Source organism: Polyodon spathula, chromosome 43 (genome assembly GCF_017654505.1).
Source record: "Polyodon spathula isolate WHYD16114869_AA chromosome 43, ASM1765450v1, whole genome shotgun sequence".
Taxonomy (NCBI): domain Eukaryota; kingdom Metazoa; phylum Chordata; class Actinopteri; order Acipenseriformes; family Polyodontidae; genus Polyodon; species Polyodon spathula.
The window spans coordinates 1,943,932-2,012,088 of record NC_054576.1 but is presented as its reverse complement, the minus strand read 5'-3'; the positions used below and the strand labels follow the sequence as shown (position 1 = coordinate 2,012,088).

Below are 68,157 nucleotides of genomic sequence, written 5' to 3'. Positions count from 1 at the left end.
CACACTAGCCCTTCTGCTGCTGCTGCACCCAGTCCTGGGGTTCAGAGCTCCCCTCAATGAAGTCTAGTATTATTAATATTGCAATGATCAGGAGGCAGGAGTTTGAGCAGGGTTAGAAACTCACACTAGCCCTGCTGCTGCTGCACCCAGTCCTGGGGTTCAGAACTCCCCTCAATGAAGTCTAGTATTATTAATAATATTCAAATGATCAGGAGCCAGGAGTTTGAGCAGGGTTAGAAACTCACACACTAGCCCTGCTGCTGCTGCTGCTGCATCCAGTCCTGGGGTTCAGAGCTCCCCTCAATTAAGTCTATTATTATTAATATTGAAATGATCAGGAGCCAGGAGTTTGAGCAGGGTTAGAAACTCACACTAGCCCTGCTGCTGCTGCTGCACCCAGTCCTGGGGTTCAGAGCTCCCCTCAATGAAGTCTAGTATTATTGAAATCTTTGCAATAATCAGGAGGCAGGAGTTTTGAAATATGAGGGTTAGAGACTCACACTAGCCCTGCTGCTGCACTCACCCAGTCCTGTATTTGCCGACGACCGTGTCAGGACCGCCAAGTCATTCGACCTCGCTCTACTTCAGATCATAATATTTACGTTACTAGTCCCATTCCTCACCGTTCAAACTTGGTCCCAATCTTTTGATCGGACGACGCCGAACGCACAGTGGGTCATGACCCCAACTCATCATAACTGTGGGAAACAGATTATTTGTTCAAAGGTTATACTCCAACTTGGGAGAGATAGAAAAAAAGAGAAATAAAGAAGAAAAATAAATTAGAGATATAGAACGAGAGTATTGCGCGAGTTATCTATTTTCTCTCGCTCTCTCTCCCCTCTGTTGGGTTATTTTAAGGCATGAACGCACATAACTTTGTAGATTATTTGCAGGTTCTCTCTGCAAGACAGACAGTGACTTGAACCCATGCACCATGGTCTGGTAAAGCATAGGGAAGCATTGTAAAGCACAGAGAGGTCTGGTAAAGCATAGGGAAGCATTGTAAAGCACAGAGAGGTCTGGTAAAGCATAGGGAAGCATTGTAAAGCACAGAGAGGTCTGGTAAAGCATAGGGAAGCATTGTAAAGCACAGAGAGGTCTGGTAAAGCCCATGGAAGCATTGTAAAGCACGGAGAGGTCTGGTAAAGCACAGGGGAGCATTGTAAAGCACAGAGAGGTCTGGTAAAGCACGGGGAAGCATTGTAAAGCACAGAGAGGCGTCTGGTAAAGCGAATTCGTGTAGTACCTTCCTAGACATTCGTGCCCCTCCCTTCATCTCAGGACCCAATTTCGATAAAAGAGAGGGAAGCATTGTAAAGCACAGAGAGGTCTGGTAAAGCATAGGGAAGCATTGTAAAGCACAGAGAGGTCTGGTAAAGCATAGGGAAGCATTGTAAAGCACAGAGAGGTCTGGTTGTGTAAACATAGGGAAGCATTGTAAAGCACAGAGAGGTCTGGTTAAAGCATAACCCCCGTTTCGTAACAATTTCGTGTCTCTCCAACAACCATTTCGTAATGCCTTCGTAACCAATTTCTGTGCCTTCTCTCCAAACCCTTTCGATCTAGAGTTTCGTAACTGTGCTATCGAAAAAGAGTGCTCAGAAGTTTCCAACCATTCTCTGCGACGAGCTCTGCCTTTAAAAACCTTGACTTGGGAGAAAGAGGCTAGCGCAGAGTGTATGCTTGTCTCGCGACGAGCTCTAACTCCTTGATAATTCGGAGGAGGAGGAGGGGGGGGGGGGGGGGGAGAGGAGAGGAGAGAGAGGGAAGAGAGGAGGAGAGAGGAGAGGTGGACAGAGGCTGACAACTAGGACGGAGCAGAGGGCGGTCCTTTATCTCCTCGTCTGTCTGACCTGGCCTACTCACCCCCCCGAACGGACTATATTCCCCTCAAAAAAATCCAAAACGGACAATCAAGACTTGCAGAGGGCTCTCCTCACTGTCTTTGTAGCGTCAGACTGAACAGGATTGTGGGGCTCTGTCTGTTTGTCTGTTTTTTTTATTTTTATAAATTAAACTGTAAACTGACACTATAGAGAGGTGAGAGAGAGAGGGAGAGGAGAGAGAGAGAGAGAGAGAGAGAGAGAGAGAGAGAGAGAGAGGAGAGCGAGGAGAGGAGAGAGAGAGATGGAGAGATGTTCCTCTTTCGCCCTATTCCCTCCTCCTCCTCCCTCTCCTGGAGAGAGGAGAGAGAGATGGAGAGTGAACGCTCTGCACACCTCTCTACTCTCCCACAGCTCATGACCTTGAAACACCAACAACATGTACCCTCTCTCTCTCTCTCTCTCTCTCTCTCTTTCTCTCTCTCACACGCTCGCAGTTCAAACACAGCAGTACTTGAATCCACACGTCTGCATGTCTCTCCCTCCCTCCCTCTCTCTCTCTCTCTCATCCAACACAAAGTTAGTCACTCTCACACTCACACCATCTCCTGATCGCCCTGCATTAGCTCCTGTCCTCTCCTCTCCTCTCTGGAGTGGGGGTTTGGGTACAGCTTCAATCTGAAACCTGGTTTTATAGTTCTGTGTTTTTTATTGTTGGTAGAGCCAAAAATATACTGAATGAGGCAGACTGGACTGGAGAGAGCGGGGAAGATTGGTATTATTATTATTATTATTATTATTATTATTATTATTATTATTATTATCTGTCATGACCAACATTAATTAAATGAATGTTATACATCGATGTACAAATACAAATCTATCTGTCTATTTATCAATCTATCTATCTATCTATCTATTGGAAATTTAGTCTTATTATTTTTACTAATTTTAATTAATATGACGATCATTCTACGTAAATATCTATCTAGATAGATATACGGATGGTTAGATATACACATATATTACAGACAGTCACACACACACCTACACATATATAAGGAGAGAGAGAGGAGAGGGGAGAGAGAGAGAGAGGGGAGAGAGAGAGAGGAGAGAGAGAGCCCCCCGGGTGTCCCGGGGGTGGGGGGGTACCCCCGGCTGTGGTGGCCCCTCCCCCACTCCTCAGCGCCTACCCTCCCCTCGCGGAGAGAGGGAGAGAGAGAGAGGAGAGAGAGAGAGAGAGAGGAGAGAGAGAGAGAGGAGGGAGAGAGAAGAGAGAGGGAGAGGAGAGAGGGAGAGAGAGAGAGAGAGAAGAGAGGAGAGAGAGAGAGAGGAGAGAGGAGAGAGAGAGAGAGAGAGAGGGGGAGAGAGTCCCTCGTCTCTGCACCTACTTCTCGCTCCGGCGCTGGGAAAGGGGGGCGATCCCTCCGCTCTCTCGGACTCGCATCCCTACTCACGGGAGAGAGGAGCGAGAGAGAGAGAGAGAGAGAGAAGAGAGGAAAGAGCGGCAGACAACAGAGCTCTCTCCCTCATGCTCTAACTCTCTCTATATTCGCATCTATATCTCCCCTCTCTCCCTCTCTCTACTCTCGTACCATCCTGCTGACGATGAGAAGGGGAGAGAGAGAGAGAGAGAGCAGTAAATTCATAAACAGTGCAGTTCTGTTATAGCTTTATATACTGAAATACAGACAGAGCTAGATAGACATGTCTAATTGTATATGCATGTATTAATATACTGTTTATAGTCCCGTACAATGTGTCTGTTTTTGTTCTGTTTTTATGGAGATCAGAAGACCCTGCTGCTGAATTAGCTGACGAATGAACGGGTAATTTAAATGTTATTGTGATTATTATTGTTATTATTATTATCGTGGTTGATGGTGTCACTCGATGTGTTGATGATCTGACTGCATATTATTTTTACTGCTTGGCTGTGAAGCATTTTTAAAGGCAAGACCAGCACGGTAAGTCCTACTCTCCCGAGAGGAGTGTGTGTGTGTCAGTGGGTGTGTGGGTGTGTGTGTGTGTGTCAGTGTGTGTGTGTGTCTCAGTGTGTGTGTGTGTGCCCCGTCCATAATTATACAAGACGTCAGTTTTAACACTTTTACAGGGTTGTTCCCTGTCATTGAGGACTTTGCTGGGTCATTTTGTTTTGTGGGGAAATTTCTGTGCCTTTATACCGGTTAAACAAAAATTTGAGAAAATGTCCCCCACAAAGAGTAGTAACTCCTGAAAACGTTCTCGACTTTGTAAAACACCTTTGTCTGACCGAGTGGTGTATACGGAATTTTTGCGTGCCGCAGTTAAAAAAAAAAAAAAAAAAAAAAACAAAAACTATTTCACCGTTTAATAACATCAAACAAAGAGCTGAAATTGGCTTTCACCTCAAAACCACCTGACCTGAAATCTTTGTCTGACTATATTTTATATCACACAGTCATTTACTGTTAGTGAGTGCTTATGATCCTTCCGTTTGTACGCACACAGAGTCGCAACACACAACCCACAGAGTCTGGTGTGTCTCAGCGTGTGTGTGTGTGTGTGTGTGTCTCACTGGTCCTCAGCACAGAGTGTGAGTGTTTGTGTGCCACAACAGAGTCCGTCTCAGCGGTCAGTGTGTTTCTCTGTGTGTTTCAGCAGTGTGTTTCTCAGTGTGTGTGTGTGTGTCTTCAAGTGTGTGTGTGTGTGTGTTTGTATGTGCGTGTGTCGTGTCTCAGTGTGTGTGTATCTGTGCCGCACGTGTGTATCAGTGTGTGTGTCTCAGTGTGTGTATCAGTGTGTGTGTGTGTGTCTCAGTGTGTGTGTGTGTGTGTGTGTGGTTCTCAACGTGCAAACACACAGTTGTTGCTGTGTCACACAGTGTGTGGTGTGTGTGTGTATCACAGTGTGTGTTTCAGTGTGTGTGTGTGTGTGTGTGTGTGTCTCAGTGTGTGAAGTCTTCACATGTGTTTGTTGAGTGTCACAGTTTCACCAGCATAGTCCCCACATGTACGGTGTGTGTGTGTGTGTGTCTAAGTGTGGTTTCAGTCACACACACGTACACACTAAAGCGTGTGTGTGTGTGTGTGTGTAAGGGCGTGTGTTCAGCCACAAACACACACAGTGTCACAGAGTTGTGTTTGTTGTGGTGTGTGTGTGTGTCTCAGTGTCTAAGTTGACACCACACACACACAGAGTCACAGTGTTGTGTGTGTGTGTGTGTGTGTGTCTCAGTGTGTGTCTCTCATTTGAACAGAATCCTGAGAATGGCAATTTTGATCCGTGATGTGGAATTGATCACAAAGAATTGAAAGTGAAATTGGGAATTCATTTAAAAAAGGAATTGGAACTGAGAAACAGGAAATTAACCAAAGCCCTGGATCACAAACGGTTTAAAAAAAAAAGTACGAGAATCTGGGGCTGAGTGGAGGTTGTCTGTCTGTCTGTCTGTGTGTCTGTCAGGCTGTCTGGCAATCTGTCTGTCTGTCTGTGTGTGTGCATGTGTCTCTGTGCACGTCTGTCTGTCTATCGGTGTGTGCGTTTATGTCTGTGTGTCTATCAGTGTGTGTCTGTCTGTCTGTCTATCACGGTTTTTGATACTTCTAGAGAACGCTTCTCTGACTTTGATGAACCCTGCTAAGGACCTGTTTCAGCTCACAAGCTATTGAGATCTGGGGGGAGCGTGGACACTTTTACAGCAGCAATTAAAATGAGTTGGCAGTAAAGGTACTGTGGTCATTATCGCTGTGTTTGAGGGTTTCAGACTGTTAAAGGAAGTCTGAGGCTGCTTGGCAGTTTGGTTGTTTTTTTGCAACAGGAAAATGGTGCAATGATTTGAATAGACAGAAACAGGAAACTGTGCGAGCTGTTTAAAAGTGTGAAGAGAGCCGTCTCTAAATTGGGTTTGCACAGAAGCGGTGTGTTACAGCACAATGAAAGCATGGAGCAGCACAGAGAGGTCCGGTAAAGCATAGGCAAGCATTGTAAAGCACAGAGAGGTCCGGTAAAGCACAGGGAAGCATTGTAAAGCACAGAGAGGTCTAGTAAAGCAAATCTACTATTGTGACTTGAGATTCTAAAGACATTTAAGAGGGCTGGATTAAAGTCAGAGGGCTGGATCTCATCAATATCAGGGTCTAGTGCTGTATATTATAAAGACATTTCAGAGGGCTGTGTCTCATCAATATCAGGGTCTAGCGCTGTATATTATAAAGACATTTCAGAGGGCTGTGTCTCATCAATATCAGGGTCTAGTGCTGTATATTATAAAGACATTTCAGAGGGCTGGATCTCATCAATATCAGGGTCTAGTGCTGTATATCATAAAGACATTTCAGAGGGCTGGATCTCATCAATATCAGGGTCTAGTGCTGTATATTATAAAGACATTTCAGAGGGCTGGATCTCATCAATATCAGGGTCTAGCGCTGTATATTATAAAGTCATTTCAGAGGGCTGTATCTCATCAATATCAGGGTCTAGCGCTGTATATTATAAAGACATTTCAGAGGGCTGTGTCTCATCAATATCAGGGTCTAGTGCTGTATATTATTAAGACATTTCAGAGGGCTGGATCTCATCAATATCAGGGTCTAGTGCTGTATATTATAAAGACATTTCAGAGGGCTGTGATCTCATCAATATCAGGGTCTAGTGCTGTATATTATAAAGACATTTCAGAGGGCTGGATCTCATCAATATCAGGGTCTAGCGCTGTATATTATAAAGACATTTCAGAGGGCTGGATCTCATCAATATCAGGGTCTAGTGCTGTATATTATAAAGACATTTCAGAGGGCTGGATCTCATCAATATCAGGGTCTAGTGCTGTATATTATAAAGACATTTCAGAGGGCTGGATCTCATCAATATCAGGGTCTAGTGCTGTATATTATAAAGACATTTCAGAGGGCTGGATCTCATCAATATCAGGGTCTAGTGCTGTATATTATAAAGACATTTCAGAGGGCTGGATCTCATCAATATCAGGGTCTAGTGCTGTATATTATAAAGACATTTCAGAGGGCTGGATCTCATCAATATCAGGGTCTAGTGCTGTATATGATAAAGACATTTCAGAGGGCTGTGTCTCATCAATATCAGGGTCTAGTGCTGTATATTATAAAGACATTTCAGAGGGCTGGATCTCATCAATATCAGGGTCTAGTGCTGTAGTATTATAAAGACATTTCAGAGGGCTGGATCTCATCAATATCAGGGTCTAGCGCTGTATATTATAAAGACATTTCAGAGGGCTGGATCTCATCAATATCAGGGTCTAGCGCTGTATATTATAAAGACATTTCAGAGGGCTGGATCTCATCAATATCAGGGTCTAGTGCTGTATATTATAAAGACATTTCAGAGGGCTGGATCTCATCAATATCAGGGTCTAGTGCTGTATATTATAAAGACATTTCAGAGGGCTGGATCTCATCAATATCAGGGTCTAGTGCTGTATATTATAAAGACATTTCAGAGGTGCTGTGTCTCATCAATATCAGGGTCTACTGCTGTATATTATAAAGGCATTTCAGAGGGCTGTGTCTCATCAATATCAGGGTCTAGTGCTGTATATTATAAAGACATTTCAGAGGGCTGGATCTCATCAATATCAGGGTCTAGTGCTGTATATTATAAAGACATTTCAGAGGGCTGGATCTCATCAATATCAGGGTCTAGTGCTGTATATTATAAAGGCATTTCAGAGGGCTGTGTCTCATCAATATCAGGGTCTACTGCTGTATATGTTTTTTTTTTTTTTTAGACTATAAGATTTTTTTAGATATACAAAAAAACTGTAAATCGATCCGGGAGCTGTCCGAACCTAGCAGACTTCTCTTCTGAGACTTGGAGACAGACAGAGACAGACAGACAGACAGACAGACAGACAGACTGACTTACGCTCCACTCCAGCCATGTCTTCACACGTCAAGCTGAGAAAAGAGAGAGGCACCATCGCTGAATATGAGACTCAGGTTAAAGGTAAGTCTGCTGGCTGCTCAGAGTAAAAGCACAGCACAGTGTAATACAGCACAGTGAAAGCATGGTAAAGCATAGGGGAGCATTGTAAAGCACAGAGAGGTGTGGTAAAGCTGGTAGGGAAGCATTGTAAAGCACAGAGAGGTCTGGTAAAGCAAAGGGGAGCATTGTGAAAAGCACAGAGAGGTCTGGTAAAGCATAGGGGAGCATTGTAAAGCACAGAGAGGTCTGGTAAAGCACAGGGAAGCATTGTAAAGCACAGAGAGGTCTGGTAAAGCACAGGGAAGCATTGTAAAGCACAGAGAGGTCTGGTAAAGCACAGGGAAACATTGTAAAGCACAGAGAGGTCTGGTAAAGCATAGGGAAGCATTGTAAAGCACAGAGAGGTCTGGTAAAGCACAGGGAAGCATTGTAAAGCACAGAGAGGTCTGGTAAAGCACAGGGAAGCATTGTAAAGCACAGAGAGGTCTGGTAAAGCATAGGGAAGCATTGTAAAGCACAGAGAGGTCTGGTAAAGCATAGGGAAGCATTGTAAAGCACAGAGACTATTCTTGCACTTTCTTCCATGACAAGCCTGCCGGAGTGATTTCCAGAAATCTCCAGTTTGTAGTGGAGCCAATGAGGATCTGTGCGAGGGTGTGGGGGAGGCTGTGCTTGTTCTGTTTCCTGCTCTCTGTGGAGGGCAGTGTCAGTGATGCAGGCTGCCCCAGGGTGTGAGCCATGCCAACCAGAAGTGACAAGCTGGGCACTAGAGAAGGCGAAAGCGTACGTCAAATGTGGTCCACTGGGTCACACTCGGACGGTTGGTCTTCACTGTCACGACCCGGTAAGTAAGGCGGAAGGGACAGACGTTAGGGAGCTAACGGCACAGATAGAAAGACCAGAGCAGGATAGAGAGAGACATAGCAGACAGAAGAGCGTAGAGCGAGAGACGAGATTGGAGAGGAAAGAGTGTCATAAAGAAAGAAAGACGTGAGATCACAGAGAAAAGAGAGAAACTGAGCCAGACACAGACACACATACCTTTAGAGATAGAGAAAGGTGATGGGGAGAGGACCTGGAAGAGTGGTCAGTGGGTACGATGTTTACCAGACCTCTCTGTGCTTTACAATGCTTCCCTATGCTTTACCAGACCTCTCTGTGCTTTACAATGCTTCCCTATGCTTTACTATTTTTTATGGTTTAATATACTTTACTGTGCTTTGAACAGTTAGGACCTCGCTACACCCTCCCCTCCCCCTTCTGCTCCCCTCAAGCGAACAGAAAAGGCTGATAAATATTTCAGAGCCGGTCAGAAAGCATTAGTAGAGCCAGACTAGACGTACCCTTCAGTGTGGAAACCTGTGGAGAGAGACTTTAATGTACTGTCCGCTGGGGGGGGGTGGGGGGGGGCAGTGGAGGTACGGAGAAAGGGCAAAGGTCATCAGGTTCAAGAAGGGTTTAAATTTCCAATCTGTGGTGTGCGGGGCTAATTATCATCTCCAAACGCTTTACTACGTTATGCTCCCTTTTTACCAAAATATTTTTAATCTTTTAATTGTGGAGTTGATTTTTTTGGTTTTACAAAGAAGCTTTGTTTAGCTTAACCGACTCGAGGGAAGTAAGACATATCAGTTTAAACGATCAGCACACAACACTCTCACAAAGAGATCCTGTACTTACTCACAGAGCAGAGAAGGAACCGGCCTCCTTTTCAGAGTTTGCTGCTTTAGTTTCCCCCTGGTAAAAGCACAGCACAGTGTAGTAAAGCAAAGAGATGATAATGAACCAGCTCCCTTCTCAAAGCACAGTGGAGATAATGAACCAGCCCCCTTCTCAAAGCACAGTGAAGATAATGAACCAGCCCCCTTCTCAAAGCACAGAGAAGATAATGAACCAGCCCCCTTCTCAAAGCACAGTGAAGATAATGAACCAGCCCCCTTCTCAAAGCACAGTGAAGATAATGAACCAGCCCCCTTCTCAAAGCACAGAGATGATAATGAACCAGCCCCCTTCTCAAAGCACAGAGATGATAATGAACCAGCCCCCTTCTCAAAGCACAGTGAAGATAATGAACCAGCCCCCTTCTCAAAGCACAGTGAAGATAATGAACCAGCCCCCTTCTCAAAGCACAGTGAAGATAATGAACCAGCCCCCTTCTCAAAGCACAGTGAAGATAATGAACCAGCCCCCTTATCAAAGCACAGAGAAGATAATGAACCAGCCCCCTTCTCAAAGCACAGAGAAGATAATGAACCAGCCCCCTTCTCAAAGCACAGAGAAGATAATGAACCAGCCCCCTTCTCAAAGCACAGAGAAGATAATGAACCAGCCCCCTTCTCAAAGCACAGTGAAGATAATGAACCAGCCCCTTCTCAAAGCACAGAGAAGATAATGAACCACCCCCCTTCTCAAAGTGAACTGCTTTAGTGGTCCCCCTGGTAAAAGCACAGCACAGTGTTTTTACTTGAATCCTTTGGAATGAACTTCCTTTCTTCTGCTCTCAATTCTTTGTTTTTTATGACAGTTCAACTTTATTAACCCTTATAAAAGTTTACTACAGTCATTTTTTGTGCTTTACAATGCTCCCATATGCTTTACCAGACCTCTCTGTGCTTTACAATGCTTTCCTATGCTTTACCAGACCTCTCTGTGCTTTACAATGCTCCCCTATCCTTTACCAGACCTCTCTGTGCTTTACAATGCTCCCCTATCCTTTACCAGACCTCTCTGTGCTTTACAGTGCTCCACTATGCTTTACCAGACCTCTCTATGCTTTACAATGCTTCCCTATTCTTTACCACACCTTTCTCCACGACCTCTCTATGACTTTAACACATGCTGTCCATGTTCACGATGTAACTACACTGTCTATGCGCTTACCGCAACTTATGTACAAGCCAGATCCACTGGGAATCCTCTCAGGTTGTCAGAGAGAGGGAGAGAGGGGGAGTGAGCGGGGATGTGAAAGCACAGAGACGCTCTTTCACTTTGCTTTACAAAGACACTTTCAGGATGGTCAGTGGAAAAGGGGAAGCTACTACGGGTGGAAATCAAAACATTGTAACTCTGCTTCTTTGCATTTAACCTTAAATTGGTTTGACGGAAACTTTCGTGTGTGGTGTGTGTGGGGTGTGTGTGTGTGTTTTGCGTGGTGACGCCACATTGGTGCCGGGGTAAGTTTGGTGGTGTATAGTGAGTATGTTTTGTGTGGTTTGTGTCCTACCCTCTCTCTGTCTGTGGTTTGTGGTGTGACCCGCCCACACTGTATTCTCAGAGACACATAAGAGTCCCCCTCACTATCTATGTATTACGACTCCTAGTCTTGGACTGAACATTAAACTCTGCGCCCCCTTTAGGGGAGCCTTTTTCACTCCCTCTACTAATATCCATCATTATCACAGGAGTATCGTGTCCGAAGTTAGCACAGGTGTGCGAGAGTGTGTGTGTGTGTGTGTGTTCGCGTGCGTGTGGTGTGGTGTTTGCGCGTGCGTGTGTGTGAGGTGTGTTTGCGTGTGTCTGTGAGTGTTCGTGTGTCCTGTGTGTTGTTTTGTGTGCGCGAAGTGTGTTGGTGTGGTGTGCGGAAGCGCTTGCCTGTGGTGTGTGTGTGTGTGCGCGTGGCGTGTGTGTGTGTGTGTGTGTGTGTTTTTGTGTGTTTGTGTGTGTTTGTTGTGTGCGTGTCTGTGTGTGTGTGAGTGTGTGTGTGATAATATATATGTGTGTGTGTGTATGTGTGTGGGCGCGTGTGTGTGTGTGTGTGGCGACGCGCTGTGTGTGTGTGTGTGGCGCTTGCGTGTGTGTTTGTGTCGACCGCGTGTGTGTGTGTGTGTGTGGCTGTCTGTGTGTGTGTGTGTGTGTGTGTGTGTGTGTGTGCGTGTCTGTGTGTGTGTGTGTGTGTGCGCGTGTGTGTGTGTGTGCGTGTCTGTGTGTGTGTGTGCGTGTGTGTGTGTGTGGGCGTGTGTGTGTGTGTGTCTGCGTGTGTGTGTGTGTGGTGTGTGTGTGTGGAATGCTGCGTGCGTTGGGTGGTGTGTGTGGTGCGCGTGCGTGTTGTGTGTTGCGCGTTGCGTGTCCTGTGTGTGGTGTGTCTTAATGCTGCAGATCTAATGTGATGTAACTATTCATTGCTAATTTCTTTTCTTATTCTGGCATTATTCTGTACATCTATTGATAATACTTCACCACATCCTTTTTTTTCATCAAACGGAAGATCTGATTGTGAAATACAGTTTGTAAATGTTATCATCCTTAGAAACATTTCCCCACAGTACAAGCCAATGTGGTAAAGTGTGTGTGTGTGCGCGTGAGGTCTGGTGTGTGTGTGTAAAGCGCGTGCGTGTGTGTAGGGTGTGTGTAGAGGTGTGGTGTGTGTGTGTGTTTTGTGCACAGTGAGGTGTGTGTGTGCATGTGCGCATTGTAAACACAGAGAGGTGTGGTTGTGTTCGCGTGCGTGTCTGTAAAGCACAGAGAGGTCTGATAAAACACAGGGAAGCATTGTAAAGCAAAGAAAGGTCTGGTAAAGCATATTAAAATACCAATCTAGATTAAACTCATCCCTTATGTGTCCCCCTGTCCTGCAGCGTGAAGGGTTAATGGATGTGGGGAGTTATGCAAGCCTGGGACTTTTAAGGGTATTATTTTCTAATTTATCTTGTGGCAGACGCCTTTTCCACGGCGACTCCGACAGGTGTTACAGGGCATGCAGGTTTCCAGTGCAAACTTCATTGAAAACACAAATGTATTTTACAGCAATTGTATAATAATAACTGGTAAAGCATACTGGGAGCCATTGTAAAGCACAGAGAGGTGCTGGTAAAGTAATAGGGAAGCATTGTAAAGCATGCCGTGTATAAGAGGTCTGGTAAAGCAATAGGGATGCCATTGATAAAGCACAGAGAGGTATGAACTAGGAAGTGTATAGGGAAGCATTGTAAAGCACAAGAGAACTAGGAAGCCGTGTATAATAATAACACTGCTAGAAACCAGTATGAACTAGGATGCCGTGGTATAATAACACTGAAAGAATACAATAAGAACTAGGATGAGTGTCTGCTAGAATCCAATATGAACTAGGATGCCGTGTATAATAATAACACTGCTAGAAAACAATATGAGTCTGGGATGCCGTGTATAATAATAACACTGCTAGAATCCAATATGAACTAGGATGCTGTGTATAATAATAACACTGCTAGAATCCAATATGAACTGGGATGCTGTGTATAATAATAACACTGCTAGAATCCAATATGAACTAGGATGCCGTGTATAATAATAACACTGCTAGAATACAATATGAACTAGGATGCCGTGTATAATAATAACACTGCTAGAATACAATATGAACTAGGATGCTGTGTATAATAATAACACTGCGAGAATACAATATGAACTAGGATGCCGTGTATAATAATGACACTGCTAGAATCCAATATGAACTATGATGCCGTGTATAATAATAACACTGCTAGATTACAATATGAACTAGGATGCCGTGTATAATAATAACACTGCTAGAATATGAACTGGGATGCCGTGTATAATAATAACACTGCTAGAATCCAATATGAACTAGGATGCCGTGTATAATAATAACACTGCTAGAATCCAATATGAACTAGGATGCCGTGTATAATAATAACACTGCTAGAATACAATATGAACTAGGATGCCGTGTATAATAATAACACTGCTAGAATACAATATGAACTAGGATGCCGTGTATAATAATAACACTGCTAGAATCCAATATGAACTAGGATGCCGTGTATAATAATAACACTGCTAGAATACAATATGAACTAGGATGCCGTGTATAATAATAACACTGCTAGAATACAATATGAACTAGGATGCCGTGTATAATAATAACACTGCTAGAATACAATATGAACTAGGATGCTGTGTATAATAATAACACTGCTAGAATACAATATGAACTAGGATGCTGTGTATAATAATAACACTGCTAGAATCCAATATGAACTAGGATGCTGTGTATAATAATAACACTGCTAGAATACAATATGAACTAGGATGCCGTGTATAATAATAACACTGCTAGAATACAATATGAACTAGGATGCTGTGTATAATAATAACACTGCTAGAATCCAATATGAACTAGGATGCCGTGTATAATAATAACACTGCTAGAATACAATATGAACTAGGATGCTGTGTATAATAATAACACTGCTAGAATACAATATGAACTAGGATGCCGTGTATAATAATAACACTGCTAGAATACAATATGAACTAGGATGCCGTGTATAATAATAACACTGCTAGAATCCAATATGAACTAGGATGCCGTGTATAATAATAACACTGCTAGAATACAATATGAACTAGGATGCCGTGTATAATAATAACACTGCTAGAATCCAATATGAACTAGGATGCCGTGTATAATAATAACACTGCTAGAATCCAATATGAACTAGGATGCTGTGTATAATAATAACACTGCTAGAATACAATATGAACTAGGATGCTGTGTATAATAATAACACTGCTAGAATACAATATGAACTAGGATGCCGTGTATAATAATAACACTGCTAGAATACAATATGAACTAGGATGCCGTGTATAATAATAACACTGCTAGAATACAATATGAACTAGGATGCCGTGTATAATAATAACACTGCTAGAATATGAACTAGGATGCTGTGTATAATAATAACACTGCTAGAATACAATATGAACTAGGATGCCGTGTATAATAATAACACTGCTAGAATACAATATGAACTAGGATGCCGTGTATAATAATAACACTGCTAGAATACAATATGAACTAGGATGCTGTGTATAATAATAACACTGCTAGAATACAATATGAACTAGGATGCCGTGTATAATAATAACACTGCTAGAATACCAATATGAACTAGGATGCTGTGTATAATAATAACACTGCTAGAATACAATATGAACTAGGATGCCGTGTATAATAATAACACTGCTAGAATACAATATGAACTAGGATGCCGTGTATAATAATAACACTGCTAGAATACAATATGAACTAGGATGCCGTGTATAATAATAACACTGCTAGAATACAATATGAACTAGGATGCTGTGTATAATAATAACACTGCTAGAATACAATATGAACTAGGATGCCGTGTATAATAATAACACTGCTAGAATCCAATATGAACTAGGATGCCGTGTATAATAATAACACTGCTAGAATCCAATATGAACTAGGATGCCGTGTATAATAATAACACTGCTGGAATACAATATGAACTAGGATGCTGTGTATAATAATAACACTGCTAGAATACAATATGAACTAGGATGCCGTGTATAATAATAACACTGCTAGAATACAATATGAACTAGGATGCCGTGTATAATAATAACACTGCTAGAATACAATATGAACTAGGATGCCGTGTATAATAATAACACTGCTAGAATACAATATGAACTAGGATGCCGTGTATAATAATAACACTGCTAGAATACAATATGAACTAGGATGCCGTGTATAATAATAACACTGCTAGAATCCAATATGAACTAGGATGCCGTGTTTAATAATAACACTGCTAGAATCCAATATGAACTAGGATGCCGTGTATAATAATAACACTGCTAGAATCCAATATGAACTAGGATGCCGTGTATAATAATAACACTGCTAGAATACAATATGAACTAGGATGCCGTGTATAATAATAACACTGCTAGAATAAAATATGAACTAGGATGCCGTGTATAAAAATAACACTGCTAGAATACAATATGAAATAGGATTCCGTGTATAATAAGAACCGTGCTAGAATTCAATATGATGGATGCCGTGTATAATAATACACTGCTAGAATCCCATATAACATAGGAAGGAACATGTTATGATCACAGCGAGCGTGGTCCACAGTGACACATTAATTGCCAGCATGCTTTGCATTAGCTGACGATCAATACTCAGTAAAGAGATGACAAATAAATCAATAAAGTGCGCCCCCCCCCCCCCCCCCCCCCCCCAGAGAGACTGTTTTCACAGGCATTGATTGAATACACTGGCAGCAGACAGAGGAGCTAATGGAATGGATGGTTCATTCTGAAAGCATTGGCTGAAGTGAGTGTCGTGATGTGTGTGTGAGTGTGTGTGTGTGTGTGTGTGAGACACACATGTGTGTGTGTTGTGTTGTGTGTGTGTGTGTGTGTGTGTGTCTAGTAGCTGTGAGAATGAAACAGAATATTATTACAGGGAGATGCCAAACACTTAGAAACATATTATAAGTCAGTTTATTATTCAAGGCATTTAATTATTATCTTGATGTGTTCATTTCTGATCTCTCTCCCCCCCCCCCCCCCCCCCCCCCCCCTCTCTCTCTCTCTCCTCTCTCTCTCTCCCCTTTCCCCTCTTCCTCGCTCTCCTCTCTCCCTCTCTCCCTCCCTTCTCCGCTCTCCCGGGAAGAGGTCTCTCTCCCTCTCCCTCTCTATCTCTCTCTCTCGAGTCCAGGTCCGGCCGCCTCCTTCGTCTCTCTCACTCTCTGTCCTCGGCACAGAGAGAGTCTTTGATTTGTTTGGCAGTCTCTCTCTCTCTCTCTCTCTCTATTTTCTCTCCAGAGATCCGATCCCAGCTCCCGATCCATGCTAGCCTGTCATCCGCTCGAGCTCTCGGTTCTCCAGAGAGACCTGCTGAACGAGCACCTCTAGGTCCTCACCTGCTGCAGGACCTGTCCGAGTTCTTTCGGAGGAAGGCGGAGATCGAGACAGAGTATTCCAGAGGGCTGGAGAAACTGGCAGAGAGATTCTCATCCAAGATCCGCAACTCCAAGGAGCACCAGCACTCCAGGTGTGCTTTACAGATGTCAAGTTTAAAATATATATACAATGTGCGGCGTGGTGAAGGGGCAAGCGGTCAAGGCTGGACGGACACAAGACTCGGAGGAGTCTGCTGAGTTTGTGAACGGCGTAGTTATTGGTTGGATTTATTTGAGTTTTAGGGCGTTTTTAGGACGATTTTAGTGTTTACAGCATCTTTGTTTTTGCAGTGTATTGATTTGCAGTAGCTGGATCTGTTTTTGGTCTTGTGATGAGGTTTTAACCAATCACATCCCGGGATTCTACAGGATTCTAAGGTCCTTCTTGCTTTGTTATGATATATCAATCATATAATATCTATATATATATATATATATATATATATATATATATATATATATATATATATCTAAATGGCATGACTATAATTCCCCACCATTCCCGGCTGCCACTCCGGCAGTTGGTTGCAGTTTGCCCCGGTTTGACACCCCCCCTCCCCTCCTCTCTCTCCACAGGAAAGACCAGGACTTGCTCTCCCCAGTGAACTGCTGGCACCTGATCCTGAATCACACCAGACAGGAGAGTAAAGATCACGCAGCCCTGAGTGACACCTACAGCAACAGCACGGCTGTGAGGCTGTGTCACATCACGGAGGACACCGGCCGCCTGTCCAAGAAGGTACAGCCATGACCACACTGCACACGCTGCACTCTGCACACGCTGCACTCTGCACACGCTGCACTCTGCACACGCTGCACACACACGCTGCACATGCTGCACACTGCACACGCTGCACTCTGCACACGCTGCACACTGCACATGCTGCACTCTGCACGCTGCACACTGCACACACTGCACACACACGCTGCACACGCTGCACTCTGCACACGCTGCACTCTGCACACGCTGCACACTGCACACGCTGCACACTGCACGCTGCACACTGCACACGCTGCACACTGCACACACACGCTGCACACGCTGCACACTGCACACGCTGCACTCTGCACGCTGCACACTGCACACGCTGCACTCTGCACACGCTGCACACTGCACACGCTGCTGCACACGCTGCACACTGCACACGCTGCACTCTGCACACGCTGCACACTGCACATGCTGCACTCTGCACGCTGCACACTGCACACGCTGCACACTGCACACTGCACACTGCACACTGCACACACATTACACTGCTGCACCGCTGCACACTGCCACTGCACACGTGCACACTTGCACACACCGACTGCACACGCTGCACACTGCACACACTGCCATGCTGCACACACCGCTGCACCACTGCACACGCTGCACACTGCACATGCTGCACTCTGCACACGCACACTGCACACGCTGCACACTGCACACGCTGCACTCTGCACACGCTGCACTCTGCACACGCTGCACTGCACACGCTGCACACTGCTGCACACTGCACACGCTGCACACTGCACACGCTGCACACTGCACACACACGCTGCACTCTGCACACGCTGCACACTGCACACGCTGCACACTGCACACGCTGCACACTGCACGCTGCACACTACACATGCTGCACACTGCACGCTGCACACTGCACACGCTGCACTCTGCACACGCTGCACACTGCACACGCTGCACACTGCACGCTGCACGCTGCACACGCTGCACACTGCACACGCTGCACTCTGCACACGCTGCACTCTGCACACGCTGCACACTGCACACACGCTGCACACACACGCTGCACACGCTGCACACTGCACACGCTGCACACTGCACAATGCACACACACTGCACACTGCACATCGATGTGCACGACGTGCACGCACTGCACGTGTACTGCACGTGTGCACACACGTGTGCACACGCTGCACACTGCACGACGTGCCCTGCAGACCTGCACGACGCACTGCCACACTGTGCACGGACGTGCTACGCTGCACACCGTGCACGTGCACACACACACTGCGACTCGTGTGACGTGCTGCACGCACTGCACAGTGCACACAGCACACCGCACACTGCACACGCTGCACACTGCACACAGCACACTGCACACGCTGCACACTGCACACGCTGCACACTGCACACTGCACAATCACACACACTGCACACTGCACACTGCATGCATGCTGCACACAACACACAACACACGGCACACTGCATACTGCATACCTCTTATAGCAATGTCATTACAAGAAATTACAGCAACGACCAGAAACACACTGCACATAAACAGGGTTAAAATGTGCTCAGTGTTCTGTGTGTGTGCTGTGTGATGTTCTAACCGTTCCCCCTCCTGTCTCTCTTTCAGAGTAAAGAGATCGGTCTGCAGATGCAGGAAGAGCTGCTCAAAGTGACCAGCGAACTTCAGACAGTAAGTACCAAACAGTGAACAGCATCAATCCTGAACCCCATCAATACTTCATTATTCAACAGGTTTCATGCGACTTCATGAAGCAAAACGAGTTCACTCTATTCCAGGGTGATGCAAAGCCTTTGGTCAGGGCTGTGGTTTGACTGTGTGTGTGGTTCTGTCTCAGGCTATGAAGACCTATAACCAGTACCACACAGACAGCATGAGCGCAGAGGGGAAGCTGAAAGAATTTGAGAAACTGGAGGAACGTCACATGGGCAAGTCAGCTGACCCGGGGCTCGGCCAATCAGGCGCCGACGCCAAGCAGCAGAGGCGGAGCTCCCTGAAGAAGACGGAGAAGCTCAAAGAAAAGGTAAAAAAAAAACAAAAAAAAAAACACCTTCAAATGTTTTTATTGCATTGTAAGTCATTTTAAGTCACGTGATCATTGGAACCTGTTAGCAGCGGCTGTGCTTATAGGTTCACAGAGACTGTAGATGAAACTTGAATAAACTGAGTCAAGCAGACCAGCGTTTGGGCTCCAGTGCCTTCATCAGTGTTACTGAAACTAAACTGAGTCAAGCAGACCAGCGTTTGGGCTCCAGTGCCTTCATCAGTGTTACTGAAACTAAACTGAGTCAAGCAGACCAGCGTTTGGGCTCTAGTGCCTTCATCAGTGTTACTGAAACTAAACTGAGTCTCTGTGTCTCTGTGTGTCTCTGTGTCTCTGTATCTCTGTGTCTCTGTATCTCTGTGTGTGTGTGTCTCTGTGTGTCTCTGTGTGTCTCTGTGTCTCTGTGTGTCTGTGTGTCTCTGTGTCTCTGTGTCTCTGTGTCTCTGTGTCTCTGTGTGTCTCTGTGTGTCTGTGTGTCTGTGTGTCTCTGTGTGTCTCTGTGTCTCTGTGTGTCTCTGTGTCTCTGTGTGTCTCTGTGTGTGTCTCTCTCCTCAGAGGCAGTCTAAGTTCCTGGAGAACAAGCTGAAGTGCACGAAGGCTCGTAACGAATACCTGCTGAACCTCGCGGCGGCCAACGCAGCCATGAATAAATACTATCTACAGGACGTGTGCAGCCTGATCGACGTGAGTCAGCAAGGGGTTAATCACGCTTACACACGCAGCAGCTACAGGGGTAGCAGTAAGACTCCTATTGCACCGCAGTGTGATCCAGTCCAGGTTTTACTACCAGCTTGACACCGCAGGCTGATCCTACACGACAGGCCGAATTGTCACGAGGCACTACCGGGCTTGATCAGCCCCTCTCTCTCTCTCTCTCTCTCTCTCTCTCTCTCTCTCTCTCTCTCTCTCTCTCTCTCCCTCTCTCTCTCTTTCTCTCTCTCTATCTCACTCTCTCTCTCCCCCTCCCTCTCACTTCTCTGAGAATCAAAGCGTTTCATTTTTAACGGTCGCTCCACGAAAATGCGGGCTGGGGGGTGGTAAAAAGGAGGTGCTGGTGGCTCCGAAAACTTGGCGAGCAACACAGCAGTGGCGTCGTACGCGCGGTGCGGGGGGCGGTGGGGTGGCGTCGACGCGAAAAAGTCACTTCCTTCCGTGTGGCGCTGATGGCAACGGCCCGGGTTCGTGATTGTTTATTTGTTAGATTCTGGGCCCCCCCTGCCCCCCCCCCCCCCCCGTAACCACACAGACCAACCTGCAACTGAAGAAAGAAAAACACAAACACATTTGTTCTGTAAACCATTTCTTGTTTCTGTAAATTTTGTCGGTACTGTACAGTGGTGGTCAAATCTCCCTATAGAATGAACTCATTTTGCTTCATAAAGTCGAATGAAACTTTCTGAATAATGTTACGTTAACATATTGAATTGCACAATTGAATTTTCCTATGTGTTTAACAGAAAACTGACCAAATAAATAGAATTTTTTTTTTTTACGAATCTAACATAGAATCTCAGATTCTAACAAAGTTCCTTAGTAAAGAAAAACGAAACACATAGGCCGACCGTGGCTACAAACCCCTAACAAAAAGATCCAGGAAACAGCAATTAATTAGTTCCAGTGTAAAAGGAGAGTAGAGTGGGTTAGGTCACATCTCTTGTCTGATGCTGCTACTCATAGACGATTGCCTCGTTTTTTTCTTAAGCTTTTTTTTTGGCATTCGTTGCAATTTGCTTTTTTATACGGTTCAGCTATTAGGGGTATTAGGGTATTTTCTCTGCTATGCACTTTTGCATTTGGCCCTGTCTGCTATCCATAGTTGGAGTTGGAGCCTCCCTCGCTTTCTGCTTGTTACGGGTAGGGTTAAAAATAGTCCAGACACAAAGACAGGCTGCTGACTCCTGGGGAGTGACTCAATGGCTGGACGGCAGGCCGCCTCATTCCCAGTCTTTTCCTGCTTTTAACCTTACGGGCAACAGATACAAAGCAAAGGAAGCTCCGCCCCCCCCCCCAGATATGGATAGCAGACTGGGACAAATGCAAAAGTGCCCTAACTCTAATAGCTGAACATTATAAAAAGAGGCAATTATCTAGCATAACAAAGAGTCGAGTTTTGCTTTCACATGAATCAAATAGGATTGCCTGGCCAGGGTTGCTGCCGTTTGTTTAAGAACAGGGAAGGTGCAGCACGCTGTGTGGCAGTTGAAAGTCTGAAGCGGGTATAGTCCTGTGCTTTGAAAGACCACTCCCTCTCCCCTCGGCGCAGTGCTGTGATCTGGGGTTCCACCTCTCCCTGGGAGTGACCCTGCGGCTGTACCTCGCTGCCCAGTCCCGGGTACAGAAGTCCCAGCAGGAGGCCATGGGGGTGCTGGAGGGGGCCGTGCAGGGGCTGGACCCCCCCGGCGATCAGAAGAAGATCCTGGAGATGAACCACGCGACTTTCTGCCTGCCCTTCCGCTTTGAGTACCAGCCTCATGAAGGGGATCAGGTAATGAAGAGAGATCTGTCACCTGCCTGTGTGTGTGTCTGCACCTGTCTCTCTGTCTCAAGTATCTGTCTCTCTTGCTTCTCTGTCACTTGTGTGTCTCTCACCTGTGTGTCTCTCATCTGTGTGTGTCTCTGTCTTCTCTGTCACCTTTGTTTCTCTCACCTGTGTGTCTCTCTCTTCTCTATCACCTGTGTGTCTCTCTTCTCTCTCAGCTGTGTCTCTCTCACCTGTGTGTGTCTCTCTTATCTGTCACCTGTGTGTGTCTCTCTCTTCTCTGTCACCTGTGTGTCTCTCACCTGTGTGTCTCTCTCTTCTCTCTCACCTGTGTGTCTCTCTCTTCTCTCTCCTCTTCTCTCCCAGGTGTGCGTGGTGAGCGCGGAGGCCCAGATGAGGAACGAGCTGGTGACTCGGTTCCAGCAGCTGCAGTCCCGTCTGTCCAGCGTCAGCCTGGAGACGGAGGAGGTGAGGGTGCATCTGTGTGTGTGTGTGTGTGTGTGTGTGTGTCCAGTATGAGCCTGGAGATGGAGGTGAGGGTGCAGCTATGTATGTGTCCAGCAGGTGGCGCATTGCTGTTAGTATTGCTAGTGTTGGTACAACATTGTTGTCAATAGGAACGCTGTAGTAATGATTCCTCTCCGCGCTGGTTAATGCAGCAGTACAGTAATATGTGTGCAGTATTAAATCAGCATTATCTCGGTATTTACTCTCTCTCCTCTCCTCTCAGGTCAATAAGACCCTGAAGGCGACACTCAGAGCTCTGCTAGACTCTTTCAGCATTGAAGACTACAGCTCTCCCGACCCCCTCCAAACCAGCCAATCAGCAGAGCCCCTCAAAAGCTCGGGCTCCGATCCGCTCGGCAACAAGCCCAACATTGCCAAAAGGAGAGCCAATCAGCAGGAGACTGAGAGCTTCTACTTCACGGTGAGTGGGGGGGGGGGTGTGGGGGGGGCAATCAGACGAGCCCCTCCAGCTGCCAGGCTCTGATCCGCCCGGCAACAAGCCCCGGCCTAACCAATCAGCAGAGAGATTTCTGTATCTGTAGCGTTTTAGTGATTTAGTGGGTTGGAGATCAGCTTGTTTTGGACAGACTCTTGTCTTGTAGTCTGTGTGCACTGAGGCAGACCCCTGTCTTGTATTCTGTGTGCACTGAGACAGACCCCTGTCTTGTATTCTGTACTGAGTTTCTGATTGCTGTGTCTCTCTGTCTGTTTCAGAAAGTCAAGGAATATCTCAGCGGAAGCAGCTTGATCTCTAAACTACAGGCCAAACACGACCTTCTCAAAGAGGCCATCGAGAAAGGTCAGCCCTGCCTGCAGTACAGCACAGCACCGTATAGTCTAGTACAGCAGTGTATAATACATAGATGAAGGTTATATTTGCATCCTGAGTGATTTGCTTAAAAAAATTATTAATGATAATAATTAATCATTTAATCAGTTAATCATTAAATCGTAAGAATAAGTCATTATTATGTCAAGTAATTACAATCCTTATCAAAATATGTTTTAAAAAGATGTCAAGCTGGTACATTCGTCTCTCAGAGAAACCCGAGAGGAACGGGAAATTAAAACAAGACAAAGGCGAATCATCCAAATAAAGCCGAAGCGCTAACGGATAACGAGATGGAACGTCTGCACAGCCCTGAAACACGACGCTTAAAAAAACACCCGACTGACCCTCTGAACCTCGTCTTCTTTAATATCAGCATCGCGAGGGGGTCCGAGGGTTAGAAGAAATAATACACGGGCCTCTTCAGTGAGTGACAGGAAAACAATCCCATCTCGGGTCTCTGTGACAGTTTAGAAACTCCGCCCTCGCTCTCGTGGTTCATGATGTCACAGAAACCCTCAATGGAAGTTTTTTCCTGTAACTCACTGAAGCCCGTCTATTATTCTGTACAGCATAGTCTAGCACAGTCCAGAATACTACAGCATAGTCTAACAATAATGTTGTACAGTAAAGTATAGTCTATCACAGTACAGTGTAACACGATACAGTGCAGTATAGTCCAGCACAGTATAATACAGAAGAGTATAGTCTAGTCTAGCACAGTGCAGTATAGTCTAGAAGAGTCCAGTCTGATATTGCAGTACAGTATCACAGTGTGCTTGTAAAGTCCTTTGTGTTTATTTATCTTTCCATGTCGCTGTTTCAGCTGAATCGGTAGACAGCGACCCCTCCAGGTGAGAAGCTGAGCTGCAGTGTTATTGCACTATTGCAGTTCGGATAGCCTTTAATCGTATTAGATTTGGTTGTGTTGTGTGGTTGTGTCATTGTGCTGTGATGTCATTGTGCTGTGATGTCATTGTGAGGTTGTGTCATTGTGCTGTGATGTCATTGTGTGGTTGTGTCATTGTGCTGTGATGTCATTGTGTGGTTGTGTCATTGTGCTGTGATGTCATTGTGCTGTGATGTCATTGTGCTGTGATGTCATTGTGTGGTTGTGTCATTGTGCTGTGATGTCATTGTGCTGTGTGTCATGTTGTGGTGTCATTATGCTTTGTATCATGTTGGGGTGTCATTGTGCTGTGTGTTGTGATCGATGCCTCACTCTGTTTGCTGGTTTCAGGCTCCAGTGCTCCAGCAGGTCTCTGCGTGTCAGAAAGCAGCGGCCGTGCTCCCAGTACAACCACAAACTCTTTACTGGGGACCTGCAGCAGTTTGTGGAGGTACCCCCCACCCCACCCCCCCTCCAGCGCTGCAATAACTGACACAGCCTCTCTTTAACTCAGCTCTCTCTCTCTGTCTCCTAACTGTCTTTACTTGTCTGTCTCTCTCTCTCCTCTGCTGTCTCTGTCAGGAGGTGGGGACGCATATCTAGAACTCAGGTAGATAAATACAAGCTTTCACTCTCCAATCTCAGTTAGCTGTGAGCTGATGAGTTCATGATGTCCTCTAACATCTGCTTACAGGTTATAAAGCTTAACAAAGTGAATAAAGCACAGAGAGGTCTGGTAAAGCACAGGGAAGCATTGTAAAGCACAGAGAGGTCTGGTAAAGCATAGGGAAGCATTGTAAAGCACAGAGAGGTCTGGTAAAGCACAGGGAAGCATTGTAAAGCACAGAGAGGTCTGGTAAAGCATAGGGAAGCATTGTAAAGCACAGAGAGGTCTGGTAAAGCATAGGGAAGCATTGTAAAGCACAGAGAGGTCTGGTAAAGCATAGGGAAGCATTGTAAAGCACAGAGAGGTCTGGTAAAGCATAGGGAAGCATTGTAAAGCACAGAGAGGTCTGGTAAAGCATAGGGAAGCATTGTAAAGCACAGAGAGGTCTGGTAAAGCATAGGGAAGCATTGTAAAGCACAGAGAGGTCTGGTAAAGCATAGGGAAGCATTGTAAAGCACAGAGAGGTCTGGTAAAGCACAGGGAAGCATTGTAAAGCACAGAGAGGTCTGGTAAAGCATAGGGAAAGTAAAGCACAGAGAGGTTTGGTAAAGCATAGGGAAAAGCAAGTCTTTCTCAATGCCTTCAATAGAAACACTAAAAAAAAAAGTTAATAAATTCAACGGCTTCTGTTGCTCTTTCCAATATTGTGTTCTGTGACTTTTCTGTCAATCTGCTTTATCTGGCTTTGAGCTGCTTTCATCAACAGCAAGTACAGAACAGTAGAGAATAAGAATTAGCCAGGAATACTTTCATGGAAATTGGATAAGTAGTATTTTAGACCCTCAGTAGAGTGTCCTGGTAAAGTATATGAAAATGACTGATTTACAGCAAGTGGGAGAATTAGATTAGCATCTGGACCCCTGCTAGGAATAGTCATCAATCATACTCTTTGTCTTTCTCTCCCTCAATCAGAGCTCTGGTCAACTGATCCCTCTAGTGGTGGAGAGCTGCATTCGATTCATAAACCTGCACGGTGAGCACTGTTACAAAACCTTCCCATAGGGAAAGCACAGCAAAGTGTAATAAAGCACAGAGGGGTCTGGTAAAGCATAGGGAAGCATTGTAAAGCACAGAGAAGTCTGGTAAAGCATAGGGAAGCATTGTAAAGCACAGAGAGGTCTGGTAAAGCATAGGGAAGCATTGTAAAGCACAGAGAGGTCTGGTAAAGCATAGGGAAGCATTGTAAAGCACAGAGAGGTCTGGTAAAGCATAGGGAAGCATTGTAAAGCACAGAGAGGTCTGGTAAAGCATAGGGAAGCATTGTAAAGCACAGAGAGGTCTGGTAAAGCATAGGAAAGCATTGTAAAGCACAGAGAGGTCTGGTAAAGCATAGGGAAGCATTGTGAAGCACAGAGAGGTCTGGTAAAGCATATTGAAATTATTACCAGAGTACTTCTGCGCTTCTTTCTCGCAGGGCTGCACCACGAGGGAATTTTCCGCGTCCCGGGGTCACAGTTGGAGGTGAACGAGATCAGGAACGCCTTCGAGAGAGGTGCGTACCCCCAAACCCCCCCCCCCCGACTGTGCGGCTGTGTGTGTGTGTGTGTGAGTGTGTGTGTTGTGATAGTTTAGCTCACTGGTTGTGTTGCCGGGGTGAGTAGTTGAATTGACAGCTATGATTGTTTTCCTGTTGTGCAGTTGCGTTGCCCTCTCTGACTGTCTCGTTGTGCAGGAGAGGACCCCCTCACTGACTCAACGGATCATGACATCGACTCGGTGGCCGGCGTGCTGAAGCTCTACTTCCGAGGCCTGGAGAAGCCGCTCTTCCCACAGGAGAATTTCCAGGAATTAATGGAGAGTGTCCGTGAGTACATCGGGTTTTGCTGTTTTAATAAGAACAAACCTGCGCGCGTTTGATCAACTCTGGGGCTGATGAAGCTCGTAATAAAACCTGGACTGGGTGAAGCTGCTGTGTGTTAGGAGTCTGGTTTCCGTCCCTGTGTACAGAGTGCTTTCTGGTGTTTTGCAGAGATTGAGAACCAGCTGGAGCGGGCGTGTCACATCAAGAAGGTGGTGGGCAGCTTCCCTCAAGCCGTGCTCGTGGTCATGAGGTTCCTTTTCGCATTTCTCAACCAGTGAGTCTCTGAGTTTGCAAACCGCTAACCCTCGACAGTGTTTTTCAGGCACTTTACAAACCCCTGTCCAATACTTTACAGACCGCTATGCAATGCTTTACAAACCTAAACCAATACTTTACAAACCCCTAAACCAATACTTTACAAACCCCTAACCAATACTTTACAAACCCCTAACCCAATACTTTACAAACCCTAACCAATACTTTACAAACCCCTAACCCAATACTTTACAAACCCCTATGCAATGCTTTACAAACCTTAACCAATACTTTACAAACCCCTAACCAATACTTTACAAACCCCTAACCAATACTTTACAAACCCCTAACCCAATACTTTACAAACCCTAACCAATACTTTACAAACCCTAACCAATACTTTACAAACCCCTAACCCAATACTTTACAAACCCTAACCAATACTTTACAAACCCCTAACCAATACTTTACAAACCCCTAACCAATACTTTACAAACCCTAACCAATACTTTACAAACCCTAACCAATACTTTACAAACCCCTAACCCAATACTTTACAAACCCCTAACCAATACTTTACAAACCCTAACCAATACTTTACAAACCCCTAACCCAATACTTTACAAACCCTAACCAATACTTTACAAACCCCTAACCAATACTTTACAAACACCTAACCAATACTTTACAAACACCTAACCAATACTTTACAAACCCCTAACCAATACTTTACAAACCCTAACCAATACTTTACAAACCCCTAAACCAATACTTTACAAACCCCTAACCAATACTTTACAAACCCCTAACCAATACTTTACAAACCCCTAACCCAATACTTTACAAACCCCTAACCAATACTTTACAAACCCTAACCCAATACTTTACAAACCCCTAACCCAATACTTTACAAACCCTAACCAATACTTTACAAACCCCTAACCAATACTTTACAAACCCTAACCAATACTTTACAAACCCCTAACCCAATACTTTACAAACCCCTAACCAATACTTTACAAACCCCTAACCAATACTTTACAAACCCTAACCAATACTTTACAAACCCCTAACCCAATACTTTACAAACCCCTAACCAATACTTTACAAACCCCTAACCAATACTTTACAAACCCTAACCAATACTTTACAAACCCCTAACCAATACTTTACAAACCCTAACCAATACTTTACAACCCCCTAACCAATACTTTACAAACCCTAACCAATACTTTACAACCCCCTAACCCAATACTTTACAAACCCTAACCAATACTTTACAAACCCCTAACCAATACTTTACAAACCCCTAACCCAATACTTTACAAACCCCTAACCAATACTTTACAAACCCTAACCAATACTTTACAACCCCCTAATCAATACTTTACAAACCCTAACCAATACTTTACAACCCCCTAACCCTAACCCAATACTTTACAAACCCTAACCAATACTTTACAAACCCCTAACCAATACTTTACAAACCCTAACCAATACTTTACAAACCCTAACCAATACTTTACAAACCCCTAACCAATACTTTACAAACCCTAACCAATACTTTACAAACCCTAACCAATACTTTACAAACCCCTAACCAATACTTTACAAACCCTAACCAATACTTTACAAACCCCTAACCAATACTTTACAAACCCCTAACCAATACTTTACAACCCCCTAACCCAATACTTTACAAACCCCTAGCCAGTACTTTACAAACCCAACACACAAACCTGGACCAGAGGAGATGTATTATTTTTTACAATATTTAATTTCACTACCTCCCACAACAGCCCCAAGCTCACCTCTCTCCCCTCTCCCCTCTCCCCTCTCCCCCCAGTCTTTCTCAGTACAGCGATGAGAACATGATGGATCCTCATAACCTGGCAGTGTGTTTCGGACCCACTCTGGTGGCAGTGCCAGCGGATCAGGACGTGGTGTCGGTCCAGCCCCACGTAAACGAGGTGGTGAAGACCATCATCGTGTACCAAGAGAAGATATTCCCCGGGGCAAAGGAGCTGGAGGGACCCTTATACGAGAAGTGCATGACTGGGGAGGAGGAGTACTGGTGAGGGGGGCTCTCTGCTTCTGCTACACAGTGTATACTGTACTGTACTACCCCTTATTGAAGACTATCATTGTAAAATCACAGCAAAGTGTGATAATGATATAATAATAATACCTTTAATTTATTATAGCGCCTTTCACACCAAGACGTCTCAATACGCTGTACAAAACACAGACCAGCATTATAAAAAACAAAACAAAACAACGAATAACAATGAATCAGTTAGATTCTATAGATTCTGGTACTTCCTTTAAGTAATAAAACCCTGTCTTTACCACTGAAGAGACATACTTTTCCAATAAAAGCTTTGAGTCAAGATTTGAACACCCAATCTGCAGACTAACAAAGAGACAACTATAAGGCAGACGCAGAAACAGCATGAAAACCCAACGAGAGAACTGGATATTAGAGTCAGTAACCAATAGCTCAGTTTTACCAGTTTTCAATTTCAAAAACTTCTTTGACATCCAGGTTAGAATATCTGCCAAACAAGCCGACAGGACAGGATCAGTGTTAGAATTGATTTTTAAATAGAGCTGTATTTGTAGGGTTGTGAACAGCATAGGAAAACGTATTGATGACGATCTGATGATTAAGAGCAGAAGTCGATCAGTAGAATCAAATCATAGTGGCTGTGTGGTCTGGTGGGTAAAAAAACAGGTAAGTCACTGAACCTCCTTGTGCTGCGTCTTTGTAAGCGACTCTGAAGCTGATGCACGGTTCACACACCCTGGTCTCGTATCTTGTAAAGCACTTTGTGATGGTGGTCCACTAAGAAAGGCGCTATATAAAAAGAAAGATTATTATAGTGGCTTCATTGCTGTGTGCGATTCTAAAACCAGACTGAAATTTTTCCAATATATTATTTTGTGAAAGATGAGAGAGTAACTGAGCAATTTAGCCAAAAAAGGAAGATTTGAGATAGGTTGGAAGTCACTGTCGGGTGATTGATTCAATAGGGACAACCGCCTTAAAGTGACATGTTAATTATATTAAGAGTAGAGGGGGATAGGGTTTCTACACAAAGATTAACAATGCTAGTAGACTATAGCACAAGAGGAATTTCTGACCTTATTGATCAACATATGTGCATCTAAAAGCGAAATAGACAAAGTGAAAGCATGGCAAAGCTGTGTGAATTCTGAATCCCACTGTCTTCAGGCGCGCTGTCCAGCATTGTGTCCTTGTTGCTGTGTTTGTGTCTCTGAGTGCCTCTCTGTCTCTCTGCAGTGACAGCATCCTGCCTGAGTCCATCACAGAGGAACTGGAGCAGGAAGGAAGTCTGCCTGAGCCGGCGGTCAGCGAGGACGGTGAGAGAGACAGAGAGAGAGACAAGCAGGAAGAGAGAGTAGCTAAGAGGCAGGGAGACAGGCAGAAAGACAGAGAGACAGAGAGTGAGACAGGTCAGCAATGAGAGATACAGACAGAGACAGGGGCCATATATATATATGTAGCTGTTTGATAACTCCGGTCTATGTGTATGTGTTGATTATTGGTTATTAATTATTGATCCTCTCGTCTGGGAGTTACACTGTGTGCCTGTATTGATTATTGATTATTGGTGATTGATTATCTCTCCTGTCAGAGCTGGACTCTGCCGAGGCTGTCGCCCTGTTTGATTACTCTGGCCGCTCGCCCCAGGAGCTGTCATTCAAAAAGGGAGACACTCTGCTGCTGCAGAGCAAGGCCTCTGCTGATTGGTGGAGAGGGGAGCTGGGCGGGGCCAAGGGGCTCGTCCCTCACAAGTACATCAACCTACCCGAAGTGTGAGTCAAAAACCACAACCAAACCGAACCATACTGAACCATACCAAACCAAACTTTACCAAACCAAACTGAACCAAACAAACCATACTGAACCATACCAAACCATACAGAACCAAACCAAACCGTACTGAACCATACCAAACCGTACTGAACCATTCCAAACCATACTGAACCATACCAAACCGTACTGAACCATACCAAACCATACTGAACCATACCAAACCATACTGAACCATACCAAACCATACTGAACCATACCAAACCATACTGAACCATACCAAACCGTACTGAACCATACCAAACCGTACTGAACCATACCAAACCGTACTGAACCATACCAAACCGTACTGAACCATACCAAACCATACTGAACCATACCAAACCATACTGAACCACTACCAAACCGTACTGAACCATACCAAACCGTACTGAACCATACCAAACCATACTGAACCAAACCAAACCATACTGAACCATACCAAACCATACTGAACCATACCAAACCATACTGAACCATACCAAACCATACTGAACCATACCAAACCGTACTGAACCATACCAAACCATACTGAACCAAACTGAACCAAAACAAACCAAACCATACCAAACCATACCAAACCAAACTGAACCAAAACAAACCATACTGAACCATACCAAACCATACTGAACCATACCAAACCATACTGAACCAAAACCAAACCATACTGAACCAAACCAAACCATACTGAACCATACCAAACCATACTGAACCAAACCAAACCATACTGAACCACACTGAACCATTCCAAACAACACTGAACCAAACCAAACCATACTGAACCAAACCAAACCTTAATGAACCATTCCAAACAATACCAAACCATACTGAACCAAACCAAACCATACTGAACCAAACCATACTGAACCAAACCAAACCATACTGAACCACACCGAACCATTCCAAACAACACTGAACCAAACCAAACCATACTGAACCAAACCAAACCTTAATTAACCATTCCAAACAATACCAAACCATACTGAACCAAACCAAACCCTACTGAACCAAACCGAACCATACCAAACCATACTGAACCAAACCAAACCCTACTGAACCAAACCGAACCATACCAAACCATACTGAACCAAACCAAACCATACTGAACCAAACCAAACCCTACTGAACCAAACCGTGCGTGTGTGTGTGTGTGTGTATCTATGTTTGTCAGTGTCTCTCAGTGTGTGTGTGTGTGTGTGTGTGTGTGTCTGTTGTATTGTACTATTTTACTGTAGAATATATATTCCCTCCCCATGTTTCTTGCAGCACTGCAAGGAGGCTGGAGTTGAAGGGGAAGAGAGAGGAGGGGAGAGCAGCCAGCGTCAGCAACTTGTCAGAGGAGCCCAAGGGAGAGGCAGGGAGCAGGTAACACAGCGTGCAACACAGGCTGGAGCACTGCAGCGTACAACACAGGCTGGAGCACTGCAGCGTCGAACACAGGCTCATTTCTGTATTTCTCTCCCCCCTCCCTCCCCAGGATGCGTGTGAACTCGGACAGCGCCTCGCTGCCCCGCAAGAGGAGCGGGAGCAGCCCTACCCGAAAGCTGACCTCCCCCTTCAACGAGCCCCCCCGCATGCACTTCCCAGGGTCCTCCCTCCCCGCACAGGGGCGCCTCCTCGCACTCCCAGACAGGTAAGCAGAGGGTCCGAACGCCGGGGCTGACACTGCCAGTCTGATGCTGTTCATCCTGTTTCGGGTGGTGGTGTGTTGTTTTTATATTGTTGTTGTGATGTTGTTGTGTTCAGGTCCCAGGAAAGGCGCAACACTCTGGATGCTGCACTGGGGTTGGGTGCCCCCTTAGGGAGGCACGGGGTGTCTGCAGAGAGGAGCGGCCAGGACCAGCCCACAGTACAGCTGGACAAGGTGAGAGACACTCACTGTATACACACAGACAGACAGACACACACACAGACACACACACACACAAACACAGACACATAACACACACACACTACTATACACACCAGTGTGTATACTCATACACAATACACACCACTATACGTGTACTGGTTGTGTTACACACAAACACACTGTATGCACACAGACCAACACACACACACACTATATATACACACACACTATACGCACATACTATACACGCACACGCTACACACACACACACACACACACACCACACAACACACACATGGGTTATTTGTCTCTCTGCGCTCCTCTCAGCACAAGGTTACGAAGCAGATGATTCGTGTTCCTTGTGTGGGTTCAAGTCGCTGCTGTCTCTAAAACAGTAACAACCCAACGCCCAGCGAGACCCCCCCCGGGGACCCCGCGAAGAAGGTGGGCGTTTCCCCCTCCAACCACAGCGTCATCCGCCCCAAAAAAAGGTTCGGATTGAGAGGGAGTGAACCTGTTTTAAAACTGGGACAGGAGGAGCCAGCTCGCTGAGACACACGAAATACCCTCAAGCAGAGAGGAGAGAGGGAGGTTACCTCATCCCATCACGGAGGGGAGCATACTAGAGTATGCCAGGAGAGAGACACAATTAGATATAGTATTAAATAAAGCATAAGAAAGAAAGAAAGAAAGAAAGAAAGAAAGAAAAGAAAGAAAGAAAGAAAGAAAGAAAGCGCTCTGGGCTGCAGTGTGGAAGGCAGTGGGTTTGAGGAGCTCAGTGGTTAGATAAAGAAAGCGCTGGGCTGCAGTGTGGAAGGCAGTGGGTTTGAGTAGCTCAGTGGTTAGATAAAGAAAGAAGAAAGAAAGAAAGAAGAAAGAAAGAAAGAAAGAAAGAAAGAGAGAGAAGGAGGAATGCAAATACAAGGTGGGCAGGCAGACGTGGGAGGGAGGGAGGGAGGGAGAGAGAGAGAGGCAGACAGGGAGGGAGGCAGTGAGGGAGGGAGGCAGGCAGGCAGGGAGGGAGGGAGGGAGGAGAGAGGAGAGAGTCCGGCAGTCTGCCTAGGGAGGCAGGCAGGCAGGCAGAGCAGGCAGGCAGGCAGGCAGGCAGGCAGGGAGGCAGGGCAGGCAGGCAGGCAGGGAGGCAGGCAGGCAGGCAGGGAGGGAGACAGGGGAGGGAGGGAGGGAGGCAGGCAGGCAGGCAGGCAGGGAGGGAGGCAGTGAGGGAGACAGACGCTAGCAGTGAGTTTGAATTTGCTCAACATGTTCCTCTCTCCACAGTGCATTGTAGTCTAAACTGTTAACTGCAAATTCACAGCAACACATTTCTGCTCAGAAAAACCTCCTCATAAACGTAACACACAAATAAACAACTTTTAAACCAGACTTTTCATTTAAAGGATTGCAAAGAATTAAAACAAACAAACAAACAAACAAAAAAACCCTACTGTTGATAATCCACAAAGTTGCAGTAAATAGCTGATAGCTGAGGGCTTTCCTTAGAGAAGTTTACCACAGTAAATTCACACAGCCCTTTCCCCCCCAAGCTTTTCCCATTATTATTATTATTATTATTATTATTATTATTATTATTATTATTATTATTATTATTATTATTTCTTACAGATGCTCTTATCCAATATACTGTGCATTTACCATAATTTACCGTTTTTTTACTATGCTTCCTCAGACCTCTCTGTGCTTTACAATGCTTCCCTATGCTTTACCAGACCTCTCTGTGCTTTGCAATGCTTCCCTATGCTTTACCAGACCTCTCTGTGCTTTACAATGCTTCCCTATGCTTTACCAGACCTCTCTGTGCTTTACAATGCTTCCCTGTGCTTTACCAGACCTCTCTGTGCTTTACAATGCTTCCCTATGCTTTACCAGACCTCTCTGTGCTTTACAATGCTTCCCTGTGCTTTACCAGACCTCTCTGTGCTTTACAATGCTTCCCTATGCTTTACCAGACCTCTCTGTGCTTTACAATGCTTCCCTGTGCTTTACCAGACCTCTCTGTGCTTTACAATGCCTGCCTATGTTTTACCATGCAGTCACTGTGCTTTATTACACTGTGGTGTGCTTTTACTGTGGGGAACAAGGATTGGTGTGATTCTGATTTTGAGAGAATCTTTTTTAACGCATGCATGAGTGAAACTGAATCAGCGTCACACTGCCTTCAGCTTAATCAATTTCCATTTTCACGCTGCCTTTTCAATTGATTTGCTGTGCTAATATAAATTATTATTTGTAATATATATACCCCCCCCCCCCCCCCCCCCCCTAATTAAAACCCATGGACAATCAGTCGCTTTGCATAAGTTATTGTTGTTCTCTTAATTAGCAAAAGAGAAAATAAAACCTGTAAATGATTTGTGTGTCAAAATAAAATAAAAAAAGATCTGGCTTGAGGAAGAGTGAAGCAGAGAAAGAGAAAGAGGGCTCTTATATTCTCTGAGCAGCCTCCCTCTGCTCTGTGCTGGTGGAGCAGACAGAAGGAGAAAGGAGGGCTCTTATACTCTCTGAGCAGCCTCCCTCTGCTCTGTGCTGGTGGAGCAGACAGAAGGAAAAAGGAGGGCTCTTATATTCTCTGAGCAGCCTCCCTCTGCTTTGTGCTGGTGGAGCAGAGAGAAGGAGAAAGGAGGCTCTTATATTCTCTGAACAGCCTCCCTCTGCTCTGTGCTGGTGGAGCAGAGAAGGAGAAAGGGAGGCTCTTATACTCTCTGAACAGCCTCCCTCTGCTCTGTGCTGGTGGAGCAGACAGAAGGAAAAAGGAGGGCTCTTATACTCTCTGAGCAGCCTCCCTCTGCTCTGTGCTGGTGGAGCAGAGAGAAGGAGAAAGGAGGCTCTTATATTCTCTGAACAGCCTCCCTCTGCTCTGTGCTGGTGGAGCAGAGAAAGAGAAAGGGAGGCTCTTATACTCTCTGAACAGCCTCCCTCTGCTCTGTGCTGGTGGAGCAGAGAGAAGGAAAAAGGAGGGCTCTTATACTCTCTGAACAGCCTCCCTCTACTCTGTGCTGGTGGAGCAGACAGAAGGAGAAAGGAGGGCTCTTATACTCTCTGAACAGCCTCCCTCTGCTCTGTGCTGGTGGAGCAGAGACAGAGAGAGAAAGGGAAGCTCTTATGCTCTCTCTAGCTGATTTTACTTATTGTTCAAAACCAGGCTGGGGGGTCAGTTCTTGTTTCTCAATTCCAGTTCTCTGTCCTTCAAAGGAATTGGAATTGATATAATACCTGCGAGAAGCTTGTTCTAACTGAATCCTGCTACTTGCAGTTTTGATCCATGATGTGTTACTGATTAAAAGGGAATGAGAATCAGAACTGGAAAACTGAAACTGACCCCGACACTGAGTTCACTCTGTCAGCCTCCCTGCCTGTCCCCCAGTCTGTCTGTCTGGCTGTGTTTTAAAAATGGAGCGTTTTAAATGAATCCCTGTATTATTGTGTAACGCAGAGTTTTGTTCGTTTTTTTTCCCCCCTCTGAAGAAATAAAGGGAAATATTATGTTTTTGAATCGGTATTTCCCGTTCGGTTCAGGGCTGGCCTCAACTGCATTACATATGACATTGTGTGTGTGCGTGCTGTGTCGTGTGACCTGCGTTGTTCGTGTGTCGTGTGACCTGCGTTGTTCGTGTGTCTCCTCCTCACGCATGTTTGTGCAGTGCCACTTGGACCCTGCTCAGTGTGAGGAGAGAGAGAGAGAGAGAGGGGGGAGATAGGGAAGAGGCGAGAGAGAGGGGAGAGGGGAGGGAGTGAGGAAGGAGAGAGAGGGAGATAGGGAAGAGGAGAGAAGGAGGAGAGAGAGGGGGAGAGATGAGGGGAGAGAGAGAGGAGGGGGAGAGGGAGGGGAGAGAGGGGGGAGAGGAGAGAGAGAGAGAGAGAGAGAGAGAGAGAGAGAGAGAGAGAGAGATAGAGAGAGAGAGAGAGAGAGAATTAATGTTTATAATTAACACTGCTATCCACGTCGCTTGCAGTTTATTTTAACTCTGGAACAGCGTGCTTGACAGTAGCTTCTCAACTGACGACATAAACAGCAAACAAACAAATAAATAAATAATTCTAATCAAAAATATTTACTTGTATTTTTATCCCCAATACTGGAAAAAAATAAGACTGTAAAAATATATATATCCATAGAGTAAAGTACTCCCCTCTCCCCTCTTGTCAGCCTGCCCTGCACCACCCAGACTCACTCTCTTCCTGGCCAGTGGATTATACATTCAGAGGTACAGGAGCTGAATAAGATCTTCTGAAACGTTTCTAAATATCGTGATGACAGTGTTTTTCTTTTTCTTTGCGGTCTTTGTAATACAGAGCCCCCCCCCCCCTCAGACACAGCAGAGCATGCAAGACAACGAAACACGCTCTCAACATGCTCAGAGCTAGAAGCCCTGTTATATAAAGTAATTGCATCTAAATATAACTCAGTTCTAGTTGTGGTTTAAACGTTTGCAACGCTTTGTCATGATTGCTGGTCACAGTTTCCGGTGGGACCTGGATGTAGAACATTTTGCAACTTTCAGTCTGTCTCTAAAACAGATTGAATAAAAAACCAGACAGTTATTAAAATGATTTTGTGAGATTTGGTTCTGGGTGTTTTGTTTCCCTTGGGAATTATAATAAGGGGGGCGGCTTTCCTCCTCTAGTCGCATGTCAAGGTAAATCATTCTAGCGTTTACATGTGTGTGAACATCCTGTACTGTATATTCACACTGTCCCTTCTCTTCTAGCTTCAATAACACTGATGAAGGCACTGGAGCCCAAATGCTGGTCTGCTTGACTCAGTTTGGTTTCAGTAACACTGATGAAGGCACTGGAGCCCAAATGCTGGTCTGCTTGACTCAGTTTAGTTTCAATAACACTGATGAAGGCACTAGAGCCCAAACGCTGGTCTGCTTGACTCAGTTTAGTTTCAATAACACTGATGAAGGCACTGGAGCCCAAATGCTGGTCTGCTTGACTCAGTTTAGTTTCAGTAACACTGATGAAGGCACTGGAGCCCAAACGCTGGTCTGCTTGACTCAGTTTAGTTTCAATAACACTGATGAAGGCACTAGAGCCCAAACGCTGGTCTGCTTGACTCAGTTTAGTTTCAGTAACACTGATGAAGGCACTAGAGCCCAAACGCTGGTCTGCTTGACTCAGTTTGGTTTCAGTAACACTGATGAAGGCACTAGAGCCCAAACGCTGGTCTGCTTGACTCAGTTTAGTTTCAATAACACTGATGAAGGCACTGGAGCCCCAAACACAACCCGAATTATCTTTAAGAGGCTGGGAGTGTGCGGTAAGGGTTTGGTGACGATTAGGGTAAATTCAAGGCAGTTATCGTGTTGACCAATGCGACAGACGAGCAGGCAGGCAGACAGAGGCTGACAGAGGCCTGCCCTCACGTTGACGATGCCCTGGTTGATCTGTTTGGGGGTCACGATCAATTGTCTCCTTCAAGTTAACCCTTTCCCCGCCAGGCCCCGAGTCTCCCCTCTATCCAGCCAGCTCTTTCGGTTGCTGTTGAACCTCGTTGCCTCTTCGGCTTTGATATCCACAAAGTTAGGCAGCAGAGAGTGAGGGAGGCAGGGAGGGAGGGAGGGAGGTCAAAGTTGGCTTTTATCCACTCACTCTATGGTATATTGAAGAGGGGAGGGGATAGAGATAGGAGAGAGTGGGGATGGGGCAGAAAATAAGGCTCCTCTAACATAGTCGTTTCTCCCATTCTAGGTTTCACTGCGAGCTTGATTAGCCCCAGTGTGTATAGGTGACAAGCTCAGGGGTGCGAACGTGGAAAGTCACGGCTCTTGAATTGATTGCTCTCTCTCACTCTCTCTCTCTCCTCTCTCTCTCTCTCTACGTCCTGTCTGCATGTGAGAGAAACGTGGAACGCACGGCTCTTGAACAAGAATCTACTCGCTCTCTCACTCTCTCTCTCTCTCTCTCTCTCTCTCTCTCTGTTATTCTGGGCTCAGCTGCTGTAGCGTTGTGTTCAGGATATTAATATCTACAGAATAACTGACACCAGCACACCGCATAGCAGACCAGCATCTGGGCTCTAGTGCCTTCATCAGTGTTACTAAAACTAGAAGAGACCGAGTCAAGCAGACCAGCGTTTGGGCTCCAGTGCCTTCATCAGTGTTACTGAAAGTAAACTGAGTCAAGCAGACCTGCGTTTGGGCTCCAGTGCCTTCATCAGTGTTACTGAAAGTAAACTGAGTCAAGCAGACCTGCGTTTGGGCTCCAGTGCCTTCATCAGTTTTATTGAAACTAAACTGAGTCAAGCAGACCAGCGTTTGGGCTCTAGTGCCTTCATCAGTGCTATTGAAACTAAACTGAGTCAAGCAGACCAGCGTTTGGGCTCCAGTGCCTTCATCAGTGCTATTGAAACTAAACTGAGTCAAGCAGACCAGCGTTTGGGCTCTAGTGCCTTCATCAGTGTTACTGAAACTAAACTGAGTCAAGCAGACCAGCGTTTGGGCTCTAGTGCCTTCATCAGTGTTACTGAAACTAAACTGAGTCAAGCAGACCAGCGTTTGGGCTCCAGTGCCTTCATCAGTGTTACTGAAACTAAACTGAGTCAAGCAGACCAGCGTTTGGGCTCCAGTGCCTTCATCAGTGTTATTGAAACTAAACTGAGTCAAGCAGACCAGCGTTTGGGCTCTAGTGCCTTCATCAGTGCTATTGAAACTAAACTGAGTCAAGCAGACCAGCGTTTGGGCTCCAGTGCCTTCATCAGTGCTATTGAAACTAAACTGAGTCAAGCAGACCAGCGTTTGGGCTCTAGTGCCTTCATCAGTGTTACTGAAACTAAACTGAGTCAAGCAGACCAGCGTTTGGGCTCTAGTGCCTTCATCAGTGTTACTGAAACTAAACTGAGTCAAGCAGACCAGCGTTTGGGCTCCAGTGCCTTCATCAGTGTTACTGAAACTAAACTGAGTCAAGCAGACCAGCGTTTGGGCTCTAGTGCCTTCATCAGTGTTATTGAAACTAGAAGAGACCGAGTCAGACCAGAGTAAGTGGGTGAGGGAGGGAGGGGGGGAGCTGTTCAGAATATACAAAAGCAAAACAAACAGTCCAACCAAATTGTATTTATTTATTGTTTTTAGTCAATACAATAAGTTTAATGGCTGAAAATCCTGCAGATGTACCCAGATAATCAGTAGCCTGTTTCCCCACAAACGATAACAGTATAGAGAGTTCATACAGACAGCACTCAAATGACACAATTTCATAATGCACTCAATTATTTCTGCCCAGCTGGAAAATGCGAAATTAAGTTATGCAATTCAAAAAAGCAGCTCTTTACACATAAGAACAGGACATTTTTGACCAACGGTCAAAATATGTTTATACTCTCTTATACAGCTGATGTTTTCTTTCGTTTTTCTGCACGACAAACGTGGAAACCTCATGTTAACACAGGCCACTCAGAGAAGAAATGTATACCATGTGGGATGGCACTGGTGGTTGCCGCGGCGGTTGTCATGGCGGTTGCCGGCGGTTACTCCTTAGAGAAGGACAGGTGTACCCGGCTGCAGCAGCGCCCCACGCTGGCAAAGGCCGGAGCGACCAGCACATCGAGGAGGCTGGACCAGACCGAGCGGAGAGGAGGCAAACACAGAGTGCAGAGCCGCACACCGGGGGACACGCACCTGAGAGGAGACACAGCATGGGATCGAACAGGGGGCAGGTTAGCGTTACGCGCAGTGACGGCCATTTAACCACTAGAGGGGGCCGGTGACACGCATGCGCTCGGAGCTCCTTACCAGATGTGCAGGCAATTGAGCAGGGCGAAGAGGAAGCCCGTCACCACGGAGACGGGGATGGCGCATAGCAACGAGATGATGCGGTAGCACCAGAGCTTGGAGGCCTCGAAGAGGATGTCGCTCCAGGTCCAGACCTTGTCAAAGCTGTGGAAGGAGGAGGGCTCTGCGAGAACATCGGAGAAATCAACCTGCCGGGAAAATCAACACACAGGTAAATCAGCACAGCACAGCGCAGCACAGCACAGGTAAATCAACACAGCACAGCGCAGCACAGCACAGCGCAGCACAGCACAGCACAGCACAGCACAGGTAAATCAATACAGCACAGCACAGCACAGGTAAATCAGTACAGCACAGCGCCACACAGCACAGGTAAATCAATACAGCACAGCACAGCACAGGTAAATCAGTACAGCACAGCACAGCACAGCACAGGTAAATCTATACAGCACAGGACAGATAAATCAATACAGCACAGCACAGCACAGGTAAATCAGTACAGCACAGCACAGCACACCACAGGTAAATCAATACAGCACAGCACAGCACAGGTAAATCAGTACAGAACAGCACAGCACAGGTAAATCTATACAGCACAGCACAAATAAATCAATACACTAATGCACAGCACAGGTAAATCAATACAGCACAGTTAAATCAATACAGCACAGCACAGCTCAGGTAAATCAATACAGCACAACACAGGTAAATCAATACAGCACAGTTAAATCAATACAGCACAGCACAGCTCAGGTAAATCAATACAGCACAGCACAGATAAATCAATACAGCACAACACAGGTAAATCAATACAGCACAGCACAGGTAAATCAACAGAGCACAGCACAGTCTCTGTCTCTGTGTGTCTCTCTCTCTCTCTCTCTCTCTCTCTCTCTCTCTGTCTCCTCTCTCTTGTTCGCATGTACCTTGAGGTGCTGGTTGATCCCGCGGGGGTCCCTCTCATCCACTCTCGGCGGGGGCTCGGCCGGCAGGGGGTCGGGGGCAGCTGATTTGGTGATGACTTCGTCACCCTCGTCGATCTTACACTCCACCAGATAGTCGTCGTTCAGCATGCCGCAGGCAGGGGGAGGCAGAGAGCAGAACAGAACTACACACTATAGCCTATAGCTCAGTACAGCGCCCTACACAAGACCAGCACCCAGTACAGAAACCAACAGTAAAGAATACTGGAGATCAGTATAGCACCCTATAGAACGCTACAGTTTAGTGACGCGCCTTGGTAAACAGACTAGAGAAGAGTAATAGCTTGGTATAGTTCAGTATAGCACTGTACACAAGAATACAGCTTACTATAGAACACTATAGCTCAGTGTAGCGCCTGTACAAAACACAACAAGTCCACACAAAGCTTCACCGCTCTGTATGAGCCTGGAGTTTACTATAGCACTCTATATAAGACGATCAATTGGTATAGCACCCTATAGAGGACTAGTGTATACTATAACAATCGCTACAGTACCCAATGAGACTGGACAAGACCAGCATAATAATGTTTTTGTTTGTTCCCCGAACTTGAGCTGTATAATGTTTTGACAATGACATATTATATATCGTATACTGATATGATATAATATATATATATATATATATATATATATATATATATATATATATATATATATATATATATATATGTACTTATTATGCTCTAGAGATGACTGTGTGTTGATGCTTCCCCTTGCCTTCGATGTAATTTGATTCAGCTGCCCTTATCCTTCCTCTACAGACCTGCTCGACTGTCTGTCTGTCTGTCTGTCTGTCTGTCTGTGTGTGTTTCTTTTTCTCTTATTGAAGTGATCCTTTCAGTTTGTTCAAAATCTGCCTGGTCTCTCCCTCTGTTCCCTCTGTCACTGCCTCTCCCCCCTCTCTCTCTCTCCTCTCTCTCTCTCTCTCTCTCTCTCTATCTCTCTCCCTCTCCCCCACCCCCCCCCCCCCCCCCCCCCCCCTCCAAAAAAACCTATACCCACGTCCATGACTGGCTCCTATTTTGGGATTTTGGGAATGGAGTGGGCTGGGGTTAGGGGTAAAATGAGCAGGAAGGAGGGGGGGGGTTGGGTTTCATTTGAAAGCGATCCTGCATCCCCCTTCCTACCCCCCACTCCTCCTCCTGTCCATCTCTTTCATGTTACACGCAGCCTGTTTTAACTGATATGTTGACGAGACCAGCCAGCCAGAAGGGTGTGTGGGGTTATATAAAGAAACGAGAGAGAATGCGTGGAGAGAGCGAGGGAGGGGAGATAAAGGAAGAGGAGGGGGAGAGGGTGGTGGAGAGAGGGGGAGAGAGAAGGGGGAGAAGGAGAGGGAGGTGGAGAGGAAGGGAAAGTGAAGGGAGAGAAGGGGAGGGGGAGAGAGAAGAGAAGGGGGAGAGGGAGCTGGAGAGAGAGGGAGGTGGAGTGAGAGGGAGAGAGGGCGAGGGGGGAGAGAGAAGGGGACCGAGAGAGAGGAAGACAGAGAGGTGAAGAGAGACAGGGAGAGGGAGAGTGGGACAGAGATAGAGAGGTAGGGAGAGAGGAGGAGAGGGGTATTGGAGAGAGTAAGGAGAAGGAGAGGAAGATAGAGGTGGAGAGAAAGAGACAATATCAGTCCTTTAAGACAGGAACAGCAGACAGATCTCGCTGTCCATTATGGAGCGCTGCCACAGCCTCATGGGGAACTCGCCACCTTCCTGATCTTGGACATACTGTCTTGGACGTCTCGAGCGATCCGGTAATACATTCTCTCGCGACGGTGTCGACTCGCTAACCATCTATGACATTATACCTCCACCCCCCCTCCCCCCACATATCCCCCTCCCACTTCCTTTTCCGTTTTACTTTCCCCCACCCCGCCCCCACCCAATAGACAAACTTAACTGTCTTTGTTGATGTTTGTTGTTTAAGTGCTTTGGCAAAACTTAATTTTATTTTGCCATGCCAATAAAGCCTTTTTTTTTTAATTGAATTCCAATAAAAGAAAAGGGAGGGGGGAGAGCGAAATGGGCAGAAAGGAATTTTGAAACTCAACCCCTCGACGCTTGAAATAGAAATGTGACAGCAGGGCTGAAATGCACGACGCGTCAAATCACGGAGACGGGGCGAGGGAGACCTCTGGTGGCCAACACGGGAATAGCAGCTCCTTGTTTAAGCCGCAGCCACCCTGCAATAGTGAAAGCACAGCGCTGTAAAGCAGAGAGCAATGGCAAAGTTTATTTAAAAAAAAAAAAACCAAAGTCAGCTGCAGAGGGTAATATTGCTACAACTGTTTAAATAATTTTTACATTTGTTAATATCCTGACAACTTTTTTTTTTATTTTTTATTTCCATTTATAACTTTTTAAAGTTATTTTAAGAAAGTCCGCTCTAGGGGACTGGGCTTTGTCCTCCTCAGCTTTTCCAAATCTATTGGTTTTCCTTCCAAACGAGCGCTCCGTCCTTAACTGCACTGTTCGTTATCTTACTTTGACCTTGGCAATCGTTTCCAGCTTTTAAACAGCTGGGAGATTTCAAGTCCCTTATAGGACCAGCATTGAGAGAAAACCTAGCAGTAAAATCACAAGAGCGATTTAAAAATGTATAAAACAAATTGTGCTGTATAAACAGACTTATATAAAGATTTCTGGACGAAAAACGCTGATATTTCCAGCATTTTTAAGGCAGTATGAATCGGGTGCAGGCTGCCGCATTGTTGGTCTGATGAAGGTGATTGAATGCGGCGCTCACTGTAATTAAACAACTCTATGACATGCGTAAAAAAAAATAAAAAATACCGGTATCTATGACAATAATAAAGCCGAGGTAGCTAATTTCATTTTCACACTTGTTGTCCTTTCTGAGTTTACAGGAAGAGGATGTATCTATTTCAGTTAAACGTCAGTTACTCAGTGGTAATTCTGCTCATAGAAAACGCGATATAAAAGTCGGTGTTTTATGCATCGCCATACTTGCAAGCGCGATGCAAACAGTACAACGCCTCTTCACAGGGTTAAGCAATTTATTTTAAAACACTTTAAAATAGTTTTAGCTGTAATTTCGAGTTCCTCGGACATGTGCCTTTGCTTTCTGTTTGTATTGCACCCCGACAGATGATATATTGCGCTGCTTGTAAAGAACAGTTCAATTCTTGAATAGGCTGAATTCCAGCTTTGAAGGAGAGAGCAAAACGCCTGTTTTTGCTCTCTCCTTCAAAGCTTTTTTGCTCTCTCCTTCAAAGAATAAAAACTCTAATGCGTTTCCTTTTTCCATGGCAGAGACGAGACCTATCTCTGCAAAGAATCGGGTGTTTGATTAGAGACGTCAGGGCTGGGAGAGTAGACTCGCCCCCCTGTCTAATTGAAAGAAATGCGCACCTGCTGGCCAGGTGATCCATTGTAGAATTGACAATCAATTAGCGCCTTTTTAAAATCACTTCATAGACGTTTTTGTATAAGTGTCTGCGTTGCTTCTAGAGGTGGTAAGAAAATCGCGCTTTTAAATGTATCCGAATCTGTGCTGTGGTTGCAGCTTGGAAAGAGGACCGTGATGCAGATACTGTATTGCTGTTTTATTTTATTTATTTTTTTCTGACTGAAGGGTCTGCCGTCGTTTTGGAAACACTGTAGCGGCTGTTCAATTTTGAGAGTGGGCTTTTACTGTCGTGCAAGTATACCGTGTGTGTGTGTGTGGGGGGGGCTGATTACAACAGAAAGCAGAATCCTCTCTCCCAAACTGTCCACCAGGGGTCGCTGTGTGATTGCATTTTTTTTTAAAATACTGCGGCTGTCCGAGTTTTTGTAATAGCATGATCAGGACAGCGAAGGGTTAAGTGCGAAAGGGGGAAATGCCAGCCTTGCATTTATGGTATGCCATAAAACATGCCACTCCCAACCAGCTTAAGATTGAGTGCAAGTCTAATGGCATCCATCTCGTTTCCCAGAAATACCTCAAAAAGCGCGGAATAATTCATTGCGTGAGCCAGGACTCGCTTTTACTGTAAATGAACTCGAAGGGGTTGGGTTTGTTAGTTTTAATTTGTTAATGTATCGCTTGGAGAGAGTGGCTGAACGGAGCTAGTCGGCAGGCCAGTGTTACACACTCGCATTGTGGCCTCTGTGTTCCTGCCTCATCCTTGCTGGCAATATTTTTCATGTCAATAACTTCCTGAATAAATACTCACAGACACCCACGTATAACCCAGAATACTCTCAGTGCGATGTTATGTTGCTTTACAATGCTTCCCCATGCTTTACCAGACCTCTCTGTGCTTTACAATGCTTCCCTATGCTTTACCAGACCTCTCTGTGCTTTACAATGCTTCCCTATGCTTTACCAGACCTCTCTGTGCTTTACAATGCTTCCCTATGCTTTACCAGACCTCTCTGTGCTTTACAATGCTTCCCTATGCTTTACCAGACCTCTCTGTGCTTTACAATGCTTCCCTATGCTTTACTACCTCTCTGTGCTTTACAATGCTTCCCTATGCTTTACCACACCTCTCTGTGCTTTACAATGCTTCCCTATGCTTTTACCTCTCTGTGCTTTACAATGCTTCCCTATGCTTTACCAGACCTCTCTGTGCTTTACAATGCTTCCCTATGCTTTACCAGACCTCTCTGTGCTTTACAATGCTTCCCTATGCTTTACCAGACCTCTCTGTGCTTTACAATGCTTCCCTATGCTTTACCAGACCTCTCTGTGCTTTACAATGCTTCCCTATGCTTTACCAGACCTCTCTGTGCTTTACAATGCTTCCCTATGCTTTACCAGACCTCTCTGTGCTTTACAATGCTTCCCTATGCTTTACCAGACCTCTCTGTGCTTTACAATGCTTCCCTATGCTTTACCAGACCTCTCTGTGCTTTACAATGCTTCCCTATGCTTTACCAGACCTCTCTGTGCTTTACAATGCTTCCCTATGCTTTACCAGACCTCTCTGTGCTTTACAATACTTCCCTATGCTTTACCAGACCTCTCATTACTAAATGGTCTGGTAGAGACACGAAAATGTTACTAAGGGATTACGCATGTGTCTGGAGAGAAACACGAATGTTACGAAGGACACGAAATGGTCGTAGAGACCGAACTGTTACGAAGGGATACGCACAATGTTCTTGAAGACAAGAAATGGTTACGGAGAGGGGAACGAAATGGTGAGAGACACGAAATGTGCGAGAAGTGACAGAAATGGTCTGGGAAGAAGACCGAGGACGTGTTCGAAGGTATCACTAATGGCGTCTTGGAGAGACATCGAAATTTACGAAAGGTAAACCTTAAATTGTCGGAGAGCCCCCGAAATGTTACGAAGGGTTACGTTGTAAATGGGTCTTGTAGAGACACGAACAATTGGATAACGAAAGGGAAACGAAATGTGTCGTGGAGAGAACACGCAAAATGTGTACGAGAAGGGGGTACGAATTTGGTCTTGGAGAGACGACGACAAATGTTTAACGAAGGATACGAATTGGTCTTGGAGGGTGAGTGTGCTTTACAATGCTTCCCTATGCTTTACCAGACCTCTCTGTGCTTTACAATGCTTCCCTATGCTTTACCAGACACTCTCTGTGACCTCTCTTTACAATGCTTCCCTATGCTTTACCAGACCTCTCTGTGCTTTACAATGCTTCCCTATGCTTTACCAGACCTCTCTGTGCTTTACAATGCTTCCCTATGCTTTACCAGACCTCTCTGTGCTTTACAATGCTTCCCTATGCTTTACCAGACCTCTCTGTGCTTTACAATGCTTCCCTATGCTTTATTACAATTATTATTATTATTATTATTACAATGCTTATGCTTTTACCTCTATTTATTATGCTTTACCAGACCTTCTGTGCTTTACAATGCTTAAGTGCCTAGACCTTTGTGTTTCTGTGAGAGAGTCGAACCCCTGCCTTCATCCATCTGCTGTGAGTGAGCGAGGCGGGGACGAGCGGTCATCACTTCAGAAGCCTTCCTATCTCTCAAGAGTACAAACACAACCATGCCTAGCCACCTATGGTAATCGCAGAAGAGAAACAGCAGTTGTAATGTTAAGAGTGCTTCATAATAATCACACTGCCGGCAGGATCGTGGGGTTTCTGTGTTTTAGATATTGTTTATTTGCTGGTAAACAGCAGTAGAATTCGTATCACGGTAAACCCTTCTGCAGTGAGATCACTTTGCTTGTTCTCCCTCATCCTGTTACAGGAAGGAGAGTTCCACTCTGTTCTGCGCAGTACGATGCAGGTTATTGATTTCACCTCTCGTTCACTGCATTGCTTTCCTTTGCGTCTCTCTGATCAGGCCCCTTATGAATTCTGTGATGAACGGTTATGAGTGTGGGCTTTCTCAACATTTTTCCAGTGTTTTTATTTTCCCCAATATCCAAGTAATAATAATAATAATAATAATAATAATAATAATCAATTGAAATAACAGAGAGAGAGAGAGAGAGAGAGAGAGAGAGAGAGAGAGTTTGTGTTTCTGTGAGAGAGAGCCTTCAGAGCTGAGAGTAGAGGAGAGAGGGGGAGAGGCAGTGATAGAGGGACAGAGAAGGGGAGAGGCTGTGATAGAGGAGAGAGGGGGAGAGGCAGTGATAGAGGGACAAAGATAGGGAGGGGGAGAGGCAGTGAGAGGAGAGAGGGGGAGAGGCAGTGATAGAGGAGAGAGGGGGAGAGGCAGTGATAGAGGAGAGAGGGGGAGAGGCAGTGCTTTCCTTTGCGTCTCTCTGAGAGGCCCCTTATGAGAGGCTGTGATGGAGGTTAGAGAGGGGAGAGACAGTGATAGAAGGAACAGAGAGAGAGAGGGCGAGAGGCAGTGATACAGGGACAAAGAGAGAGAGAGGGGGAGAGGCAGTGAGAGAGGAGAGAGGGGGAGAGGCAGTGAGAGGAGAGAGGGGGAGAGGCAGTGATAGAGGAGAGAGGGGGAGAGGCAGTGATAGAGAGAGAGAGGGGGAGAGGCAGTGATAGAGGAGAGAGGGGGAGAGGCAGTGATAGAGGAGAGAGGGGGAGAGGCAGTGATAGAGGAGAGAGGGGGAGAGGCAGTGATAGAGGGAACAGAGAGAGAGAGGGGGAGAGGCAGTGATAGAGGAGAGAGGGAACAGAGAGAGGAGAGAGGGGGAGAGGCAGTGATAGAGGGAAGGGGGAGAGAGAGAGAGGAGGGAGAGGCAGTGATAGAGGGAACAGAGAGAGAGAGAGAAGGGAGAGGCAGTGATAGAGGGAACAGAGAGAGAGAGGGGGAGAGGCAGTGATAGAGGGAGGCAGTGAGAGAGGAGAGAGGGGGAGAGGCAGTGATAGAGGGAGAGGAGAGAGGGGGAGAGGCAGTGATAGAGAGAGAGAGGGGGAGAGGCAGTGATAGAGGGAACAGAGAGAAAGAGAAGGGAGAGGCAGTGATAGAGGAAACAGAGAGAGGGGGAGAGGCAGTTGTAGAGGGAACAGAGAGAGAGGGGGAGAGGCAGTGAGAGGCAATGATAGAGGGAACAGAGGGGGAGAGGCAGTGATAGAAGGAACAGAGAGGGGGAGAAGCAGTGATAGAGGGAACAGAGAGAGGGAGCGGCAGTGATAAAGGGAACAGAGAGAGTGGGAAAGGGAGCTGGAAAGAGGTAACAGAGAGAGTAGGGGACAGGGAGCTTGCTTGAATTTCAGTGGTGTTATTTGAGAGAGTCGGCAGCGAGAGAGGGTAGCAAGGAGTAATAGATTATGTGTGTGTGTGAGAGAGAGAGAGAGAGAGAGAGAGAGGAGAGTTAAAAGGATGATGTCACTGCTACCCAGTTGCAAATCTGAGTGCGGGAGGAGACAGAGGGAGGAGAGAGGAGGGGTGTGTCTTGTATAATTATTGCTGCAGCTTGGAGCATCAGTAACAGAGCATTTATTGAGAGAAAAGAGAGACGCAGAGGACTGGAAAGAGAGGAGAGGAGCGAGACAGAGCAGAATAGAAAGACAAGACTGTCTGCAAAGGTAGGCACACGGCTCTGGAGCCATGATTCCAGATATACCACAGATATAATCATACTAGACTCCGCCTCTCTGTCTAGTTATCTATTTCAAATAGAATAGAATGTGTATAGTGTGCATATAATATTCAATATCTATATATACTAAATTCATTTTGTGCAATGCTGAAAATGTATGTAATATACAATTGTGCTATAAAATATAATCTCCCAAGCTCTCTATATTTCATTAATCTATTCATCTGTCTTTGTATATGTAGCTTATATTTCATATTAAATCTATTTCTCTGTCTATTGGTTTGCAGGGTATTTAACCCTAGTTCTCAATATATTTTATTGTACGCACACACACACAAACACACACACCCACGTGTCTGACGTCCGGTCACTAAAGATATAAACGGAGTGTCTCGAATACATCACTAAATATTAGTATAGTCCCAAATTATTGGTCGTACGTGGGACGTAAGTTGTGTGTGTGGTGCGGGTTCCTCTTTCTGGTGGGTGATCTGTGTGTGTGCTCTTACTCTAGATCTTTACACGGTCTAACAACATCACTAAGATGTCACGGTCCATCGTAAGATATAAACGGAACCTTCTCTACATCACTAAAGATAGTAGAGTACTGGTCGATGTCCTAATTATTGCGTCGTTTACGAAGAGCTCCTCTAGAGAGAGAGAGAGAGAGAGAGAGAGAGAGAGAGAGAATGAGAATGAGAATTAGAATTGAAAAACGGCCAACAGCTCTCTCTGTCCAAGGAGAATCAGGATCCAACAGGGTACTCGTCTATCGCTAGAAATAACGAAGAACTGAAAATGTGTTGTTTTAATAGTTCACAACAACGTTTTGGTGTATGGAGAGACAGGGAGACCAATGTAATATATATTATAAGATATATAAGACCGATAAGTGACAAGCATACAATCTGTTATGCTGGGCTGTGCGCAGCCACAAGACACAATCTGCGATTTGCAAATGACAGATTGACAACACGAAGGGAGGACCTCGAGACTGAGTGACATTCAGCTTATTGAATTATTGTAATGCAGTTACCGTCTAATAGAAATATTGATACACAGTCACAATAGTGGAATGGGTTGGGCGTGGGTTCCTTAGTCATGTTGCTGAAGGAGACTCTTCTTCACACACAGAGTGGTGAGGGGATGGAATGGGTTACCTAGTCATGTTGCTGAAGGAGACTCTTCTTCACACAGAGAGTGGTGAGGGGATGGAATGGGTTACCTAGTCATGTTGCTGAAGGAGACTCTTCTTCACACAGAGAGCGGTGAGGGGATGGAATGGGTTACCTAGTCATGTTGTTGAAGGAGACTCTTCTTCACACAGAGAGTGGTGAGGGGATGGAATGGGTTACCTAGTCATGTTGCTGAAGGAGACTCTTCTTCACACAGAGAGTGGTGAGGGGATGGAATGGGTTACCTAGTCATGTTGCTGAAGGAGACTCTTCTTCACACAGAGAGTGGTGAGGGGGTGGAATGGGTTACCTAGTCATGTTGCTGAAGGAGACTCTTCTTCACACAGAGAGTGGTGAGGGGATGGAATGGGTTACCTAGTCATGTTGCTGAAGGAGACTCTTCTTCACACAGAGAGTGGTGAGGGGATGGAATGGGTTACCTAGTCATGTTGCTGAAGGAGACTCTTCTTCACACAGAGAGTGGTGAGGGGATGGAATGGGTTACCTAGTCATGTTGCTGAAGGAGACTCTTCTTCACACAGAGAGTGGTGAGGGGATGGAATGGGTTACCTAGTCATGTTGCTGAAGGAGACTCTTCTTCACACAGAGAGTGGTGAGGGGATGGAATGGTTCCCTAGTCATGTTGCTGAAGGAGTTACCTAGTCACACATGAGGGGATGGTTGTCATGTTGAAGGAGACTCTTCTTCACACAAAGAGTGGTGAGGGGATGGAATGGGTTACCTAGTCATGTTGCTGAATCACTGGGATCCTTTCAGACCCGACTTGACAAAGTTCTGGGATCAATCAGTTACTCTGAACAGGACGAGCTGTGAGGGGCTGAATGGCCTTCTCTGGTTTGTAAAATGTCTTATGTTCTTTTGCTGTTATAATAATTATAGTATTGTGGAAGCCATAGTTTCAAGACCTTTTGCTAGTAGTAATTGTTTCTCTACAGAGAGAGTGAAAGCGAGCGTGCAGTGGGCTTATGGATCAACCTTGTAAAGAGGTTCAGCTGTAGTAATAATAATAATAATAATAATTTTAATAAGTGTACCAGCTGTAACTAGAGCTCAGTGCAGGGTGATTTTAGACAGCACGTTTTTGCTCACTGCTACAGAAAAGCCTCAATTATATTTGACAGTTTTCTCCTGGTCTCTCTGCTCCATCCAGCCTGCAGGCTGATCAGTGCCTGAATTCATTCTTTCTTCTGTGTGATCTGCAGATCTCGTTCAGAGAGTTGTTGTGGGTTTCTGATTATCGGCCCTTATCGGTGCCAAGAGAGACTCCGAGAAGGGCGGCCATCTGTTTAGTTTTGTGGGTCTGATATTTGATACTAATGCTGCCAATCTGCGTTCAACAGATTTGTTTAAAAGTCTTTTGTGTAGTTTGCACAGGGCTTGAGAGCTCAGAGAGGTCTGGTGAAGCATTGCAACGCACAGAGAGGTACGGTAAAGCACAGGGAAGCATTGCAAAGCACAGAGAGGTCTGGTAAAGCATAGGGAAGCATTGCAAGGGAAGCTTTGCATGCGCACATGACCCACTACGGTGAAGCGTTGCGTGTCTCTCCTACCCTATGTGAAGCATTGTAAAGCACAGAGAGGTATGGTAAAGCATAGGGAAGCATTGTAAAGCACAGAGAGGGCTGGTAAAGCATAGGGAAGCATTGTAAAGCACAGAGAGGTCTGGTAAAGCATAGGGAAGCATTGCAACGCACAGAGAGGTATGGTGAAGCATAGGGAAAGCACAGAGAGGTCTGGTTAAAGCATAGGGAAGCATTGCAACGCACAGAGAGGTATGGTGAAGCATTGCAACGCACAGAGAGGTATGGTGAAGCATTGTAAAGCACAGAGAGGTATGGTGAAGCATTGCAAAGCACAGAGAGGTACGGTGAAGCATTGCAAAGCACAGAGAGGTATGGTGAAGCATTGTAAAGCACAGAGGGGTCTGGTGAAGCATAGGGAAGCATTGTAAAGCACAGAGAGGTCTGGTAAAGCATAGGGAAGCATTGCAACGCACAGAGAGGTATGGTGAAGCATTGCAACGCACAGAGAGGTATGGTGAAGCATTGGAAAGCACAGAGAGGTCTGGTAAAGCACAGGGAAGCATTGTAAAGCACAGAGAGGTCTGGTAAAGCATAGGGAAGCATTGTAAAGCACAGAGAGGTCTGGTAAAGCATAGGGAAGCACTGTAAAGCACATAAGAGCATCGAATACAAAGAGGTTATTCAAGTCCAGAGCTCTCAACACTGGTCATAATCAGTGTTTTATTTTTTTAATAGTAGTTGGTAAAATAAAAAATATTGAAACAGACAGGACACTATTGGGCACTTCACCAGTGGATGCTGTATAGACTCTTTGCTGAATTGCAGATTCCAGTCAATCTGCCTGTTTAAGTGGGCATTGTGGCTGAGTTAGCATTGATGGATTTGTGAGTCAATCATCGCTGTGAGCGAGTGCGGAGCTGGAATTACAATGACAGCTACAATTAAATTAATACCATTTAATTAGGAAGCTCCGTGTAACAGACTACTAGGCTAATTTACTAGCCTCTCGTCCCTGCCTTTCGCCTTCCTCTGGAGGACTGGGTTCCAATCTGCGAGGTTAGGTGGTGCAGACAGACAGAGGATTAATTCACTAAATAAATCAAAGGAATGATTGCTGGTGCACTTCAAGCTCAGTTAAATAACTGGAAAGCGTTAGGGTTTTTCCCCTTTCGTGAAACGTAGGATGACAAAATGGAACGCTTCGAACTAGGTAATAGAAAACCAACCCACACGCAGTCTGAGAGTGGGAGGCAAGGACTCGTCATTTAAAAATAAAACAATTTTAAAAATTGTCGCTTGGAAGGCTGTGTGGTTAGAGAAAGGGGCTTTTTAATCAAGAGGCCCCCGGTTCAAATCCCAGCTCAGCCGCTGACTCGCTGTGTGACCCCGAGCGAGTCACTGAACCTCCTTGTGCTGCGTCTTTGGGGTGAGACGTTGTTGTAAGCGACTCTGCAGCTGCTGTGTAGCTCACACACCCTCGTCTCTGTATGTCGCATTGGATAACAATGCCAATAAACCGACAGCAATGATGTATGGACGGCAGAGTGATGTATATTGCCAGGCAAACAATCCTGTAGCTTGCAAATTGTACAGACAGCCATGCACTTAAAACAGAAAATGCATGCATTCACCTGATTGCATCAACTGCAGTTTAAAAGCTAATCTGAAATCAAATGAGGTCCCCTTGTGTTCTTATGATATTTGGAATATTTATATTACAATGAATCCTACTGTCAAAAACTAACCATTATCAAAGGTAAAGCACAGGGAAGCATTGTGAAGCACAGAGAGGTGTGGTAAAGCACAGGGAAGCATTGTAAAGCACAGAGAGGTCTGGTAAAGCACAGGGAAGCATTGTGAAGCACAGAGAGGTCTGGTAAAGCATAGGGAAGCATTGTAAAGCACAGAGAGGTCTGGTAAAGCATAGGGAAGCATTGTAAAGCACAGAGAGGTGTGGTAAAGCATAGGGAAGCATTGTAAAGCACAGAGAGAGAGAGAACAAACATTTATCACTCTCCGCCTTATCTGGAACTGAAGCCAGAATGAGCCAACGGGAATGCTAACCAACAGAGGGGCAATCAGATTGCTAAGGGATATCTTTCTGAGAGGTATCAATCAGATTGCTAAGGGATATCTGTCAGTCAGACTGCTAAGGGATGGTCAGCGCTCCTTTAAAGGGAGGGGCCAGTGATCATGTTTAGAAAGCTAATAAGAGGTGAGAGAATGGGTGTTCGAATCTTCTGCGCTCTTTTGAAATATCCAGCAGCTGTCAATCTCAAACCTTGTTACTGCCCCACTAATCAACAAAATAGAGAGCGCGGGGCAGAGATCAGTCCTGTAATATAAGAATATTTAAAAAGATCACGAGCCAGTTTTAATAACTTTGCATAATCTCCCACTTTCAAATCTGCTGGCAGCTTCCAGGCGCCAGACAGGCTGGAGAGGCTCCTTGGTGTTTCTAAGAGGAAAACCTCACATTCTGAGTTGGAATTATATATATATATATAATATAATATATATATATGTTTTTGTATATATATAAAATGTATCTGGGTATTCTCCCTTGAGATGCCCTCTAAAATGATGACTTATTTATTGTCTCCAAACTCATGTTTAAATGAAGGTATCTCCGGGCTGCATTCTCGTAACACCTCTTTAAAAATTCCACTTTCTAAGGGAAAATCTTATATGGATAAGAGGCTAGTGAATTAGCCCTCTGTCTGTCTGCACCACCTAGCCCTCCAGATTGGAACCCAGGCCTCCAGAGAAAGGTGAAAGGCAGGGATGAGATGCTAGTGAATTAAAAAAGAAAAAAAAAACATGAAAATAATAATAAGAAGAAGAATCTGAATTCCCCTATTAGCTCGCCTCCTCTTCAGCACGCCCTTTTCGTGCTTTGAATTCTTTGTGTCTTGTGTGAGTGATGCTAATCTGCAGGCAGTGTGAATAATGCATAAGCTTCAGTGATGCAGTTTCATCTCCTAATTGCACTGGTGCTATTTTCACTCGGTTCTCCTCAATGCAGCTTTTCAATTTCAGCCTTTTGTGCTTCAGTTCATTCAATGCAGACTGACCTTCACGTCCGACAAGCGGACTGACCCCTGACCCTTCAACTGTCGACCTTCCACCCACACAAGCACTGACACACACACACACACACACGGTGACGTGGAACCATTTTTGGGTGTCTGCACTGTCATTGAAGATCATTGCGGGTATAGTTAGCACGCTGCGGTCCCATTCTACCAGCCTCGCCCCATTGCAGCTGCCCTATACTTGTGCTGCCATTGCCCCTCAGTGTAATACACAACCATTATTGCATTGCCATTGTACTGCCCGCGTCTGTTTGTCTCATCTGAGATGTTTCCAGCTTAACCAAATCAAGTATTAATTTAAGGTAAATTTAAAAGTGTGTTTTATGGTAGTGGCAATGGGCTGGCTGAGCTCCATTGAAAGCAATGGGAGAGCAAGGGCTGGTTGGATAATTGATGATTTTAAACCTGGCAGAACTGCATAATGAACATTCTGTGTTTTTTTTTTTTTTTTTTTTTGTATGCGATTAATGAAAAACGCGACTGCTCGAAATCTATCTAAATTGAACTGTTTGCATGGTAATGAATCAATTTATCAACTGAATGCTGATTAAAATAAATATCTAGGGAGGTTCTTATACTCTCTGAACAGCCTCCCTCAGCTCTGTGCTGGTGAAGCAGAGAAAGAAAAAGGCTCTTATACTCTCTGAACAGCCTCCCTCTGCTCTATGCAGAGAAAGGGAGGCTCTTATACTTCCTGAACAGCCTCCCTCTGCTCTGTGCAGAGAAAGGGAGGCTCTTATACTCTCTGAACAGACCCCCTCTGCTCTGTGCTGGTTTAGAGAATGAGAAAGGAGGAAATGGCTATAGGAGAGTCTCTGTTTTAAATCTCATCAGCCTTGAGGCATACTGCGGATAGATATAGATATTACACATGCACATCAGACTGGATAGTCCAGAGCTACAGTTTGAACCGCACAGCTATCACAATGCAGGGGTGAAATAAGACTCCAATTACAGGCAAGCCTGCGGGCGCCCTGCCAGACCACAGGGGTCGCCGGTGAGCCGAGGACACGCTGGCCGACCTAAGCCCCACCCCTGCCCCGGGTGGCGCTCTGGCAATTGTGCGCCGCCCCCCCCGGATCTCCCGTTCACGGACGGCAGTGGAATAGCCTGGACAGATGTACGAAGCTGTAATGAAAGCAGAGAGACCGGTACTGCAGCTGGAGGGGGAGGGGCAGCACAGTGGTGTCCCAGATTAGGCATTTAAAAAAAAAAAAAGAAAAAAAAAACCTTTTAAAACCCCCTTTAAGGTGAACAGGCCTGCGCTAAAAGCAAATCGTCTGAGAGTTTGATCTCTGAGGGGGGGATGAAGAAAGAGAAAATTACAGCTGTAATTCATGCAAATTGTTGCCTTTTTCTTCCTCGCCCCCTCTCACTCTCTGACAGCAGGTCGACAGGCTGCGTGATTCAAAGATATTTTTAATAGTAGTGCTCTCTCTCTCTCTCTCGCTCTCTCTCTCTCTCCATCGTTGTATGAAAACAGACCCCCCTCTCTCTCTCTCTCTCTTTCTATCTCTCTCCATCCTTGTATGAAAACAGACCCCTGTTCTCTCTCTTCTGCTCATCTCTATCTCCTTGTCTCACCTCTCTCTCTCTCCATCTCTCCATCTCTCCATGCTTGATAAAAACAAATCCCTTTCCCTCTCTCCCCTCTCTATCTATCTCTCTCTCCATCCCTGTATGAAGACCCCTTTCTTTCTCTCTCTCTCCTTTTTCTCACCTCTCTCTCCCCTATTTCTCTCTCTCCATCCTTGTATGAAAACAGACCCCTTTTCTCTCTCGTTTTCCTCTCTCCTCTCTCTCTCCCTTTTGTCTACTGTACCTCCTCTTTCTTTCTCCCTCGCTATCTTCCCTCTCTCTCACCCCCTCCCTCCTTCTATTCAAATAGACTCCTGTTGCTTTCCCCTCACAAATATTTTTAAACAAGCCCATGAAAGATGATGATGTTCTTGTTTCTCTCTTGTACATCATTAGCTCTCTTGTACATCAAACAGGGTATCTGGGTTTGGTGTTACAGCCTCAGTTACTGAGGCAAATCAGAAAAAAGTTGTCTTGTCAAAAGGTTATGGTAAGAGAAAGAAAGAGAAGATAGGGGGTAGGGTGGAGGGAGAGAGAGAGAGAGAGGTTTAGAGATGAAGGAGAGATAAAGGGGCATAGGTGAAAGAGGGAGAGGTAAGAGGGAAGGGGTATGGATGAGAGAGGAGAGAGAGAGAGAGAGGTTTAGAGATGAGAGGGAAGGAGAGAAAGGGGTATGGATGAAAGAGGGGAGGGAGAGGGGAACAGATGAGGGAGGGGTAGAGGAGAGGGAGAGAGAAAGGGGTAGAGATGAGAAGGAGGGAGAGAGAAAGGGGTAGAGATGAGAGGGGGTAGAGATGAGAGAGGGGGGTAAAGAGAGAGAAGGAGGTAGAGATGAGAGGGAGGGAGTGTGGAGTGTAGATAACCATTAGATCAATGTTGTGTGTGTCTGGGAACATGATTGGAGGATTAGGACTTAAAGGGGAGAAATGAGTGTTGATTTTTCTTGGTCTAAGTTGGCAAATCTCTTTAAATTCACTGACCCAAGAAAAGAGGTCAGACCATGTTCTCAGCGTGTGGGGGGAAGGAGCGGGTGGGAGAATTCACCAGCCTTCAATCCGGGGGTAGAGACAAACAGACAGACACCAGGCTCCTTTCATTTGACCTTCCTCTGGAGGCCTGGGCTCCAACCCTTCTTTGCTCCAGTCCTGAAGACGCAGAAAGACTTCGAAGTCAAAGCACTGAGTTTCATTAATTATATGGAGATGTGAGAAGGCAACTGGCTGGACCACTGTTAAGGATTTCTCAGCCCGAGTTGCCAGTCATGCAGTCGACTGTGTGCCGTGTTGGCTTAATTATGGTCAGGAGTTTTGCATCACCCTATAGAGTTGAATGAATAACATTACGCTAACATGTTGAATTGCACGGGGCTTTGGAGTTTTCCCAATCTACTTGATGTAAAAGTGATGCAAATTGACATTTCGAAATCTAACATAAAACACTGCTAGTATTATGTGATTCAGATGCAGTCTCATTCAGTGTTGGCATACCCTGGACTCAAACCAGCGATCTCCAGGCTACAGGGTGCATCCTGCACTCCACGCGGAGCCCCAGAGTTGTATCATTATACAGAAACCGCTCTATAATGGATGGCTTGTCATTGTGTGTGTTCTGATTCTGTGCAGCACAATGCTTTCCCTTTTTATAGCGCTTCAGTCAAGAGCCTGCTTCGTGAGCCAGCCCATATCTGCGGATAACGGAAGCCCTCGGAAATCCTGGAATTCACTGTCTCCTTCAAAAAAAAAAGTAGGAGTGAATTAAAGACCGCGAGCCGAGGCTTTGGAAATAATAATCTTTATTTTTATATAGCGCCTTTCACAGCGGCCCACCATCACAAAGCGCTTTACAAGAGACTAGGGTGTGTGAGCCGTGCATCAGCTGCAGAGTCGCTCACAACAACGTCTCACCCCAAAGACGCAGCACAAGTAGCTGCCAGTTCGAAGGCTAATGGCTCTCTAGCCTCGCCTTTCTCTGTTGCAAAGAGGGTTAGAAAGGCAAGATGAAAGCCACTTAAACTAAGCGATAGTCAGTTTAGCACCATGCCGCAGAGCCTGAAGACAATTTGACTCTTTGTCAGTGCGGCTGTGTGTGTGTGAGAATGTGTGTGTGGGTGTGGCTGGGTGTTCTAGAGCTGTTGTGTGTGTGTGTGAATCAGGACACGATGTGACGAGCTTGGTTAACAGCCTTTGTTAATTCCCTCAGCCTCTCGTTCCTGCCTCTCTCCCTTTACTCTGGAGGGCTGATTTTTAGTTTGAAGTTCCTGTCCTCTTTATAGAAGTCTTCAGTCAGCAGCCTCTGTGGTGTGTGTGAAAAGTATGTTCTGCTGGCTTCTAAAATTAGATTAACATTCAGACAAGCAGCGTTTCTTTAATAGCACTAGAGACTCACTATAGATTTACTCTCAAATTAATAGCTGGTTATATGCTTTTAAACTGGAAGAAGACAGGCAGTGGCACTACAAAGGCAATTCTCTTGTGGTTGTATAGTGACGGGCAATGGCAGCCTGGTTTATTACCAGCAATCATGTTTAACGAAAAACTGAGACAGGGAGGGCTAGATGCACAAGCTCCCACACAGGGAAGGAGGCAGGCCTGCTGACATCTCTCCACATAAACGCGTGCCGTTGAATTTGTTTCTGTCAGTGTTTCTGTTGAAGACGCCGAGAAAGATTTGTAGTGGAAACGTTTTCGTTTTGTTGTCTTCAACTTTTTTCATAAGCTTATGAACGTTTTCCTGGCTTCTGACTTCATCTCTTTAAGTTCTCAATCTACACTAAGAGTAGGGGAAGACTGGGGACAGTTGTAACGCGGGACGGGTGTAACACCTTGAATTTCTCCAATCAGAAGCAAGCTGGAGTGACATCGCTCGCTTGACACATGCTCAGTTCAGGTCTCTGTCTGCCTGTGGATGAGGAGCTGTGTCAAAGCCAAGGGAGATTTTATCTGCAAAAATCGACCTAGGAGAGTGCCTTTTTCCCCCAGTTCTCTTCTTGTGATCTATCCCCATGTTGTTCCAGTTTATGAATCCAAGCTTTTAGTATTTCCATCCCTGATCTCTGTACTTATAATTGACACAATCATTTGCTCTTAGTGTGGCTCCCTGGGTTGTAGCCAGTTGTAACACCTGTTACAATTGACCGCAAACACATTAGCTGAACTATATTTGGGCAGACGAATCTTGCACTGAAGGAAACAAAATGTTCTTAGATCACAATTGTGACCCGGAGTGACACGTTCTTGCTTGAAAAGGCCTGTAATTTTAGGAATGTTCACGTTTTAAACGTGAACGTGTTTATTTTTCAAAAGATATTCAGATTTTGAGTTAAATAAGGACATATTTGGTTCGCGTGAAAATGTATCTTCTTCAATAAACCAGTCAATTCTTGAGGGCAATGAAATGTGTTCTCTCTTTCATAGAGAGAACACATTTGTCCCCTTTCTCCCCTGTTTACTACCAACACTGTACCCTCCTCTGATCGCACGATCTGGGCTGATACAGTGGAGCCGCACAGCGGGGTACAGCGCGGCAGGGTGGTGTACATTTCTGTAGAGTCTTGCTGGCTCTTGCGATACATCGGAGAGTGGAAGTGCGATTGGGGTTTCGTACCGAGACAGCCCTCCAGGGCGAGAGTACAAATAGAACGAGACTCACAGCTGAGTGGATCTGGAGGGACGTGCGCAAAGACTGCATGACAACTGAAAGGGTTCGTTTCGTTTCCCCCCGCCTCCCTTCTACTCTTAAATCACTCCCCAGCCTCCTCTACGACCTTGGAACAACGTTTTTTTAGATTAACAGGCAGTGAGGTTGTAGAGATATGTGGGGACTGTCTGAATTAGCTAAGTGGCTCTCGTCTCTCTCTCACTCTGTCTTTCAATTACTGTAAAACTAATTTCTAATGTTCGAGTCTGAGTGTCTCCCCTGGTAAAGGCACGGCCGCGTGATGTGCAGGGGAGAGTCACACAGTCAGGGGAGCGCAGGGGTCCCCAGAGGGTCTCCCCTGGTAAAGGCACGGCCGCGTGGTGTGCAGGGGGGAGTCACACAGTCAGGGGAGTGCAGGGGTCCCCAGAGGGTCTCCCCTGGTAAAGCCACAGCACCTTGGCCTCCAGAGGACGATAGCTCACATCGGCCGCGGAGCTCCTGGGTGTTCAGAGGCCAATGGCTTGGCGATTGGAGGATGCCCGCTGACCATCGCTCCTGAGCTGTGTGGCGTCTCTGTGGGTGAGTGAGCTTAATTAATAAAAAAATAATGCTCAGATTTTTCAGTTCATTCTGCTGCCCGTTTCCCACATGCTTCTGTTTTTGATCTTCGCACGCAGACAGGAAGCGCGTTCTTAAGAAAGGCATTTCTCACAGCGCCACACTGACCGCCTGTCACAAGAGTTAATGCAGAACAACAGAGCCACTGTCTCCCAGGCTTGAGAAAGAGAAGCGCTGGGTTTGGGCTCGGACAGAGGCGCAGTGTACAGCAACGCACAAGGGTAGGCATTCAGTCAATACAAACAGGGGCAGAAAATAAACCTCCTTTAACATCATTGCAAGAAGGGTCCAGTCACAAACACACCCTGAGCCAAGCAGAGCAGCGTTTGGGCTCTAGTGCCTTCAGCAGTGTTACTGAAACTAAACTGAGTCAAGCAGACATGGGTTTGGGCTCTAGTGCCTTCATCAGTGTTACTGAAACTAGAAGAGACCGAGTTAAGCAGAAAATGAGTTTACTAACGCGTCCCATAGTAAAAGCACAGCAAAGTGTAAAAAAGCACAGTGAAAGCATTTTAATAAAAGGCAAGCAACGGGAGACGCATTAGGAAAATGCATTGGGTCTGTAAGCGATCTACTGCATGATAATTCTGAGCTCACACTGTTGTTCTCCAAGCACCTGGAGTCATCAGTGAGTCTGATCCAGCGCAATGCTAGCTGCATGATCGCATTTATGAAGTGCCCAAGAGTATATCACATGAAGCGCTCTGCCTTCTCTGAGTGCTGGAGTTGGGGTGCAGCTGGGGGTTTTCCAGTAAGCTGAGTCACGCACAGAAGCACCGAGACACACGAGAGACCAGTGAGTCACTTAGAGAGGGGCTGCTTCCACACGCTGAGGGTGTCGCCAGCAATCTGTGCCAGGCAGAGGGGGCTCGAGGCTGCAGACAGACAGACAGACACACAGACAGCGGGCTAATTGACCAGCCTCTCATTTAGTATTAAATATATTTCCAGATCCCCCCCCCCGCCAAACACAAACAGCTTCCCGTGAGGAAACTCTGGAAAGCTGAAGCTGCATCATTGCAGTGGGAGTTTCAGAATGAAATCTAGAGTTTTATTAATTCATTAATAAAGCCACACAGCACTGCTTCAGCCCCAGGTGTTCAATTAAAACACTACCTCTGCTCAGAGCTCCAGGACTCAATGAAGGAACAGCATCTCACACTGCTTACGGGGGACCACAGTGCGCTGATCCTGTCTGTCTGTCTGTGTGTCTGTCTGTCTGCGTCTCAGTCTGTAAAAGACATAGATGATATAAACCCTAAACTCCTAGTCTCCTGTTAGCTGTTAATGTTAGCTCTCTCAGATTGTGTTAGGGTAGAATCTGGTATCTTCTGTGTTGTGTGGAGTTCTCTTTCCTATAGACCGCTATACAGCTCTGCAACACTGCTATTATGACTTCCGGTAAATTTTTGCCACATCTTTTTGTCGGTGCTTTGATTTACACGATGTTAAAAGAAAGATCTAAGTTAAGTTAATTAAAATAAAAAACACATTTTAGAAACACTATCATTCCACTGTTTTGTCTGCTTGATTTGGTTCCTTCTAGTTTCACCTTAAAATCCTTAGACACACTAAAAGAAGCTCCATAAATTCAACGGCAGGCATTTCCACTAGAAGTCTTTCTGTTTGGAGTCAGCCTGCCACCAGCTTCCCTGGCTACTGAGACAGTGGCTTCAGTATTTAAACTGCCCAGTCCTTCTGAGCTCATTAATAATGCACACCTAAATGAAAAACTCGGAGCCCATCCTGATCTGAAAGGCTCTTAACCCTGAGCTCCCCAAGGATGCTGTGTGTTGTGTTTTCATTTTACCTCTCGTCACAAATCGACCAGTCAGCTGTTAACAAAACATGGTCTCGCAGCCCTTTCTGTGTCTCAGTGAATACCAGTCAACTCTGACTTTTCAAAGGCATATTATTATTATTATTATTATTATTATTATTATTATTAATATGTATTCGGTTTTAAAAGTCATTGGCTCCATTCGTTACCTGAGATGTGCAGTTTTGAAAGAAGCACGTGTATATCTTACCTGTCTTGATAGGCTGTGTGTGTGTGTGTGTGTCTCTGTATCTCTGTGTCTCAGTGTGTGCCTGGTTGTGTGTGTCTCTCTCTGTGCCTGTGTGTCAGTGTGTCTCTGTATCTTTGTGTCTCAGTGTGTGCCTGTGTGTGTGTCTCTGTGTGTGTGTAACTGTGCTGTCGGACTTGTAGAGCTGTCAAGATGTTAGTGGAAAGTATCTGTGACAGATTTCGCTTATCAGACAGATGAAGATCCTGTCCGTGACAAGACAGATTGACCGAGACAGCTGCATTCACCGAGGACACTGATGCACAGCGAGTATGTGCTGGATCTCCCTCCCTCCCTCACTCCCTTACTTATTCACTAATGCATGCCTCCATGCCTACCCACTCCCCAAAGATTTTGGTATAAGAAATCAAATTGGGGGCACGCATTCTATTGAATAGGGGCTGGAGGCTCTGTCTCGATGGCTCGGTCTCCTCTCATCTCTCTCCTCCCTTCCCCTCTCTCTCACCTTCAGAAATGCAAGCAGCTAGATGCACACTCTTTCATCTCTCCCCCTCCTCTCCCTCCCCTCCTCCTCTCCCCCTCTCTCTTGCCCCGGGCTCAGCTGTCATTGGTAACAGTTTCAGTCTCGTTATTTTCTCTGCTCTGTACGACACAGTTCAATAGCCATTGTCCTGCAAGAGTCACCTGTATGTGTATGTGTTTCACGCGATCCTCTCCCAGTTTTCTCCCAGTTGGCTGCTGGTCTGTCTGGCTTGTTCCTGCTTGTTCTCTCTCTCTCTCTCTCTCTCTCTCTCTCTCTCTCTCTCTCTCCCACACAACATGCTAATTACCCTGTTAATTAAAGCACAACACTGCTTTTGAGTGCTCGTTAACTCGTCTGCTTTGTTTTCGTCCGGAACTGAAATGTTTATTATGCGTTTGAGGGCAAACAAAAAATAAAGCAACATGACATTTTATGTCTGTGTTTGAAAATGAACGCGTGTGTGATTGTGTGTGAAAGCATGGTAATGCATAGGAAAGCATTCTAAAAAAACACTATATAATACTGGCAATTGCTATAGCATTACTGTAGAATAATGTAGTAGTTTTTTGTAAGGGTAGCCCAGCGTTTAAGTCACTTATTAGTTAGAGTTTATACCTGGTAAATCTATATTACAAAAAATGCATTGCAAACCAGAGTAAACTAACCCTTGTAAAAATATCCCATAGTAAAAGCACAATAATACAGCTCAGTGCAAGCATGGTAAAGCACAGAGAGGTCTGGTAAAGCTGGTTCTCGATGGTCGAGCAGGTTTGCAGAGGGTGGACATTCAGAGACAGGGAGTGTCCTTTAATAAGGAAGACAGGGACGAGGCAATTAGGGTCACACTGCTGCCACTCACATGCCAGTCTCTGAATTCATACACTGCGTAGATTGCCTGTCTGTCTGTCTGCGTGCGAGCGTGATTGGTTGGGAATGACGATGCAGAGACACACACACACGCACACACACACAGGCTGAGAGACCCTCTACACACGTTCACACTGACAGACACATACACTGAGACAAAGAGACAAACTCATAAGAGAGTATGGATCAACTGGGTATAATAACCTGTATGATACACGTTCATTCTTTATCTCTCCCTGCAGCCCACCCCCCCTCCACACACACGCACCCAGGAGACTTCCCAGATAGCGTGGCAATGCGGTGTTTCCATGGTTACTGGGGGGGGGGGGGGTGATCAGCTCTGTGTCAGAATCTCTAGTGCTGAATAATGCATCCCACTTCAGACACTGCATCAGCCGGTAAGACATCAGAAAAATGAACAAACGAGAGGAGTCCGTTCAGCCTATCGGCGCTGGTCCGGTTCCCAGCAGCTGAGGGATCTCAGAACTTTGTCAAGTCGGGTCTGAAAGGATCCCAGCGATTCAGCATGGAGATTTTTTTCAGCATAAGTTCAATAATTACGACACACCTGAGCTTGTCACCTGCACACACTGGGGGCTAAAACCTAGACTGGGTGAAATTTCTGTGCAATATTCCCCTCTCTGAGTCTGCCTGCATTTCAGGAGAGATTTCAAAGGACCTGCAGCAACCAGTGATCACAGAGAAGTTTCATTTTTAGGTCCTGCTGCTCTGGAGTTGCCATAGCAATGCTAGCACACCACCAGCGGTAACCGTGACGCGGTAACCATGACGCCCACCTGAGTGAAGGGGGGAGGGGGGTCATTTACAGATTGCCAGAAAGATCTCCCCTAGAGGATTAGCTGTGTTTTTCCAGTTGGTAATTATGTTGCATTGATTTGAAGGTGTGGAGACCACAAATGAAAAAAAGGGGTTAATTTGATCTGCTCCCCTGTTGACTTAGAACCCCCTCGGTGAAAAAAGGGGTCCCTTCACAAACACACACTCCATGCCTTCAATCTGTGCTTTGAGAGGGGGGCTGGTTCATTATCTTCTCTGTGCTTTGAGAAGGGGGCTGGGTCATTACCTTCTCTGTGCTTTGAGAAGGGGGCTGGTTCATTATCTTCACTGTGCTTTGAGAAGGGGGCTGGTTCATTATCTTCACTGTGCTTTGAGAAGGGGGCTGGTTCATTATCTTCACTGTGCTTTGAGAAGGGGGCTGGTTCATTATCTTCACTGGTGCTTTGAGAAGGGGGCTGGTTCATTATCTTCACTGTGCTTTGAGAAGGGGGCTGGTTCATTATCTTCACTGTGCTTTGAGAAGGGGGCTGGTTCATTATCATCTCTGAGATTTAATACACTGTGCTTTGAGAAGGGGGCTGGTAGAAAAAATCTCCTTTATTAAAATGTAATAAAATACTGGATTAGCTAATGTTGCTTTGTCATTTTAAGAAAGGTTTTTAAATGATCCATGTGCTTTGCATTGAGTTTTGCTTCAGGGAGTGAGAGAGTGGGTTGTGTGTGTGTGTGTGTGTGTGTGTGTGTGTGTGTGTGTATGTGTATATATATATATATATATAATATATATATATAACTATATGCCTTTATATATGCATTATATGCTAGATACAGTATAATCGTACCCTTTATAAATGCATTAAGTGCAGCCACAGTATATTGTCTTCTCAAGGAGAGGAAATGTAATTGTCTTTGTTTGGCGAGAATCAGGAAATTGCTTTCTGCCTCTGCCTTCTACATTAATATCAGAGTCCATGAATCAAAGATGAAAAGACAATGTGGCACGCTGAATCATTAGCTTGTAAAAAATCTTCTCCTAGTAAAAACACAGCAAAGTGTACAGAGAGGTCTAGTAAAGCATCGGGAAGCATTGTAAAGCACAGAGAAGTGTGGTAAAGCATCGGGAAGCATTGGAAAGCACAGAGAGGTCTGGTAAAGCACAGGGAAGCATTGTAAAGCACAGAGAGGTCTGGTAAAGCATAGGGAAGCATTGTAAAGCACAGAGAGGTCTGGTAAAGCACAGGGAAGCATTGTAAAGCAGAGACAGGTCTGGTAAAGCATAGGGAGGCATTGTAAAGCACAGAGAGGTCTGGTAAAGCACAGCGAAGCATTGTAAAGCACAGAGAGGTCTAGTAAAGCACATTAAAAAATAAACCAGGATACACTAACTTTTATAAGGGTTGTCTAGGTGCCTGTGTTGCTCTAATTTCATGGTAAAATGGCATTGGCTTGTAGTCTTTCCTCATCAATGCTAACTATGTCTAGAGCTGAAACCTTTCATTGCATTAGAGATCCAAGGGGAACTGCCACTTCCTCAAGAAGGCCCGTTTGAGTGGCAAATTTCGAAGTAATTGGCATCTGATAGAGTTGCAGCTGGACTCTGCACTAACCCATATAGACATGGATTGGACTTTCAGTGTCCTGTCCTGCCCTGGATTAATTTATTATACCAGAAGCAGATGGCAGGTGGGTTAGAGTTCAGTGACCTTAACGGAATGGGGGAGAGTAGGGGGGAGAGAGAGGGAGGGAGTGCAGAGAGGGAAGGGGAAAGAAGAGGGGGAGAGAAGAGGGGAGCTAGAGAGAGGGAACAAAGTACAGCCTGGCTATTGAGACATGGGTAACATGGGTTTTAAATGTTAATTTTGAACTTGTACATGAGGGAGAGGGAGAGGAGAGAGAGGACAAAGAGGGAGAGGGATGAGAGAGGAGGAGGGGAGCGAGGAGAGGAGAGAGGAGAGAGTGAGAGGAGAGAGATTGAGGGAGAGTGGAAAGGGAAAGAGGAGGAGGAGGGGAGCAAGGAGAGAGGAGAGAGAGGGAGAGAGGGAGGGTGTTCCATTTTACATTCCACCTTTGAATTTGAAAAGAGGGAAAGGAGGAGAGCAATAGGGAGAGTTGGGGGAGAGGAGAGAGAGGTAGAGTGCGAGAGAGGAGAGAAAGGAGGGAGAAAGGTCAGAGGGAGGGAGGGAGAGAGAGCGAACATTACTTGCTCGAGCCTTTGTTTGTTTTTTGATTACACAGCAGGGTTCGTTGATTACAGACTTTTTGATTCGCAGTCCATTAGACTTTACACGTGTGCAATGCACTGTAATAACTGCTCAATGCAGGCAGTGCTTTCTGAGCTGGGATTTTTAATTAAAAACAGTCTAATACAGAATGAGATCAAAAACAGAAATAAAAAAACAAGATAAAAATGTGGTTTTAATTGTGAAATTAGAAAAAAACTAAGATAAAAAAACAAGTTTGTAGAATCACACACAGACACACACACACACATAGATTCACACAGAGATACACATTCACACACAGATTTCTATCACAAAATAAAAGACATTGGTACGAATGCTGGACACCACAACGAAAGCCCTGAACAGAAATACGAGCTATAGAAATGAGAGAGAGTTTAAGAGCTAGTTTGATTGGGAGAGTGGATCATCTTCCACAGTCAGCAGACTGGAAAGAGAAGGCATTGATTCTAGCCCTGTAGCCCTCAGACTGAAAACAATCTACCAGGGAGCTCGGTATGCATACTGACAATAACTTTACCACTGCATTTTCTGCTCATGCTTTACAATGCTTTCCTGTGCTTTACCAGACCTCTCTGTGCTTTACAATGCTTCCCTATGCTTTACCAGACCTCTCTGTACTTTACAATGCTTCCCTATGCTTTACCAGACCTCTCTGTGCTTTACAATGCTTCCCTATGCTTTACCAGACCTCTCTGTGCTTTACAATGCTTCCCTATGCTTTACTAGACCTCTCTGTGCTTTCCAATGCAAACCTAGGCTTCACCATGCTTTCACTGTGCTTTATTACACTCTCCTGTGCTTTATTACACTCGCCTGTGCTTTTAGCATGGCAGAGTTCTGTTTGGGGGTGCAGTTGGTACAAACCTGTCAGAGATTGTAACTCCAGAAGAAAGTGAAAGGCAGGAATGAGAGGCTGGTGAAAGA

At 45.5% G+C, this 68,157-nt stretch overlaps 2 protein-coding genes across 2 annotated transcripts; one reads left to right on the top strand and one right to left on the bottom strand.

Moving 5' to 3' along the window:
• The first annotated feature begins 7,665 nt into the window (after nucleotides 1–7,665).
• LOC121305481 (SLIT-ROBO Rho GTPase-activating protein 3-like) lies at nucleotides 7,666–32,846 on the top strand. Its single transcript, XM_041237123.1, has 23 exons — nucleotides 7,666–7,793; nucleotides 16,368–16,596; nucleotides 17,081–17,243; nucleotides 18,865–18,927; nucleotides 19,094–19,279; nucleotides 19,856–19,984; nucleotides 21,564–21,785; nucleotides 22,146–22,247; nucleotides 22,510–22,707; nucleotides 23,001–23,085; nucleotides 23,942–23,969; nucleotides 24,356–24,455; nucleotides 25,584–25,644; nucleotides 26,086–26,163; nucleotides 26,344–26,475; nucleotides 26,641–26,746; nucleotides 28,574–28,801; nucleotides 30,032–30,111; nucleotides 30,387–30,567; nucleotides 31,871–31,969; nucleotides 32,082–32,237; nucleotides 32,351–32,469; nucleotides 32,788–32,846. Exons 1-23 carry the CDS (start codon nucleotides 7,727–7,729, stop codon nucleotides 32,844–32,846), a joined length of 2,871 nt encoding a protein of 956 aa, XP_041093057.1. The 5' UTR covers nucleotides 7,666–7,726.
• A 6,674-nt stretch (nucleotides 32,847–39,520) lies between these two features.
• On the bottom strand, nucleotides 39,521–41,711 carry zgc:158296 (uncharacterized protein LOC791212 homolog). Its single transcript, XM_041237114.1, has 3 exons — nucleotides 41,134–41,711; nucleotides 40,208–40,395; nucleotides 39,521–40,093 (listed from the first exon to the last, which is right to left on the bottom strand). Exons 1-3 carry the CDS (start codon nucleotides 41,278–41,280, stop codon nucleotides 39,943–39,945), a joined length of 486 nt encoding a protein of 161 aa, XP_041093048.1. The 5' UTR covers nucleotides 41,281–41,711; the 3' UTR covers nucleotides 39,521–39,942.
• Nucleotides 41,712–68,157: the final 26,446 nt, after the last annotated feature.

Excerpts from the sequence above, each read along its gene's own strand:
- zgc:158296 (XM_041237114.1), bottom strand. The coding sequence starts at position 41,280 with ATGCTGAACGACGACTATCTGGTGGAGTGTAAGATCGACGAGGGTGAC. Across the intron at positions 40,396-41,133 it reads GGATCAACCAGCACCTCAAG|GTTGATTTCTCCGATGTTCT; the intron begins GTACATGCGAAC and ends TTTTCCCGGCAG. Across the intron at positions 40,094-40,207 it reads CTCAATTGCCTGCACATCTG|GTGCGTGTCCCCCGGTGTGC; the intron begins GTAAGGAGCTCC and ends GTCTCCTCTCAG.
- LOC121305481 (XM_041237123.1), top strand. The coding sequence starts at position 7,727 with ATGTCTTCACACGTCAAGCTGAGAAAAGAGAGAGGCACCATCGCTGAA. Across the intron at positions 7,794-16,367 it reads ATATGAGACTCAGGTTAAAG|AGATCCGATCCCAGCTCCCG; the intron begins GTAAGTCTGCTG and ends TTTTCTCTCCAG. Across the intron at positions 19,280-19,855 it reads CGGAGAAGCTCAAAGAAAAG|AGGCAGTCTAAGTTCCTGGA; the intron begins GTAAAAAAAAAA and ends CTCTCTCCTCAG.